Below are 72,089 nucleotides of genomic sequence, written 5' to 3'. Positions count from 1 at the left end.
TCTAAAATTTCTGATTCTATAAAAAATTATTTGAAGGGTTTTTTTATGAAACTTAAATTCTACTCACACTTCAATTTGTTTGGTTCTTTATTTGAAAAATAAGGTATAAGAATTAGTTTCTTCATTCATTTCAAAACATCTACATTTACATGTCCTAATCTATTGTGCCAAAAATCAAGTGACATGATCAAATAAGCAAAACTGGAATTCATCTTATTAATATCAATAGAGGATATATTCAGTATAAACAATCCATCATAACAGTAAACCTTTCTAACAAATTGCCCATTCTTGGACAGTACAACATTCTTCGAATCGAAAATCAATTTGAAACCAACTTTATTCAGGAGAGAGTAAGAAACTAGATTTTTTCTAATGTCGAGAACATGCAAAATATTATTTAGTGCAAGGGCCTTTCCAAAAGTGAGCTTTAAGATCACTTTTCCTATTCCAATTAATGAGGAGGTTCGAGCATTTCCCATAAACATTTATTCATTCCTTACAGCTTGGCCTTTCAAGAAGTAAGCTTTAAGAACACTTTTCCTATTCCGACTACTGATGAGGTTCGAACATTTTTCATAAACATTTGTTTATCCCCTACAGCTCAATAAGAGGCAAACATGCTTCGATCCTTACAAATGTAATGCATAGTCCTGGTGTTTAATACCTAATGCATTGTGTTGATAAGCTTTACTTCAGATACTACAAAACTATTTCATCTTGTCCATCTTATTTAATCAGATTGGCCTGAGCTTGAGAAGTCTTCTTATTGTGTTTGCACTCTCCAATATGATGCTCAGGCTTGCCACAATGAAAGCATTTTCTTTTTTTTTTTTACCAGTTTTACTTTCTTATTTTTTTAGCCTACATTGTTCAACACAATAACTTGATTTTTCATAGTGAAAATAAGTCCCTTTCAAGTATCGGCATTGATCAATAAGGTGACTTGCATTTCATAGTCAGAACATGATCCTTTTATTCTCCAGATTTGTTTCAGCAAGTTGGTTTTAGTCGTAGTGATAGTAGCATTTTCATTTTGATCTCCTATGCAATTAGCTTTCTTCATTCGGATTTGTATGATTATATTTTCTACGGACATCCCATTTTTCTTTTGTTTCATCTTATTGTGTATTTTTTCTGAGAGAGAGAGAGAGAGAGAGAGAGAGAGAGAGAGTTTTTCAATTAGATCACTTCCAAGGAAAACATCATCCATTTTCAATCCTTCAAATATAAGTCTGTGCACTAAACTTTAATACTCAAGTATCTGATCAAAGATGGGTTTATTATCTAATATAGAAAATTTCAGAATGGAAAATATCTCAATTTTGGATAATTTGGTGGTCGAATTTACTATGATATTTTTCATTGTTACAGACGGTAGATCAATAGATCAACTCCAAGATTGTTGGAATTTTAGATATGTAAATCCGTAATTATGAAAATTGTGAATTAAAAATTGTAACAAAAAATTAAAACAGAAATAGAAACTTAAGTAAGGAAGAATATGAGATCTTATTGGAATTCGAGGGGTGATGAACGTCACTCAGTTTGAAGTTGATTTCCCCTTCTTTGGACGTTATCCAAAGTACAACAGGAACACCGGATAATCAACCTCCAGGATACCCTCAAATGTTATCCCATCACACTGGCGCACTAATGTACAAAGACCCGAACCACCGTCATACATCTAACCTAAAGACCGAACAAAATAAAACCAGAGAGAAAGAAATTTCATACTTGCAGAAATTTGTAGTGCAGAGAGAACCAAATGCATATGAAAAATGAACTATAGAAGTCCTTTTTATATACTTAAAGGGTTGCCTCAATTGGGTGTCTAAGCACCCCTTCCAATAGATATGGCTATTGGGTTTTCAAAGAAGATGGCTTTTTAGTTTTCAGCTCTATTCCAAAATTGAAAAGATGGCCGTTGCAAAAAACAAAACTATAAAAAAGCAACAAACCGCTTAGGCTTTTAGGCAAGTATACTCGCTACTTGTGGACACCACACTGCACCACGTACACAGCCTGGCCCAGCACGTGTGTAGGTCATGGCATACATTAGGGTTGTTGGCATACCCCCCCCCCCCCTACAGACATGGTTGTTGGGTTTTCAAAAAGATGGCTTTTGAATTTTTAGCTCTGTTCAAAAATTCAAGAGATGACTATTGAAAAAAAATGGAATTATAAAAAAGCAACAAACTATTTAGGCTTTTAGGTAAGTATACTCGCTACTCGCACACACCACACCACACTACGCCATGTCCACGGCCCGGAACACATGTCTGGTTCATGGCATAGATTGGGGTTGTTGGCATGGGCCCAATCTATGCCATAAACCACACATGCGCGCATTCACTACACCACATTGCACCATGTCCACGGCCCGGCCTGACTTGCGTGTGTGGTTCATGGCATAGATTAGGGTTGTTGGCATAGGCCCAATCTATGTCATGAATGACACACATGTGCATTCACCACACCACACCGCGCCATGTCCACGGCTTGACGTGCGTGTGGTTATGACATACCCTCTCCTCCCCCCCCCCCGACATGGCTATTGGGTTTTCAACTCTGTTTGAAAATCTCATCTACAAAAAAATAGAACTATAAAAAAATAAAACAAACCATTTAAGCTTTTAGGTAATTATATTCGCTACTCGACGCATATCGGGTGCTCTCGATCGTACTTTGTAATAAATCACCTCATGCAAAGTCCAAACCACTCATCAGGTGGGCCACAACGTGTAGCTCTTGTTGGAATATTTAGTTGAATTAAATAGACTATTAAAATCGAGAACCAAAAAAGGAAAATAAAATTTTGAGAAAGAAAAACTTATTGAATTGAGTCGAGGCGTGACTGAGTCACTCGGCTTGAAATCGAATTTACTCCCCTTGGACAGCGTCCCAAGTGCAACAGGTTTCCAGAGCAATCGACCTCCAGGATACAACGACTATGACCCGGTCCCAACAGTGCACTCACTGTACACGGGCTCGAACCACTTGCAGTTTAATCCGAAAGTGTTGAGTTAACTCAGCAATGAACTCAGTAGAAAAATACTTAAAACCGAATATCAGAGAGCGTTTTATAAGAGAAGAATTTTTCGTATATTTGAAACTGAAATCGGTAGTCTTTATATAGACTCCGAAGTGGTGCATAAGCACCCTTTACAAAAGGTTAGGTCCGTTGGGTTTAAACCCAACAGAGGCGACCAACCGGAAGGGATGCATCTCTCTAGTTTAAAATTAAAAAGCACAAGTGCGAGTACACTCTCACACATACAGTCCTACGAGTACCCATACACACACCCACGTGAGTACACTCACACTGCACCTGCACCCGCGCCCACGCCCAACCCAACCCATCCCGTCGCGCACACGCACACGTACACACACACGGACTCAGACTCGGACTCGGACTCGGCTCGGCTTGGCTCGGCACGGCACGACTCGGCTCAGTGCGCGCGCGCGCGTGTATGGTCAATGGCATAGATTAGAGCTATTGGCATAGCCCCCCCATAGGACCAAATTCACATGCCCCTGAAAGGGGCTCAAGCCCTAGGCAAAAAGACTATCTTATATACAAGATAGTTTACGTTGTCAAATCTGATGTGGGACAAAATCCACAACACAAAAGTACCACAACTTTTCAAAAATGGAGGGAAATCACCGAAAATTTGAAATTTTAAATTTTAATATTATTTTAAAACAAAATATAACAATCCCTACATGTTTTAAAATAAAACTATTTCGGATTAAAGCGTAATAGTTGTGCAATGGTGCCGGTGTCATCATAGACTTGAACCGACGTTAGAGTAAGCAAGATAGGTCTATAGGAATCAGGTGACACCATAGTCTTGAACCTGAATCCTTTTAATGTAGATCGCAAGTACATGCCACTCACACAACTCTTCCTCTACAAGTGATTCTGCGGTTCGGTGCATTTCGGCCATACACCATTACCTGAATTTCAGGAGTGCTCTAGAGAATTCGCCTAGATTCTCATAGGAAGCGACCTCCACCTCCACACCCATATAGGTGAATTCCATCAAGTGTATGCAGCAACTGTATACACCACCAAATATATGGCAATGGATTCATTAAGAGTTTTAACAACTCATCCTTCTGCGTTGCTGCTCGCACTGTACACCATAGAAGGGGCTCATACAACTCAGTGCAATCTTCTACCTCGTGTCTTGTTATTTACCCATTAAACCTATCTCATGGGATCTCCACTTGTATAGGTTGGGTTACCGACACTAGCAGCTCATATATTAGGCTTGGCCCCATTCCCTTCGATGTATCATTGACTAACCTTTTAGATAGTCCTTTGGTCAGAGGATCTGCTAGATTCTTTTCTAACCTCACAAAGTCAATAGATATGACTCTATCACGCAACATATGTTTCATTATGTTGTGTCTGAGTCTAATATGCCTGCTCTTTCCATTATATATTTTACTCTTTACTTTCTCTATAGCTGCTTGACAGTCACAATGAATAGATACGGCCGATACAGGCTTTGGCCACAATGGTATATCAGCTAAGAGATTTCTAAGCCACTCGGCTTCTGATCCAGCCTTTTCTAAGGCAATAAACTCGGATTCTATAGTAGACCGAGTGATACATTTCTGCTTGGTAGACTTCCAAGAGGCTGCTACTCCACCTAAAGTAAAGACATCCACTCATGGATTTTGTCTCATCTGAATCACTAATCCAATTAACATCAATGTATCCTTCTAATATAGTAAGAAAACTATTATAATGTAAACCATAGGCTGTACTGCCTTTTAGGTATCTCAAAATCCTAGACGAGGCATTCCAATGCTCTTTTTCAGGGTTATGTGTATATCTACTTAGTCTTCCTACTGCAAAAGCTATGTCTGGTCTAGTGCAGTTTGTTAGATACATGAGGCTACCAATTATTCTAGAATATTCCAATTGAGACACACTATTTTCTGTATTCTTCATGAGAGACACTATAATCATAAGGAGTATAACTGGTAAACAATCAAAATGGTTAAACTTTCTCAATATCTTCTCAATGTAATGAGATTGAGATAATATAATAATTTCATTTTTCCTAGTTACTTCACTACCCAAGATTACACTAGCCTCTCCTAAGTCTTTCATGTCAAACTTAGATGACAAGAATTTTTTAGTTGTATTAACTAATTTAATATTAGTTTCAAAAATAAGCATGTCATCAACATAAAGGCATATAATAACATATTCATTTCTAGAAATTTTACTATATACACATCTATCTGAATCATTTATATAATAACCATTTGATTTCAAAACCATATAGTGATTTAATTAGTCTACATACTTTATTTTCTTTACCTGATATCTTATGACCCTCAAGTTGCTTCATATATATTTCTTCTTCTAAGTCTCCATTTAGGAAAGTCGTCTTAAACCATATAGTGATTTAATTACAAATTTTTCATATCATTGTTTAGGAGCCTATTTTAAACCATATAGTGATTTAATTAGTCTACATACTTTATTTTCTTTACCTGATAACTTATAACCCTCAAGTTGCTCCATAGATATTTCTTCTTCTAAGTCTCCATTTAGGAAAGTCGTCTTAACGTCCATTTGGTGTATCACTAGTTTATATATGGAGGTTATCGCTATTAAGACTCTAATAGTTGTAATCCTAGTTACAGGAAAATATGTATCAAAGTAATCTATTCCTTCCTTTTGTTTAAAGCCTTTCGCTACCAACCTAGCTTTAAACTTATCAATAATTCCATCTGGTTTTAGTTTCTTTCTGAACACCCATTTACAGCCTATTGGTTTGTTTTCAGGTGGTAGGTCTACAATTTTCCAAGTGTTATTAGATATAATAGATTCTAACTCATCATTTATTGCTTCCTTCCAAAAGGTTGCATCTAGAGAGTTAATTGCTTCTATATAAGTTGTAGGATCATCTTCTACTATGAAGGTGAAAAAACCATCTCCTAGGTTAGTTTCTCTTCTAACCCTAGTACTTTTTCTTAGTTGTATCTCTTCTACTACTTTCTCGTAAGCATTTTTACCAGTAGACGCAATATCTTATTCATTGACTTCCTTTATTCCTATAGATTTAGATTTCATAGGGAATACGTTCTCAAAGAACTCTGCATCCCTAGCTTCTATAATTGTATTAGGATATAGAATATTATCCTTAGTTTTTAAAACGAAAAACCTATAGGCCGCACTGTTTTGTGTGTACCTTATAAATACACATTCGATCGTTTTAGGACCTAATTTTCTTTTCTTAGTTTCAAGCAATCCTACTTTAGCAAGACACCCCCACACTTTAATATATTTATAACTAAGAACATGATTCTTCCAAAGTTCATATGGTGTTAGTTCAGAAGATTTAGAAGGAATCTTATTTAGGATATAGCAAGCAGATAGAATTGCTTCTCCCCACATATTTAAGGGTAAGCCTGAACTGTTTAACATAGCATCCATCATCTCTTTTAGAGTTTGATTCTTACGTTCTGCTATTCCATTCTGTTATAGTGTATAAGGACCTGTAGTTTCATGAACTATTCCATTCTTTTAACATAATTTTCTAAATTGAGAAGATTCATATCCACCTCATCTATCTGTTCTAAGTCTTTTAATTTTTATATTTAACTGATTTTTAACTTCAAGTTTGTATTTAGAAAAAGCATCTAAAGCTTCATCTTTATTTCTTAACAAATATACTCTAGTGAACCTAGAGTAGTCATCTACAAAAGTTATATAATATCTTTTTCCACCTCTAGGCATGTGATTTCTAAAATCACCTAAGTCACTGTGTATTAACTCTAATAGAATAAATGATTTTTCTATTTGTTTAAAGGATTTTCTAATGAATTTTGATTTGACACATGTTTCACATTTATCGAATCCTTCATTAGATATATTAGGTAATAAACCTAATCTTTTCATTTTCTTTAAAGATACTATATTCACATGACCTAATCTACTATGCCATAGATAAAAAGGTTCAACGATATAAACAGAACTGAATGTCTTCTTATTATTATCATTGGATACATTTATAATGAATAAACCATCGCTACAGTACCCCTTACCAACAAAAGTTACATTCTTAGTCATTACAAGCTTATCTGAATCAAATACTAACTTAACACCAGCTTTATTGAGGAGTGAACCAGAGACCAAGTTTCTTTTAATGTCAGGCACATGTAAGACATCATTCAACATTAGAGTCTTTCCAGAAGTGAGTTTTAGAAGTACTTTCCCTTTCCCTACAACTGGAGACGTTCTAGCATTACCCATGAACACCTGTTCATCATCTCCTGATACTTGGTAGGAGGTAAACATGCTACGATCCTTGCACACGTGCCTAGTTGCACCAGTATCTAGCACCCATTCCAAGTTGTTTATAAGGAAGACTTCTGACACCACAGCTAATACTATTTTAGACTCATTGCTTGTTTCTGTAAGATTAGCCTGCGGCTTATCTTTATTTTTCTTAAGCCTATAGGTTTTGACATGATGCCCAGGCTTTCCACAGTTGTAGCAGTTTCCTTTTTTCTTGAATTGATTGTTTGCATTCTTCTTTTTTAGCCTGCATTCATTTGCATAATGTCCAAGTTTGCCACAATTATGATAATTACCCTTTTTCTTATTATTTGCCCGACTTGATTTCACAAGATTCGCCTTTGAATGTATCTCATTTTTATTTTTTTGTCCCTGATTCTATTGGCCTCCTCTATTCGTATGTGTACGATAGAAGTTTCCAAAGAAACACCGTTCTTTTTATATTTCATTCTATTCTTATATTCTTTCCAGGAGGGCGGTAACTTTTCTATTAACGCTCCTGACAGAAACACTTCATCCAACTTAATTCCTTCTGTCGATAGTTCGTGAACTAGACTTTGAAAATAGTGAATCTAATTTGTGACAAGTATATCATCTGTCATTTCATAATGAAGAAAATTAGGAATTACATGTTTCTTAGCGCCTGCATCTTCTAATATGTATTTCTTTTCTAAAGCAGTCCATATTTCTTTAGCAGACACGTAAGAAGCACACACATCATATAGTTCGTTGGATAAAGAGTTTAGAATATAATTTTTACAATTATTTTCATCTGTTACTTCAGTTTGATTTGTTGGATCTATAGTAAATGATTCATATAAAATGTATGAAACTTTCAGGGTGGTCAGAGCAAACATCAGTTTTTGTTTCCACCGTTTAAATGATTGTCCAGCGAACGGTTCGATTTTGGCTAACTAGGCAGAAGCATTTACTATTACTGTAGCCATAGTCTATGTAATTCAACAATTCGATTTCAAGATTGTTGGAATATTTGGTTGAGTTAAATAGACTATTAAAATCGAGAACCAAAAAAGAAAAATAAAATTTTGAGAAAGAAGAACTTATTGAATTAAGTCGAGGCGTGACTGAGTCACTCGGCTTGAAATCAAATTTGCTCCCCTTGGACAGCGTCCCAAGTGCAATAGGTTTCAGAGCAATCGACCTCCAAGATACAACGACTATGACCTGTCCCAGCAGTGCACTCACTGTACACGGGCTCGAACCACTTACAGTTTAATCCAAAAGTGTTGAGTTGACTCAGCGATGAACTCAGTAGAAAAATGCTTAAAACCGAATATCAGAGAGCGTTTTATAAGAGAAGAATTTTTCGTATATTTGAAACTGGAATCGGTAGTCTTTATATAGACTCCGAAGTGGTGCATAAGCACCCTTTACAAAAGGTTAGGTCCGTTGGGTTTAAACCCAACAGGGGCGACCAACCGGAAGGGATGTATCTCTCTGGTTTAAAATGAAAAAGTGCAAGTACACTCTCGCACATACAGTCTTGCGAGTACCCATACACACACCCACGCGAGTACACTCACACCGCACCCGTGCCCACGCCCAGCCCAGCCCGTCCCGTCCCGTCGCGCAAGCGTACACGGACTCGGGATCGGCTCGGTGCTTGCGTGTGTGGTCAATGGCATAGATTAGAGCTATTGGCATAGCCCCCCCCCCCTACAGGACCAAATTCACATGCCCCCTGAAAGGGGCTCAAGCCCTAGGCAAAAAGACTATCTTATATACAAGATAGTTTACTTTGTCAAATCCGATGTGGGACAAAACCCACAACTCAAAAGTACCACAACTTTTCAAAAATGGAGGGAAATCACCGAAAATTTGAAAATTCAAATTTTAATATTATTTTAAAACAAAATATAACAGCTCTTTAGGCTAAAAATCATATGGTTGGCTTTAATGAAAAATGTAACCAATGATCCACATTCAACATTCCCATGTGGCTCGGTAAATGAGTGGACCAGCCTGATATTTGGCCAAGTAAATCCAAACGGGAGCACCTAATGAGTCAGCTAATACATCACATGCTGCCATACGTGGCAAGCACACAAGGTATACACCCGATGAGTTCTTTTTTTTGAAAAAAAAAAAAAGAGGAAAAAGAAAAAGAAAAAGAAATATGCGTAAGCTTGTGGAGTTGAAGCCATGGATAAGGTGGACCACATCATGTAAATTCTCTCAGACAAAATCAAAACACTTTAGTCATTTGATGGGTAGTGGAAGTTTCTTAGTGTAATGTTCTTTTTTTTTTCTTACCTCTGTTAACCACCAAATGTGCAAAGGGTTAAATGCTTAAACAGACAAATATGTAGTAAGGCCCACCTAGAGAGTGTCTTCAAGGATCCAATCTCAACGGTTAGGGTGTCGGTGCCGGTGGCATGCACCTGCGAGTGCACTTACACAGGAACCACACAGGGTAACTCGCGTTGGGTGCCTACGAGAGTTACTCTCACAAACTTAGAGCTATATGGGTGGAAATTTCAAGAGATCTGATCCGTCCATCTGATATGTCGCCTTATGTTAGCCATTGGGCCCAAAAATCATGATCATCAAAAACTTTGGTGGCACATAGTGGGAAACAGTTGGAATGAAATGTCCATCTTTAGCTTTTGTAGGGCCATACTGGTGTTTGCATGCCATCCAATCGATTCATTTGATGTTCCTCATCAAGATGAACCAATTACCCAAAAATACCAAATTTTAAAGTTTAAGTGGGCCATACCACATGAACGTAGATGTTTTAGGTGTAATTTCTTTGGGCGATCCACATGAGTGTTGAATCAATATGTTTTCTAGGGTTCTAGGTCAAAAGGTACATGTTATACTTATAGACGGCGTGGATTTAATGAAAGACACGTCATTTACCTATGGTAGTGAAAGTAACCCCAGTTGATACTTGGCGCAAGGTACCTAATGGAGGAGAGGTGGAAATAAAAGAAACATAGTCTTAAAGATAGGTTTAAGGCATGTGTTACGATATCACTTTTTTAAGGCAATATTCACACTCTACTGATGGTTAAGCCAGTTTGCAAGATGATTATAGTAAATTTGCATCCAAGATATAATAAGACTCTTCTCCTAATGTAACGCCCTAAAAATCGGGGGTCGAGCAGGAGCCCAACTCCCGAGTTCCAACACATCACTTATGCAACATAGAAAATGATGATTAATTGTTGTCTGTATTAGTGCTTTAAACATGAGTAGGATTATACCAAACAGCAATCATACTTCAGAGACAGTTAAATTACGCAAGCGAAAGACTGTGATAATTATATAAAATGTATAAGCTGTTGTAAGTCTCCAAAGTGTGAACATGTTACCAGGTTAAATATATACATGTATACTCCCAAAATGGACAAAATGAATATACATGGGTGTTCTAAAATGTAAAATGATAAGTGTAATGGCATCTAGACAGCATCCCTGCAACCCCGTCGATCAGAACACGATCTACGTAGACCCGCCTGATAGCTGCATATAGGAGAACTCCTCCTCATCATCGTAAAAGTCCGGCTCTGCCTCAAAAGCATCACCATCATCTGCATCTACAACAGAGTCTGATTGGTATTTAAAACACCGTCCCAAACTGTGAGAGTGAGTGATCAACTTAGTGGAGCCATAAAGCAAAGGTTAACATGTTATCAATTCAGTCAAGCAATAATGATAAAGCAATACAACACTCATGTCCTAATGCTCTTGTTAATGCAAAGATGATATGCGATAATGATGTATGCCCTCGCCTATACTCGCTCTGGGACATCATCTCACGATCGCGACATGCAATACTCCCGCTATGCTCAACTCCAATGCCAAAGGCACATGCAATGCGGTGGATGTGCGTGATTAACCAAGTTCTTAATTAGACATATTCATACAACAGGATTGGGAAGCTAAGGCACCTCCCTTTATATCATATACCCAAACATTGATCCATCTAGGGTCGTCAATCATAGTAGTCACATACGATAGGCAGTTTTCAGGTAACTACGGAGCGGCTCGTCAACTCAGCGCAGGCCTGGTTTATACTCGAGGTCACTACAGAAAGGCTCGTCACTTTAGCGTAGTCCTAGTGTATACTCGTGGTCACTACAGACTTGTCACCTGATCATAGCCCGACAGCTCGAATACAGTGTCTCATACACCACCATCTTCGGCTCATGAGTATGAGTTGCTCACTGGTCACTACGGGGAGGCTCGTCACCCCAGCGTAGGCCTACAGCTCGACCACGGTGTCCCATACACCACCATGTCTGGCTCATGAGTCTTATCGGATTGAGGTACCAAGGTTAAACGGGATCTTCACTGGTAAGTTGGTACCTTAGATTCAAGAAGTAGCGTCCATACATGGTGAACATATAACGGGTCAATCGGATTACTTGACAAGCTCAGTTAGTACGAGCGTACATTGACTTGGTCGACATAGAGTGCGTAAGCACTCCGTGTGGCCTAACCACTGTCGGCAAATCTGCGTACGACTTGGATTCCCCGAACACATCTGATGTGGTGGAACGACCTCGGCCACTAACTCGAAAATCTTTACCGATCGCCTAGACTACGTCGTAGCCCCAAACACACTCCAAACAACAGCATTCACATGTGGTAGTCAAAGACAACATGTAACAACTAGAACTGAATATAAGTCTTACATGAGCATTTCAACAAAACACATACCACATATTACCATATATAGACATTTCATCCCTAAACCACATAGTAGTAAGATAGGTTACATAGAGGAAACGGTAACCATAGATAAAGGAGTTGAGAGTCCCATCTCACCACCCTCATTACATACCTTTACACAAGCATTTTTTCATTCAAGCATTTTATCAAACACTTAGACTACACATATCACACATGTAAATAAATTAGTAAAACACATATTACGATAAATCCCTTCACATAGGAGTTACCACATGCACAACAATCATGTATTTACAATCAATAATCATGGCGAGTACAAATTTAAATTTCATGTTCATTCAAACATTTCAACAAACACATGGAATGCATTATAAATCAACATAGTCTATATATAAGCATATGTACAAAAAACCTCGTATCTAAGCACATGTGATAGCAATCAAGCCAGTCATAAATCATTACTGACATTGAAAGCCTTAAAAACCATAACCTAAACATTTATAGTTTGCACCTTTCGCCGGTAGACTCATAATGAACTTAGTTTAAACACTAAGTCTTTGTCTACGTCACAACGACAACCTATAGCATGAAACAGGTTAGTTATTCTACTATCTGCTCTTTTTAAATCTCTAAAACAGATTAGGGTTAGGATTTCTTACCCAAGTACGGAGTCAGAATCACCGGAATAGTGATACGGTAACGGTGGTTAAGCACGTGGAATGGCAGGGAAGAATTCCAAGAATAATCCCCCACTCTCTCACTCACTCTCTCTCTTTCCTTCTCTTTCTTCTCTCTTCTCTCTCTGAGGTTTGCAAATTCGTATGTGAAGGGAGAGAGAGGGTTTAAGGCCCTTATATAGGCCCAAAACTGATGGGAATGGCCCCAGGGCCTTGGTATACTTAAGTTATAGTCAAAGACTGGCCGCTTCGGTCCAACGGAGCTGTTCTGGAGGCCCTTTTTCTACATGTGGTCAGACTTAAGCTCCCTGACATTGGATCTAGGTCAGGTTAAGATCTCGGTCCGATCGGATTAGTGGATCGGCTGCGGGGGACCAGTTTCAGTTCAACGGTCACCGGTACTCGATCAAGGTCACAAGTGCATTGACATGTGTTGGAAATTTTCTTGATCCGAGGGTGTAATTGGGTCAGAATCTGACGGTCTAAATCCTTAGATTCGGCCTGCAAGCGAACGACTCAATTCACTTAAGTTTTAGTTCATTTTCTAAAGATATTCGCGTTTCTCACACACTTCGCTCCGGGCTCATGTTATGCGTTTCGGGATACCTTTAGGACTTGATTTCTGAGATGGTTACCAAGTCCAATAAGGCGATCATAACTGTATAGACTTGGGGAAATTGGACTTCCGACTCGCGGTCCAGGTCTGATACGGAGTTTTAATACGCTTCCAAGAGCAACGAGGTTTTGAGATGGATCCTAAGTTTTTAGGTAATGTAGCATTAGCGATCCTTCAGATTTTGGGTCATATAGATTGTATTTAAAGTGATTAGTGCTAATTTCACAGATAATCTAGTTTAGCACCTAATTAATCCACATCTAATTTCTAAAGGATTTGGTCCTTAGTGATTTCTACCTGAGGTGGTACTCGGGTCTTTGTACGAATTTTTCCGAGATGTTACACCTAAACTGTTGAAATATGGGCTTAAGCCTGCAAAATCTAAAAACTACACCCAAACACAGTTTTGCAGTGTAACCCTTGACTTTTACTATTACAATTTACCCATAACTTTTTAACTGTTTGCAGTTTACCCTCTAGAAATTTTACAGTTTTCGTTTTTTTTTAAAAAACAATCCAAAATGAAAAATGGAGAAGAATGAGAGAAGTGATTACTAGAATTGTTGTGGTATGGAATGACATAAAAATGAATTTTTATAGAGTCACAAGGGTCACTTTGAGTGACATTTCATGAAAAGACATTCTTTCATGTTATCTTTTCATTAATGACATCTCTCTACCACCATTTTATTATTCAAAAAATCATTAAAAAAGCATCAAACTCATTCACTAAGAGTCTCCATGCCACATAATCGAATGGACACCAACAATCACCAAAAACCATTACCCTTTCTCCTAATTTTCTCTTTACATACGAAAAATCTAATAAATTTTTATATTTTTAAAAACCCAACAATCCCTACCGTTTTTCAAAATAAAAGAGGCCAGGATATGTAAGGAAGATATGCGCATAGGACAATGTATCTTATGGACTTGAACCTTCACTTAGTGTAAACAAATCAAAGTTATATCAAAATCCTTAATAACCATGGTCTTTAATTATATATTTTATACCACTCAATTGGACATGTCACACATACATATTTTCAATTGCAATGTGTTCTAAAATTATATCACATTAACGACATTGCACTCAGTCCTAGATTCATGAGTTCATGAGAGTGACTAAAAACTCTTGAACATCAAGAAGTAGCACTTCCAATATTCATATAAGTGAGTTCTTATGAATGCCCTTGTAACAATAGAACCATTGAAATGACTCATTAATAGTAAAAGCTCATCCTCCTTTTAATCATTATAGGCATTTAACACTATATATATATATATATATATATATATATATATATATATATATATATATTCAAGAATGAGACAGATTATAAAATGTACAGTGCTATTTCATCCACTTCCTATGATGTACTTTGCCCATAAAACTATTAATTTAGGTTGGATTTTCCTCATATGGTGTTAGTAAAATTGATTTAAGTCTCATTCATGTTAATGTTTTACTGACAACATTCCTTACCAATTCCTTGGTGAATGGGTCTACTAAATTTTGATTGGACCGTACATATTGTATTGTTATAACATTATTACTAAGCAGTTGTTGCACAAAACTGTCTTAGACTAATATGTCTAGATTTTTCATTATAAGTCTTGTTATATGCCTTTAACAATTTCTCTTCACTGTCACAATAGATAGAGACAGGTGCCAAAGGCATTGCCAATAATAGTATCTCTAATAATAAGTTTCTCAACCTCTTTAATACTAGTTGCTAAAGTAATGAATTCATATTCCATGATAGAATGAGATATATATAAGTTTACTTCTTGGATCTCTAAGAAATGACGACTCTTCCAATTATAAAAATATATCTACTGGTAGACTTAGATTCATCAGAATCAGTAACCCAACTTTCATCACTATACTCTTCAAGCACACTAGGTAACTAGAAAAGTGCAAACCATATTTAATTATTTCTTCGAGTATCTAAGTACTCAAGAGTAACATTCCAATTATTTAAACTTAAGTTACTGGTAAACCTACTTAATTTACCTATTATAAAAGAAATATTTGGTCAAGTAGAAATTATAACATACACAAGACCATCACACCTTGGAATATTCCAATTGAGATACATTACGATATTCATTTTTAACTAAATTAATGTTAAAATCAAAAGGAGTAGAAATTGAGTTCTTATCATAGTAATTAAACTTTCTAAGTATCTCTTTAATATAATGTAACTAAGACAAAATTATACTATATTTGTCTATCATTAACTTGATACATATAATCATATTAGTTTCACCCATATCCTTCATATCAAAACTAGATAATATGAATCTCTTAGTGTCATTTATAACTTCTAAATAAATACTAAAGATTAACATATCATTTACATATAAACATATAATTACTTCCTTATTATCAAAAAATTTAGAATACATGCATTTATTAGATTCATTAATTTTAAAGTCATATGAGGTAACCACTTTATCAAACTTTTTATGCCATTATTTAGGTATCTGTTTAAGTCTGTATAGTGACTTGATTAATTTACACACTTTACTTTCTTATCCCAGAATTATGAAACCTTCTTATTTTTCTGTATATACCTCTTCATCGAGGTCACTATTTAGAAAAATTGTCTTTACATTCATTTGATGAATTTTTAACTTATAAATGGATGTCAGAGCAATTAAAACTTGGATCGTTGATATCATCGCTACCGAAGTATACATATCGAAAAATCGATGCATTCTCTTTTTATAAATCCTATAGGCACTAATCTAGCCTTAAACTTTTATATGGTCTCATTTGGTCCTAGTTTTCTTTTGAATATTCATTTATAGCTTATAGATTTAGATCCTGTGAACAAATCCACTAGTTTCCATATCATATTTTGTAATATAAAATTCATCTTATCATTTATAACTTCATTTTAAAATGAAGCATCATGAGATCTAATGGCATCATCTAATGTTAGAGGATCATTTTTTATGTTACATACTAACATAATTTTTCCTGTTATGTTCTTTCTATCTCCTTCTATTTGCAAAAGGTAGAAGTTAGGTCTAAAGGATATACTTGTCCTGATCCTCTTAGTCCTTTTAGGTTTCATGTCCTCTATATTAGGATTATTGATGTCTTGGGGTATCTGAAAGTTACTACTTATATTAGAATCTCGAGATCTTGATTCTTTTCTATTTATAAAAGTGAATAAAGTCTTCATAAAACTCGACATCTATAGATTCTATTATGGTGTTTAACGAAATCGCACCATTAAATTTTATAACTAGAAACTTATAGGCCTTAATAACTAGAAACTTATAGGCCTTTTTTTTTGCATATTGCAAAACTTAAGAGATTTTTACCTTATCTTGGATTTTTTAGGCTTAGTAAACCTAACTAAGTCTCTGCAACCACATACCTTTAAGTATGAGAGGTTTAGAGATGTATTATTCTATATTTCATATGGAGTCTTATTTGTCTTAAAATGTTGTATCATATTTAAGATATGATAGGCACCTCCCTGTCTTTCTGGAAGCTCCAGGTCCAGGATTTGAGCTTTGTTTTGAGTTCAGTTTGAGTTCACAGTTTCCTTATCCACTTGCTGTTTCCTGATTCATCATACCCTGGATTCCCAAACCATGTCTGATCGCATCTGAATGGAATGGGTCCCAGCTTTGGCCATTCTAGGCAGTGGCAGTTCTATTGGCCTGTGAACAGAGACTAGACGTCGAGATGACAGCCATCTAATTCTGCCCAGGAGTCCTTCCCTTCCCTTCACTGATTATAAGCTATAAGCTATAGTGGGTTGGTTTGGCTATTCCTCTATGATCAGAACTGTTTCTGCCCTACTAAAAAGGTAAGGCAACCGCTTGAGGGTCTTCAGTCAATATGGCTTCTCCCCAAAATCCTGAACTTAAACCTACATTATTTGTCAAGATATGACAAGTAGTCAATAATGCATCATCGTTATTCCTCAATAGATACACTAGGGTACAATGATATAAATCATCTATAAAGGTTATGAAACATCTATTTCCCCCTCTTGTTATTATACCGCTCATCTTACATATGTCATTGTAAATTAGGTTTAAGAGTTGTAATTCTCTTTCCACCTTAAGGAACGATTTCTTAATTATTTAACATTATACATATATACTGCATTTGTCAATAGGTTATATGCACTTAGGAATTATATTAAAACTAGATATATTATCCATACAGCGGTAAGTAATATATCCTAAGCTAGCATACCAAACATCATATGAATCAAGCATATAAATAGAAGAGCTTTCATTTATAATGTTCAATTTGAACATTACATTGGATACATAATATTTTTCGCATTTTTAGACACAAATAGCTTATTGGATTCAAAGATGAATATGAAATCGAACTTAGTCAATACACTATTAGAGATAAGATTCCTCTTTATGTCCAATACATGCAGCACGTCGTTCAGAGTAAGAACCTTTTTAGAAGTTAGCTTGAGCAATACCTTTCCTTTTCCTATAACCTTGCTTGTGAAGGTGTTTCACATGTATAGTTCTTGATCATCCCCCACTATCTCGTTACGATTTCTGCAAACATATATGACACCACCAAAGCCTACCCACCATTCAACATTCTTAGTCACTACATTGACCTCAAAGATGTTTACTATCAAATTCATATCTTCTTCTATATTGACTTCTGTTTCTTTTCTTACATTTTCTTTTTAATATGGTTGGAAATTTTGCAAAAGAAACATGGATCATTTTCAGATGTTTGTTTTTGTTAAACCCTTAATTATTGGGTTTGAGCTGATCATCCTTCTTGAAATGTGATTTTTTTTTTTATTTTTTATTCACACATTTCTCAAATAGGTTAGCATTATTAAGAGTCTCTCGTTGTTCTTCCTTTCCGTCACGGATCTCTTTTTCTATTCTAAGAAATATCGGGAGATCTTCTATAGACATTTTATCATTTCTCTATTTTGACTTGTGACGCAGGGATGAACGTGATGAGGATAACTACCCCGAATCCACAGAGCTTCTCTGGACTCCTCACAAAGACTTCTCGAATCCACGAGGAAAAGAAAGTAGAAAATAGAAATAAATTCTAATAAATTCGAAATTGATTAATTGATGAATAAAAACGAGTTCACAACCCTTTAAATAGGGCTACCAAGCAATGGGAAAGAAATTAGAAGCAAACTACAACTCAAACTCTTAGAATCCGCGACTTACTATAAATAGTAAACGACTTACTATAAATAGTAAACTTACTATTTATAGACGGTCGTGATGTCTACTGGTGCGCAAGGTTTTCGGCCAAAAATAGTAAGTGTCCTATTTGGCTTCACCAAACCGTTCTCCTAATTATTCTAAGCTCTTTTCACGTTGGGCGCAACTCCTAAAGCCCGACGGATGAAGAGTTATAATCAAACTAAAACTTACTATTTATAGTAAAAATGAAATTAAAACAGGGAAACGACCGTCAATCCAGGGGTTTTTTGCAATTCCGGGCTGCGCAACCTAGCATAGCTGGGTTGGTTGGCTTCAGTAGCTCATTCTACCCCAAAATCATATATTTTACGTCAGATAACTCATTCCGGATTGCAAGATACGCCCGATTTAAGGTTCGATGGTCTGGATCACTTCTGCCGTCGACCGGACCTTTTTTGATCCATCTTGGCCATGTAACTGTCCGCGACCCGCTCTACATCAGTCTCCTCCACTTCAAAAGAACTCGTCCTCGAGTTCTCGTCATGCTCTGGTTCATGATACTCGGTCAGGTCCGCGACATTGAAAGTCTGTGAGATTGCCATGTCATCTGGAAGATCAACAATATAAGCATTATCATTAATCTTTCGGATGATTGGGACGGGTCCAATCTTCTTATTTTTCAACTTGTTGTACGTCCCGGTCGGAAATCTCTCTTTGCGCAGATGAACCATAACGCGGTCGCCCACCTCGAACACTTTTTGTCGCTGATGCTTGTCTGCTTGTTCCTTGTACTTCTCGTTCGAGGCATGTAGCTTGGTCTGCACTTCTGCATGGATGCCCATGATCTTGTCTGCCATATGTTCTGCTGTAATGCTCGTGCCTGGGTGCTTGGGCAGAGGGACCAAGTCAAGTGTGTGGCGAGGCACTCGTCCGTATATAATCTGGAATGGTGATCTCCCTGTTGAGCGGTTCACCATGTTGTTGAATGCAAACTCTGCTTGAGACAAGGCCAAATCCCACTGCTTCGGTTTTTCTCCTGAAATACAGCGAAGGAGGTTTCCCAACGTGCGATTCACAACTTCGGTCTGCCCATCAGTCTGTGGGTGGTAAGCACTGCTGAATTGAAGTCGTGTATCGAATCGATTCCATAAAGTCCGCCAAAAGTGGCTAATGAACTTCGTGTCACGATTGGAAGTAATGGTCTTGGGGATCCCGTGTAGCCGTACGACCTCCCTGAAAAATAAATTCGCCACGTGTGTTGCATCGAGGGTCTTCTTGCATGGGATAAAGTGCGCCATCTTAGAGAAACGATCTACCACCACGAACACCGAATCCATGCCACGTTGTGTTCGTGGGAGACCAAGCACGAAGTCCATTGATAAATCCTCCCAAGGACCGTCAGGAACAGGTAACGGGGTGTAGAGGCCCGTATTCTGAGACTGCCCCTTGGAGGTCTGACAAACATGACAACGTTGTACGGCTTTTCCCACATCACGTACTAACTGCGGCCAGTAATACCGCTCTTCCACAAGAGCTCGCGTCTTGTCTCGCCCCAGGTGTCCACCAAGGCCACCTCCATGTAGCTCCTGAATAATCTGCTCCCTCAGAGAACTTTGGGGGATGCACAATCGATTCCCTTTGAAGAGAAAATCGTCCTGTATATGAAGGTCACTGGGGTGACCTTCTTGACACTTCATCCAAGAATCTTTGAAGTCCTCATCCTCGGCATACAGCTCCTTGAGATAGTCGAAGCCGACTACCTCGTTGCTCATTGTAACTAGTAGTGATGCACGACGGCTAAGTGCATCAGCCACCTTGTTTTGCTGCCCTGACTTGTGCTTCAGAACGAACGTGAATTCCTGTAAAAATGCAACCCATCTAGCATGCACACGATTCACGTTAGTCTGACTATTAATAAACTTTAATGCTTGATGGTCAGTGTACAAAACAAACTCTCTTTGAATCAGATAATGCCGCCAATGTCTCAGCACCTAAACAAATGCGTACAACTCAAGCTCATAAGTCGACCACTTCTTTTGGGCTTTGCTGAGCTTCTCGCTATAGAAGGCTACTGGCCTGCCTTCCTATGATAATACTCCTCCAATTCCGACGTATGAAGCGTCACACTCAACCTCAAACAATTTGTCGAAATTAGGAAGCACCAAGACCGGTGTTGTAGACAAACGATGCTTGATCTCATGAAAGCTCTTATCAGCTTTATCGGTCCACTGAAACGGGCCTTTTTTCATGCAATCTGTTATAGGCGCGACTATGGTGCTAAAATCTCGCACAAATCGACGATAGAAAGTCGCCAACCCATGAAAACTCCTCACCTCATGAATGTTTGTTGGGATCGGCCATTCCCTAATAGCTCGCACCTTTTCATCGTCCACACGAATGCCTGTGGATGTTACAACAAATCCTAAAAACAATAGGCTGTTAGTTAAAAAACTACACTTCTTCAAGTTGAGGTACAACTTGTTAATTTGTAGGACCTGTAGCACCTGCCTGAGATGTTTCCTGTGCTCCGCCTCATCCTGGATATATATCAATATGTCATCAAAATATACTACCAAAAATCGGCCAGTGAATGGTTTTAGAACTTGATTCATTAAACGCATAAAAGTACTTGGTGCGTTCGATAGGCCGAAGGGCATGACCAGCCACTCATACAACCCTTCCTTGGTCTTGAATGCCGTTTTCCACTCATCACCGGGTCGAATACGAATCTGATGGTACCCGCTCCTTAGATCTATTTTAGAGAACACCTTGGCCCTTTCTAACATATCGAACATGTCGTCCAACCGTGGTATTGGAAACCGATATTTGATGGTAATTTTGTTGATTGCTCAGCTGTCGACACACATGCGCCAGCGTCCATCTCTCTTTGGCGTTAATAATGCTGGTATGGCACATGGGCTCATGCTCTCTTTCAAGAGACCCTTACGGATCAATTCCTCCACTTGCCCCTGAAATATCTCACACTCCTGCGGACTCATCCGATAATGAGGGCGATTGGGCAGGCTAGCCCCAGGGACGAGGTCTATGTGATGTTGGATGTCCCTCATGGGGGGCAATCCATCAGGTAAATCCTCAGGCCAGACTTCTTTGAATTCGTTTAGCAACAGTCTTAAACTTGGAGGGATGTTTGAGGGTTCCTCTTCCTCGCCCTTTACTACTACGGCGTATACCTCGCCAGTTTCCTTGGATTCCTCCATGAAATTCCGAATGGTCAAGAGGGAACTCCCCTCCACTTTAGAGGCTTCAGGGTGGTTCTCTGGTGCCATAGGGGCAAGGATTATTTTTCGACTATCCTTGATGAATACGTAGACATTATCTCGTCCCCGATGGGTCGCATCACGGTCCGACTGCCAGGGTCGACCGAGTAACATATGACAAGCTTCCATATCGACCACGTCACAAAGTATTTGATCCTTATAATTTTTGCCAATTGAAAACGAGATAGTGTATTGTTCAGTTACCTTGGTCTCATTCACCTTTTTTATCCAGCCAATAGAGTATGGGGAAGGATGCTTCATCGTTGGTAACCGCAACTTGTCCACCATTACTCTCGAGACGATATTTTCGCTACTACCACTGTCTATGATCACATCACAGCACTATGGATGTAATTCCTTTCGTGGGGCATACAGTAATCGCCTCACAACTAGAAATTCGCCACGATCCTCGCCCGTCACTTCATCGCCACCTGCTATTTCTTCAGTGGTTTGTTCATGTTCATCAAAGCGATGGTCTTCTTCTGCGGCCTCATCTTCAGTGCCCCCTTCGTTTATAGTCAAGTGCGCTGCGGGACGTTGAGGACAAGTGTTTGATAAGTGGCCTGGTTGGCCACAGCGGTAACAATTGTTCGACCTTGGCCGAGTATAAGGATTTGGAATCCTACTCGGACTCGCTGTTGTAGGTGCTGCACGTTGAGGCCTGGATGAGCCGCTCCCCGTATCACGGTTTGCGGTTGTAGGAAGTTGAGGTACTGGATCTTTTCCTCGTGGCAGCACTGGATCCTGCGTGGGACCCGTCATGGGGGGTCGATTTGAAGGATATGGACGAGCAGGAGCTCTTGCAAGTTGTGTTTCTGCCCTACCCGCCAATTGAACTGCTTCATCCACGGTCCCGACTGGGTACATCTGAACTCGATCCTGAATTATCGGTCGCAACCCACCTATAAATCGTGCCACCTTCTGTGACTCAGATTCTGACAGATCGTTTCGTGTAGCCAACCGTTGAAATTCTTCAGTGTAATCTGTGATAGTTCGATTTTCTTGTCTGTAATTTTGATATTGTTGGAATAATATCTGCTCATAATCACTGGGGAGAAATCGAGATCGAAGAAGACGTCTCATCCGTGGCCATGATGAGATGGGCGCCTTGTTCTGGCGGGCTCGTGAGAGTTATAATTGTTCCCACCATGCAGAAGCACCAGATTTTAATTTAAACGCTACCAATTTTACCCTTTTATGATCTGGCACGTCCATGTAATCAAAATATCTCTCTACTTCAGCTAGCCAATCGAGAAAATCTTCTATACGTAATAAACCGTTAAAACTAGGAAGTTCAGCCTTACCTCGATAGTCTCTTTCAGCACGATCTAGATGATCACCTCCATGGATTGGTCGTCGAGCAAAACCCTCATTAAGGTCCTCGTCGCTAGAACTTGAATCATCTGGTGTAGCCCTACGGTTTGCCACTGGTAGTGCTCTACGAAAATCGGGATTGTGTCATACAGCAACCATGGGTGGTGGAGCACCGCCTAGGGCTCGGGCCGGAAGTAGCGCATCCGCAAGACGGTCGAGAGTTGCCTGCAGCCCTTGCATGGTCAACTGACTCTCCCGGTGGAAAGCTTCCATTCTTTCCGAAAGATAACGAATCCCTGGATCACCGTCCACAGGATTTTGATTCATACCTTCGTTGTTTGCCATCGGTCCGAGGGAAATCCTCACTCTGATACCAATTGACACAGGGATGAACGTGATGAGGATAACTACCCTGAATCCACAGAGCTTCTCTGGACTCCTCACAGAGACTTCTCGAATCCACGAGGAAAAGAAAGTAGAAAATAGAAATAAATTCTAATAAATTCGAAATTGATTAATTGATGAATAAAAACGAGTTCACAACCCTTTAAATAGGGCTACCAAGCAATGGGAAAGAAATTAGAAGCAAACTACAACTCAAACTCTTAGAATCCGCGACTTACTATAAATAGTAAACTTACTATTTATAGACGGTCGTGATGTCTACTAGTGCGCAAGGTTTTCGGCCAAAAATAGTAAGTGTCCTATTTGGCTTCACCAAACCGTTCTCCTAATTATTCTAAGCTCTTTTCACGTTGGGCGCAACTCCTAAAGCCCGACAGATGAAGAGTTATAATTAAACTAAAACTTACTATTTATAGTAAAAACGAAATTAAAACAGGGAAACGACCGTCAATCCAGGGGTTTTTCACAATTCCGGGCTACGCAACCCGGCATAGCGGGGTTGGTTGGCTTCAGTAGCTCGTTCTACCCCAAAATCATATATTTTACGTCAGATAACTCATTCCAGATTGCAAGATACGCCCGATTTAAGGTTCGATGGTCTGGATCACTTCTGTCGTCGACCGGGCCTTTTCTGATCCATCTTGGCCATGTAATTGTCTGCGACCCGCTCTACATCAACTTGTTGTTTCTTTTCTTACATTTTCTTTTTGTATTTTCAATAGTCTTTCTTAAAATGGCTGGGAATTTTGCAAAAGAAGCATGAATCATTTCTGGATGTGTGTTTTTGCCAAACCCTTGATTATTGGGCTTAAGCCGATCATCCGTCTTAAAAGGTGATTTTTCTGATTTTTGATTCACGCAATTCTAGAATAAGTTAGCATTATTCAGAGTCTCTTATTGCTCTTCCTTTTTTGTCACATATCTCTTCTTCTATTCTAAGAAACATCAGGAGATCTTCTACAGACATTTTATCATTTCTCTATTTTGACTTGTCATTTCTTTTCTTATATCTTTTTTTTTTTTTTTTTTTGTATTTTCAATAGTCTTTCTTAAAATGGCCGGAGATTTTGTAAAAGAAGCATGGATCATTTTTTTATGTGTGTTTTTGCTAAACCCTTGATTATTGGGTTTAAGCCAATCATCCTTCTTAAAAGGTGATTTTTCTAATTTTTTATTCACACAATTCTCGAATAGGTTAGCATTATTCAGAGTCTCTTGTTGTCTTTTTTTTAATATATATCACGGATCTCTTCTTCTTTTTTAAGAAACATTAGGAAATCTTCTACAGACATTTTATCTTTTCTCTATTTTAAAGATTTCATAATATTCCTTCATTTAGGTGGTAGTTTGGCTATAATGAAAATACTTAAAAGGATTTATCGATATTAGTGTCATCGGCAATAATTTATTGGATGATGACTTGTAATCATGGACTTGATCGAGGAGAAATCTTTCATCCAACATCTTAAAATTTAAAAATCTACTTACAAGAAATTTTTTGTTGCCTTCATTCTGTGATGTGTATCAATCTGCCACAATTCTTTACCAGTCTTCTTTTGACAATAGCCGGCATACAACAAGTCAAAAAGAGCGATAAATATGTGGCCCTTGTATAGGTAGTTGTCATGCTCCTAGTTCTGTCGTTTTTTTTTTAACTTGATCTGCCATATCATTGCTGGGAGGCAGTGCAAGAGGATCTTTAGTGAGCACATGATCTAACTTACACAATGTGAGGAAGATATATACCCTCATTTGTCATAGAAAGAAATTTGAGCCGTAGAATAGTTTTACTCGAATAAAGCCGGGATGGAAGCCATAATATAACTTCGAAATTAAAGGAGAAGAGATGGAAACAAAAGAAACACATACTTAAAGATAGGTTTAATGCACATTACAATGCTGCTATCTTTTAGGCAATACTCGTGCCCTATTAGTGCTTAAGTTAGTTTGTAAGAGGTTTGCAACAAATTCGCCTCTAGGATATAATAAATATATTCTCCTAACTAGAGATATGTGGGCTTCAGCCTGCAAAATTTAAAAACCGTACCCAAACACTTTTGCAACATACATGCTTGAGTTTTTAATTGTTTGCACTTTACCCCTTAAAATTTTTATAAAATTTGCAACTTTTCTGAAAACAATCTAAAATGAAAAATGAAGAAGAACAAGAGTAGAGATTACTAGAATTGTTATAATTAAGAATAAACTGAAAATGAGTTTTTGTACAGTTATAAGGGCCATTTTGAGTGCATTTTTATAAAAAGATATATTTTGCTATGATATCTTTTTATTAATGTATCTTTTTACCATCAATTTTTAATTTAAAAAACCATTAAAAAAAAAATACACTACACCCAATCACTAAGAGCCACAATGGTTGCGAGACACCAACAATCACCAAAAGCCACTTCTTGTATTCGTTGCAATGCTTTCATGTCATTGCCGTACAAGTGGCATGCATGGGCGAAATAGGAACCGTTCATTCCGTACGTCAAGCAGTGGATGGACCATAATCACATTTTGGCACATGTGAAACTCATGGAGCGCAAGCGACGGACTGTTTCACGTGGTACATGTACTACGCGTTGGCACATTAGCACATGTTGCATATCTGGGAACGGTCCGTCGAACTTTGAAGCAAGCTCTCAGATGCATCCACAGCTAACTTCCCACGTGGGCGTTTCCATTATTAAGAGACTCGGCGACTCATACCGACTCAGTCAGTCTCGAGTCAACTCGTCCAAGTTTGGCCGGATAGGCGGTGACTCGCGGTGTCCTCCACTGAGTTGACTCATCGAGTGCTAAAAGCTAGGTGTTTTCCCATTTCCCTCCGTAAGGTGAGACTTGTCCCTTCCGATATAACCATTCAATCCCCAGGCAGTCATAAATTGATAGACGGTAAACCAAAAATTACATCGATTTTATATCTTAACTCAATGATTAATGGAAATTTAATGGACCGCCACAATGAAAAGGATTCAACTGTCTGAATTGAATGAGCAAATGCCCGTTAATCAAAAGGTTAATATTGGAGAATGACCTATCTACAACGTGGCACACCATTTGGACGGTTTAATTTCAATTAATTATGCCGCCTGTTCAATATATATATATATATATATATATATATATATATATATATATATATAAGATTGCGTGGGAACTTTTAACTCCTTTTCTGCCAACATGTCAATTTGTTTATACCATTGGAGCCATCCAAATGGCGGGACGCAACATAAAGATCACAAGGGTGAGAACAAGGATGGTCCATTTATCACATGGACTACACTGTCAAAATCAATGGAACGTATGTGTGGCACACCGAGTTAATGAAGTGTTTCAACTTTTCCCCCAATCAATCTTGATGGCATGGCCCACCATTTTCATGGCCATGTTCCACCTAAGTGTCTCATTAACAGAAAAATAAAACCGCTGTATGTTAAAGTTCCCAAAAAGCCTTGTATGTGAACATTCTCTTTGACAATATAAGTTGTGTGTGTGCGTGTGTGTGTGTGTGTGAGAGAGAGAGAGAGAGAGTTAAATTCATTTCCTTATCAGCTACAATAATATACAATGGAAGACAAAAAAGGCTGGACATTCATATTTCCAAGCATGGTTACATGCAGATTAAAAAAAAAAATTTAAAAAAAAAAAAAAAAAAAAAAAAAAAAACAAGAATAACAAAAAATGTGACATTTGATCACTCTCTTCAACACTAAGAATCTGAGGTTATTAAAGAAAAGGCCGGTGATTCAATGAGGGGCCACTCACATGGGGCACAGAAGCATGTCAGAGAGATCCGACTGTGCGCTGTACTTGTCATTGATCCAGGCCATTCATCAAGTAGGGTACACGTGATTATGCCATGGACCGGAAATAATTCTGATCAGGCCGGCCTAACTTGTATGGAGAAAATTGGTGGTTAGAATGTACACGTGGCTCACATGATAAGTGCACTGCCTGATTTCTGGTATGCATACAGCGAGCACTACCTGATGAACGGCACGGATCTCCAGCATGTGCGCCATGCACCTGGATCTCTAACATGTTTCCACCCCCCTATGTGAGTGGCCCCTCACTGAATTGCAACCTGTTAAGAAAAAGAAAAGAAAAAGGAAAAGAAAAAAAAAAAAAAAATCACCACCACCCAGTCTGTCAAAATCAATCTGCTTCAATCCCTTCACCATTTTCAGTTATTTTGTGCAGAATAATGGTCGTTTGATAGACCCACATCCTCTCGGCGCCTGCTTTATTTGCGCCAAGAGACCAAATATGAAGGCAGGTTCAAAAGGCCAGTTGAGAAGAATCATCAGCTGCTCATCCTGTTTGTGCTCGAGCTAACGATTCCTTCAATGTCATACTTTTGATATACTCTTAGCTGATTCTCTTCCCACCATAGCTCAGCTTCCTTCTGGGTGAAACGCTTCCGACTGCAAAACAAAAACCATACTCTATGCTGGTTAGATATCCATGAACAGGACATAATTGCAGCCCTAAATGGCAGTGGCTCATTCACCATACATGGCACACCAGTATCAAATTCCAGACCATCCAAAACATGGGCTTTTTGCTGTAGATGGAGCGCAGACTGAAAATTATGCTATTCTGACAATATTAACCATCTGATTTTGCCAGTTGAATTTGGACCACTGATTACTCTAACCAAGCACATCATGTGCAACAACAAGTGTTAAAATTGACCAATGGTCTGCATTCAGCATACATGTGCGCCCACCTCATAAGCAGATAGGTGCAGTTTAAAAACTCAAAAACTCAACTAGACTTGATATCTAGTTGGGTCGGGTCAACTCAAAAACCCAATTTGAATAGACTCAAAAACTGCTGTTATGCAATGTTGCCTTAAGTGCTTGGGGTAGTGAGTTCGAATTCTGCAACTGCAATATATATATATATATATATATATATAATTTAAAGAAATGTCAACTTGGCGAGTCGAGTCATGCCAAATCTGAACTGACACAGCTCGATTTTTGGCGAGTCAAGTTGACTTGGCTGAGTCAGTGAGCTTTAGAACTATGGATCCACATGATTTTCGGGCCACGGCATGTTCACGATGGGGAATCTCATTCACATATCTGATTAAAGTATGATGCATGATAACAATCCAGATTCAGATGATGTTATTTACCGAATCATGATTACCTGAATCTCACGCGCTTGAGGCCCTTCTGGCCGCATGGCAATGTCATGAATGTAATATATACACCAGGGTCATCTTGCTCTACCCAATCTGCTTTCAATGCATTCATGCCATTCTGTCCGGTATCCATCTTTGCCACAAGGGAATCATCCACAGACTTTGTGTGGCCATGATGATGGTCTCTCATGCCGTTTTGTCCGGTATCTGTCCTTGCTACAAGTGAATCATCAACAGACTTTGTGTGGCCATGATGATGGTCTCTCGTGCGGTTTTGCCTGGTGATTGTCCTTGCTACAAGGGAATTATCGACAGACTTTGTGTGGCCATGATGACCGTCTCTCACATGCATGCTCGTCAACTTATCACACGATGGAAGAGGTGGGCTACATAAATCATTCATTTGCCTGTTTTTAAGAATGCGGACGTCAGAAGACAAATGCATGCTACCAAACATCGACCTCATATCATCAAACTCCAGAGATTCTGCACAGACGGGTGTGATTTGGGGTTGATGCAAGTCAACCTTTTCTGCTATGGATCTCATGCTGCTCGGTTCTCTTCCTGACGAAAATTTCTCCGACATGGCATTTAGCTGTGCAAGAGACCCATGTTAGAGAATGTTACGATTATCGCATTGCTAGGTACACATGATAGAAATAGAAAGTATATATGTCAGAACTATTGCTATTATAAATCCCCGGCTTGGGTTAGAGCTTCCCTGACAGCCAGCCAAATATCTTTAGGGCCTGTTTGTTTCACCAATTATCACAGGTAAAGGAATTGTACAATTATCACAATTTGCTTTACCTGTCTCTTGATAATTTCTGCATTTGACAGTCGATTCAAATGTTTAGTTTATCGACAGTAAGATCGTAATGATGACAGTTTTATATTCTTTAATGTCAAATCATCACCAAAATACACCATGTCACACTATTCAGATTTGAGATTTTCATACTAATGCCATGAAAAGCGCAATGATTACAAGTTTTTTTTTTTTTTGTTTTGGGGGGGGGGGGGGGGGGTTAGCTTGTTAGTCTCCTAAATACATCTGTATTTTCCCCATGATTCCCGTGTTTGTTTTGGCAGTGGTAAGATCATAATGATGACACTTTTACTTTACATTACTGGGGTAATTATCAAAACAAACAGGCTAGAGACTAGATTAAGTCGCAGATCCTAGCCGTCTATCAAGTGCGGTCTCTATTGTGTAGATGACATGGACCAAAAAAAAGGGCTGGTCCTCTCATCCAGAAGGCAACACAAGAATGCGAACGCGAACATGGATGATTGGCAATATTTTCTAAACCGTCCACTGTTTTTGTACATGTGTCGCACAACCTAACCAGCTGAACAGGCCTGTTTCTTGAGGCAGGTCATCTACAACACGTGGCCCACCAGATGCACGGCTCAGATGTCCCATGCATGAGTCAGTCTGGCTCATGTGGCAGCATGTGGAGAGGTGCATTTTCAGCAAATCTCAGGCTTGTCATAAAGTCATACCAGAGTGGTGGCCACATCACGGCCTAGTTAGAGAAACATAGCAACTCTAGATGGCCTGAGCAATTTTGATTGATATGTAATGATGGTGAGAAATATTCGAACTAATTGTAACGTGCATGCTTTTTGTTGATCAGCACCATCCATTAATTACAAGGAATTCAATCAATCTAAACAATGTCCACAACAAAAGTATATTTGTTTGGTATCCGTACCCGTGTTGTTAAGACCTTGATAACCTCTTTTGCCGCTTTGCACTTGGTGACTTCCTCCCTTGCTAGGGACCATGTATCCTCTATTCTTTGTTGATATTGTTCGAGCTTTTCACTTCTCATTTGACATTGTTTCACGAGGCTCCTAGCCTATTTACAAGAGGCAGGTATACAAATAAGAAAATAAATAAGTCATTGAGCGTAGAAACATGCAACAGACCGATGTGCTACAAACTAAATGTATTGGTGAAAAGTGTCACTTATAGGTAGGGGTGTCAATGGGCCAGGCTCGGGCCTGAAAATCAGAATTTTCAATAGGACCAGCCCGACAGCCCAGCCAAAAACAGTTCAAAATCTGGGCTGAGAACGACCCCATGCCCGGCCCGATGACAGCCCTACTTACAGGTATTTGATACTCTGGTTATTTAGGACACCCGATATGCTGGCATTTGGAAATTGTACATGTAAAGCATACATTAACTCGATACCAACCAAATTGGGGAACCCGTTGTCTCCAAGTCATGGTCCCAAAATCAAATTCGTTGAACAATCCCAACCGTGATTCATGGATACTTGTCCGTTGAAATAAGACCATCAGATATTTTTCCTTTTAAATCTGATAGTCAGTAGCGTATGTTTTGGTTCATGATACATCAAAACTGAAACACATAAAGCGCAGTTTACTTTGAATTACTTTTATGCCATGTATGCTGAAAGATGGGAGGGGAAAACAAAGAAAGAAGAAGAGGTGAGGTGGGTAAGGGTTGATCATATCTACCCCCTCCCCCTTAATCCTTTATTAATAGAAGCTTTAGACCAAAGTCTAATTATCATAGGAAACTTTGAAAATAAAGAAAACAAAATTAATTAGGAAACTAAGACTAGTAAGGAGACTAGCGCTAATCCTATGTACACCACACGTGTTGTGTGCACTAACTCCCCCTCGAGCTGGCGCATGAATATCATTCATCATTCATGCTGAGCATGACACTGATGGTCTTGAGGCGCAGTGTTGATGTGGCTTTAGAAAAGATATCTGCTAAGTGCTAACTAATCTTATGAATGAACAAAAGGCATATATAGAAGCATAGCGGCCAATTTTTCCCAAATGAAGTGACAATCGACTTCATTGTACTTGGAGGTTTATGGAAGATCAGGTTAGATGCAATATGAATGGCAGCTTGAATATCGCGATGTATGGGAATTGGGGAAGATGTTCTAAATCCCATATCTTGAAGGATAGCTTTCACCCATAGCGGTTCACAAGTTGAATGGCCCATAGTACGATATTCAGCCTCAACAGAGGAATGAGCAACGACAGATTGCTTCTTACTTTTTAAAGTAACTAGATTTCCTCCTACAAACATGTAATATCCTATAGTAGAGCTTCGATCAGAAGAGCCAGCCCAATCAGTGTCGCAGAAACCATTGATATTCAGATGACCATGATTTGAGCATGAACAACCAAGAACAGGTGTGGCTTTCAAGTAACGAAGTATTCAATAGATTGTTTCAAGATGATGCTGACAAATTCGTTGCATAAACTAGCTAACAATTCCAACAACATAAGAGATGTCTACACAAGTAAAGCTGAGATAAATTAAATGCAGTACCAGTCGACAATACATGCCCGGATTGTTAATTTTGTCTTAATGTCTCTAATGCAACTTATGATCACTTCAATAAGCATGTCAATAGGGTGAGCACCAAATAAACCCACCTCGATCAAAAGATCATATGGTGAGATAAGAATATTCCACATTTCGAGCGAGCCATTTCAATTCTAAGGAAGTACTTCAGTATCCCCAAGTCCTTTATCTTGAATGACGAGGCCAGAAACTTTCTTAACCTTATCTATCTCAATCATGCTTGTGCCAGTTAGAATAATATCATCAACATATATGAAAACAATTGTTGGGTTGCTATCCATATGTTTTATGAACACAGTAATCAAAGGTGTTGCTTTTGAATCTGACGTTGGAAATCATATTCCCAACCTCTTTAAACCAGGTCCAAGAAGACTGTTTGAGGCAATACAAAGCTTTCTGAAGACAACAAACTTTGCTAGCCTGCTACTTACGATGAAAACCGGGAGGAATAGCCATATATATTTCTTTATGAAGATCACCATGTAGAAATACATTTTTAACATTTAATTGATGGAGAGGGCAATTAGGATTTACAACAATAGACAATAAGATGAGCACATAATTTAATTTTGCTACCGGAGCAAAGGTTTCTTTGTGGAAGGCAATTGATAGATCCACTTGTTCTGGTTCAATCTTGAGGTTTTCTTATTGTGAGCCTCAATGACCATCAGACGGTTGTTGATGGCGTTTAGGGCCTCGGTAATCTGCTCTAGATTCATGGTGGGATGTAGGCCAAAACCACATCCAAAACGAATGGGCATACACAAGGTAAACTTTAAAGGGAAACCTAGATCCTAACGTGATGTTATGACAAAGACAATGACTAACCGAGACACCTAATTGGACACACAGAAGACACTATCCTAAAAAATCAGTGAGCTGTCAATCTGAACATACTATTTTGAAATTTCAATGATAGGACAATTGGACATTACCAATCTGAAAATTCAGCAATAGTACAATCTGAAAACACTAACTGAAAATTCAGCAATAGCATAATCTGAAAACACAAACTGAAAATTCAGCAATATGATCATAAACTCTATATGCAATGAATGTGCTAACAAATCCAGATGTAAAAGTTCCAACTAGATGCAACACAAATAACCTATGTCTTGGATACCAAATTTGATGCAAGACGCATGCATGTGGCTAAATGGAGAAGCGAGATCAATCAACAAATTAAATTAAGTCATCAAAATCACAAATCATGCCAAAATCATCAAATATCTTAAGAATCCAACATGAAACTATGAATAGTCTATGCCACAATTAACAAACCACGCCATGCATGATCATTGAATACTAGAAATTAGGATCTAATGGATGTAAAAACACCCAATTAGCATAGGAATAGGTCTATTTCAAAAGGGAATGACTATTATTACATAGAGTTTGCTCGATTAGAATGTAGGCTAACCTAGGGTTTGAGGAATTTGGGGGAAAATGTAAAATTAGAGTTTAAACGGTTTAATTGGCTAAGGGATTTTGGGGCATGGGTATTACTTGAGGGGAATTAGGGATTTGAATAATTGGAGGATTGATGTTTTAGGTTAATTAAGGAAATTGGGATTATGGGGTTTGGATGATTTGAGGAAACTTGGAGATTAGGGAATCTAGGGTTAGGGTTAGGGTTTTAGAGAGGAAGGTTAGGGAATCTAGGGTTAGGGTTAGGGTTTTAGGGGTTTGGAAGATTTGAAGAAGAAGCCCACGTACATCTTCCTAGTGCAAGGTCTTTGAAGATGCATCAAATGCATGTGGGGTCTTCAAAACAGTCCACTCGACCCACTCAGGCCCATGTAGTGGTCATCCATCCAGAGGGAAACTGGTGATGATCTCCTCCTCCTCTGGTAGACCCTAAATGGTGCTCTGATGTCCCCATCAATATCTGTCTATATATTATATGTAAATGAGGTTAAAATATGAAACTTTAATTAAAATAATTAGAATTGCTATATGCATGAACGATAATGTATATAGGCAGTTGAAATGGTATTCTTTGCCTCTCTTAAATCATTTCCTTTTAACTAATTCACATATAAATCAGTCGGTCTCTACTAAAAATTTTCACCTTCTACTCAATTTTGTCAATGGGTGGCAACCACCAATCTTTATTTCAAATGTCCCCATTTTTTTTTAAATAAAACATGTTTAATTGTAAACAATGTGTTTAATTTGGTTTGCCCAAAAAAAAAGAGTTTTTTAACCCATCTTCCATCTTCTGAAATATACAGAGCTTTAAATGTTTGATCAATTATACAAGCTTTTTATTTTTAAAAATACCGAGTTTAAACAAAGTTTTTGCAAACAGAGGTGTTGAGAGGCGTAGTCTAATCTTTGGGAATTGTTTTCCTTTGTTGTCAGATTTCTTCTTTCTAATAAAATCAGAGTTACTGGTAAAAAAATCAACCTTTCTCAAAATAACAATTAATAATTAATAAAGATAATAATTTACTAAAATATGGATTTAAAAATAATAACATACTTGGATTCCTTAAGTCAAATGAACTTGGTCAAGTATAACATGGGCATCATTTATGCTCTATCGACAAGGATACAAGCCCAACAACTGTAAAAGTGCACAATAATATTCATTTAAGGATATTTTAATTTTTACATGGAAAATAATTAAGGTGAAGATTCGTTGTTGATTCTAAAATTTTGGGAAACATTTGTATATAAGCATTACAAAAAAATATTGTACTATATTAGTAGTATTGCCTTTGAAGAAACGTAACTCTGCCTAGTTGCAATGGCACCAACCAAACCCCAGCCTGGGCGGATATAACTTTTGACAAGCAATCTTGAGAATTCATGTACAAATTTTGTAAAACGACATTCGTGAAGTTGACTTGAAAAAGCTAGGACAAAGCTATGTTGATGATGATGATGATATGCCGATGACATGATCTTTTTACCAGTGTTTTAAATAGCGCATAGCGTATAACGTAGCATTTGGCCCTTTGTAGCATATAGCGTAAGCTACACGATACTTAATATTTTTTTAATTAAAATAATACAAATTTTTGATAAATTTGACAAAGTGCATAATTCCTATGAGTTTTTATGGCAAATCTAAATCGTCAACCACAAATTTCCATGCAAAATCTATAGCTCTTTGCCGTCAGACATCTCTAAGTATGACCTCTTTTTTATTATTATTATTGAAACATCACAAATTCACAATATGGACCAAAATTTGGATGGTTTGGATAGATATAAGTACTCTATCCACGATATGGACCACAATTTAGATGGTCTATATTGATCTAATGTACTGCCACGTGTGATGGGGATGAGTCACCACCATTTTAAAATAGGTGTTGAACTAGCATAGAAGAAAAACTAAAAAAGAAAAAGGAGATTTTAGGTAGCACATGCTACGCTACATGTAGCGTAATGCTAAATGCTCTGTAGCTTACACTACTAGGGAGCTACGCTACGTGCTACGAGTGTTACCGAAAACACTGCTTTTTACAAACATGTTAATAATCGGACTTCTAGAAGTCATCATGTCTATAATAGACAAATTACACAAATACCAAGCCAACAAAGTTGTATCAACCCAATGATTCCATGGTACCAAAAAAAAAAAAAAAAAAAAAAAAAAAAAAAAAAAAAAAAAGATGAAGAAGAAGAAGAAAGAGAATCACAGTATTATTTTATAGCACATTATTGCTAGCTAGGTTGCATGCAAGTTATTAAAAAACGGTTATGTAAAACACATAAAAGCACCCACAGTTACCATTACATGATGGCCATAACGATTGTTATGTAACCCTTTTTTTGGAAACCATGGTTGCATGAGCTCATGTTTAAAATATCATCCCATAAGACTCAGTTTCAGCCAAGTTGTATTGATTTTGGTTGGAAGTAGTGTTCGAACTATCGGTTTCGCGTTACTTATCGCACCTTTGGGATACAGATACATATCAGTTATCACATGGAATATATCAGTTGTATCGCGTAATGTATCGCTATTGTTGGAAACATGGGGAAATTGGTCGATTTTTTCAATGAAACTTCAGTGATTGTTAAAAAAGACATCAACATACACTTATAAATCAAAACATTACAAAAAATAAGGGCATATAATAGGTTTTCTTTGTATGGGGTCCTAATATATGTGTTGTCTAACTAAATTAATGCAAGTATATTCAAAGTCTATTCATATAATTTATAAATGTAAGAAGATGCATGGAAACAAAAGCAATACATTCAAAAGCAAAAGAAGAATCATTAGATTAGGTTACATGCATGTTTGATTTTATGTTTGGACACAAGGATTGCAACCGATTTGCTAGAAAGTGGGAAATTTTGATTTTATTTTTTTTTTTCAATTTACCACAACTCGGCTCATCTCCTCCAAATCTCAAAATTGAAGCTCCCAATCCATTTTTTTTATGAAAAACCATGGATTTGTAACAATATGACACTGATTTTAACATGATTTATAGAAAAAAAAAAAAAGGATCAAAAATCGAATATGATCACCGGATCGAACATGTGAGATATATCGCACTACTAGCGAGTTTCGTATCGCACAGGTGGGATACAAGATTGATCGTGGGATATATCGGCCAATATCGTCGATATTTAAAACACTAGTTGGAAGCAGTCCGAATCAAACTAGGGGTGGAAATGGGTGGGGTCAGCCTCTGCGTCAACTAACCAACTTGCTTTTGATGCAGGTTTGGACCAAGCTAAATTCGTGGAGGATTGCGCTTGGGTTAGAAGTGGCTTGTTTAAGTAAATTGGTCAGCCTCGGGTTGAGCCCTACCAAACTCGACCCAACCATATAGATTATCAATGGGTTGGGTCGAATGACCTGACCCATCCCGAACAAAACTCAAAAGAAATTAATTGACAGTAAGAATAAATATGCACACATCATGTATGTATGTTTGTACATATCTACTAATTGGGCAAGGTTGGGCGTGGCTTTAACCCCATATTTCATTCTTAAACCTAAGTGTGGTTGTGCAGCTCGAGTCATTCGAGCCAAACCCGAGTACAATTAAATGTGTTGGGTCTAGTTAGGCTTGCACTTGATGAATTTTAAGTGTGTTGGGTCGAGCAACAGGATAACGGGTCACGTGTCGGGTTCAAGACGGAATTCTTACTTGTTTGGTAAACAGGTGGGGCTTGGGCTGATCCCAACCCAAACCAAACCCAATGCCCCATAGGTCACACCCCCGCTACAAGAAATTCCCTAGAGTCAGTCCAATTCATCCAATGCTTGGAAGAGTAGCACCAAGTCTACCTGGTTTCATCCTTGTCAAGGTGAGTCATGTGGATCGATTTGTCATGGTTCTGACACACCCTCAATTAATTAAAAATAAATAAATTGAAAGGGAGAGGGAAAGAGAGGTATTTGGGGTTTCATAGGTTTTTGTGTGTGTGTGTGTGGGTGTAAGAAGGTCTCAAGTCCGAATGGTTGGACCATAGTTTACAGTCCATTGATTGGATAACTTCCAACCAGTTAAGTGCCTGTGAAATCCAATCCTCCTAATAGGTTGGGGCCACCATGAGGATCACCTAATGCAAAAAATCAGCCCTATCTACTCATCAAGTGAGCCACACCATAGAAAACAGTGTATAGCCATTGATAAATAGAAAAATAAAAGTATGGTCCACTTGATCAGTTGATAGGGCTGATTTTTACATGAAATGTTCCTCATGGTGTGGCCGATCTATTGAACAAGTTGGATGTCTAATGTACCTAGCAAGTTAGAAGTAATCCGCTAGGCGGACCATAACCTATGGTCATATATATAGGCATGCTCACCTGCGCACCTACGCACTTTTGCACATGTGTCATGGGCTCAAAATCCAAACGGTCCATGTGATGCAACACCCCATGAAGCCCCCGGGGACCAATTTTCACCTTGATCCAAAACTCTGGTGGGCCATAGCAATGAGAGATGCAAATCAAGGGAGGAAATTGTTTTCTTTTCCCGTGGCCCACTAAAGTTTTGGATCATGGTAATAGTTGGGTCTCGGGGGTTTCATGGGTTGTTACATCACATGGACCGTTTAGATTTTGGGCTCACATCACTTGTGATGAGTTCTCAAAAAATTCTCACGAGAACACGTTAGAACTAGTGCACGACTGAGCATTGGGCTATATATATATATATATATATATATAACCATTGAGTGGATAACTTCCAACCTGTTAAGTGCTTTTGAAATCCAATCCTCCTAATAGATTGGGCCCACCATGAGGATCACCTAATGCAAAACTCAACCCTATCTAAGTCACACCATAGAAAACAGTGTATAGCCATTAATAAATAGAAAAATAAAAGTATGGTCCAATTGACCAATTGATAGGGCTGATTTTTACATGAAATGTTCCTCATGGTGTGACCAATCTATTGAACAAGTTGAATGTCTTATGTACTAGGCAAGTTAGAAGTAATTTGCTAGGTGGACCATAACCTATGGTTATACACACACACACACACACACACACACACACACACACACACATATATCCCAATGCTTAGTTGCGCACTGGTTCTCATGAGTTCTCGTGAGAACTTTTTGAGAACTCATGACACGCAATGTGAACCCAAAATCTGAATGGTCCACGCAATGCAGCACCCCATGAAACCTCCAAGGCCCAACTTTTACCTTGATCCAAAACTTTAGTGGGCCATGATAAAAGAAAATAGTTTCCTTCCTTAACTTGCATCTCTCTTTGCTATGGCCCACCAGAGTTTTGGATCAGGGTGAAAATTGGTCCCCGAGGGTTTCATGGGGTGCCACATCACATGGACAGTTCGGATTTTGGGTCCATGACACGTATGCAAAGGTGCGCAGGTGAGCATGCCTCTCTGTGTGTGTGTGTGGATAGAGAGAGAGAGAGGTTCCCTCCATCAAAATCACTGTTTTTCTGTCAGGCCACATGCGGGGTGACAAACAATGGCTTCATCCATCAAAATCTCTCTTTTTCTAGTAGTACATCTCTCTTTTCTCTCTCGCTTCAACGCCATTACCATGAGTGGTTGCAAGTCTCTCTCTCTCTCTCTCTCTCTCTCTCTCTCTCTCTCTCTCTCTCTCACACACACACACACACACAAGGAAAACTTTGATTCTTGCATAGTGCAATGGTCGATACACAAGCACAAAAAGATTGTCCATGTCGCATACAAAACACTCAAATTAAATCGGCCAAACTCTGGGCCTTTTTTTTTTAGACGGATCTTAAATAAAAAGTTACACTGGTCTGATTTTATAACAGGAATATTGGTAGAAACTTAATGGACGGTCAAAATGAAAATAATTCAATCCTATGAGTTCAACAACCAATGTACATTAATCAGAGTTCAGGATATCTCAATCAATCTGACTTTTGGATTATGACCTATCTACAGTGTCCCACGATTTGGGCAGTTTACTTTAAGCTAATGTAGGTCATACCTGCACCTTTTAAGTGTGTGTGTGTGTGTGTGTGCGTGTGTCAACCGTCAAACTCTTTCAAAGTATCAAATAACTCCCCCTATTTCATATAGGGTATCCAGTGGGGAGAGACCCCTCTTCCATTTAGAGAGAGAGAGAGAGAGAGAGAGAGATTATTCTCATTTATCTTAGTTTTTCCAGAATTTTACGATTTTAAATTACTTAAATATTTTTTTACTAATTTTGGTTTCTTTCTTCCAACTTGTCCAGTTTTTTGGACGAGTAGTACCTGTTTCATAGGTACATATTGGTTTTGACCCAGAAGAGTCGCATTCCGAAACTGATATTCCTTGCATGAGCTATAATATCATGAGAACTTGAGTTGAAAACAATATGTTAAAGGCAAAATACACAAGTATCAGAAAACAGTAGCTAGGTATTAGCAATGACATAATTTTTAAGTCCGAGAAAGTAAACCAATTTACCTCAGCTCGCAGTCTTTGCACCTCTTCTTTAAGCATCTTATCTGATTCAGTTGAGCCTTGTTCCAAAGTCATGGCAATGGGAGTCATAGATCTCAATTTAGGAGGGCTCTTGTGTCCATAAGCAGGTGAAACAGCAGATAATTCTTCTCTTGGCGGAGGAACAAACATCATAGAATTTTCTCTATCAGAAGTATTAAATAGCGGGGGACATGCCACCTGGCCCCATCGTGGAGGTGTGCTCAACAAAGGTGAAACAGGATCTAGAGACTGCTGGTTGCTTCCGTCAGTGCATTTGATTTCTTCATGAATCGACAACTTAGGTGAAAATATATGCGACCGTGCAGATGTCGGTTCTTCCCTCTCTACTTTCGGGTTGGAGGACGGCTTACGCGTTGCTAAGGGCGGCCTTGGACTCGGGGCTTCCTGCCTTAGCCTAGAATCCACATGGTTTCTCAACTGAGCAAAGCATGGATCACAGACCCGATACTGCTTGCTTTTGTTTGGTGCTAAAGATGCATTCATGGCCTTCTTACTGCTACACGCATGGCAGAATACAAGACCACAATTATAACAGTTATGTTTTTTCCTAGTAAACCCAAAAAGCATTCGGCATCCACTACAAACGGATTGGTCACTACTAGAGATGGATTTGTGTAAGCAAATAGCAGCTGTGAAACTTGACCCACAAACAATGCTAAGAACCTGCCTATCTTTCAAAGCTTCCACCAAAGATGGAGAACTTCTATCTTCAATATCACCTAATCCTAGCCTTCCATTTGCACCCATTCCCCAAGCATAAACACTGCCCTTTGTTGTCAAGACTGATACATGATATGATCCCGACGAGATCTCCTTCACAAATTCCCCTTTGAGATTCCCTTCGACAATGGCAACAGATTTATCTTCAGCTAGCGGATTTCCAAGCTGACCATGCACGGCGCTTCCCATGGTACAGACCATGCCTGTAACCGTCAGTGCAACAGTCAGCATTCTTCCACAGGACACTTGAATGAAATCGTGATCCACAAGTGATGCAACGCATGTAGGGAGAAGCTTCTTTTCTTTATCCAAATGCCCGAGTCTTCCTTTATCACCATCACCCCATGTAAACAATTTCCCACCAGGAGAATTACCCTTGAAACGATCGACCATTATTTCCACTATGGCAGCGGTATGCCATGGCCCACATGCAACGGACTTTACTCTTAACCCTCTCAGAGATTTGACTTCTCTTGGTTGGGAAGTGCTTTCAAGATTCCCGTGCCCAAGAACACCAAACATTCCATCCCCATATGTAAATAACTGCCCGGAGGAGGACACAACTGCTGTATGCCACTCCCCACATGCAACACCCGATATACATATGCCATCAAAGGGGCCTGCAACTCTACGAGGCAACCACCAGCTTCTGTTACTTCCGTCGCCTAAATGGCCATCAACATGACCACACTCACCCCACGTATAAAGCTCGCCAGATAGAGTCAGTGCGCATGTGTGGTATTCGCCGCAGGCAATCGATTCTACATGGACGTCGGTAAGGGATTCAACAATCTTGGGAAGAGATACATCCATATTGATTTTGTGCCCAAGCCGTCCGCCTTTCTCCTCTCCCCAACAGAAGACCTCCCCCTGTCTTGTAACTAAGGCAGCATGTTTACCACCGCAAGAGATGTTCCGCACATCCAACATGCTGGTAGATTCCAGTAATTTGGGCAGTAATGCATCAGATCGTGTGTCATAAGAAGTAGATCTGTCCAAACCACCACCTAAGATCCCTCCTATCCCCTCTCCCCACATCAACACATCCCTCAGAACATCGTCCTTGCCTGTCGAAGGAGGCCAGTGATTGGAGGAGCTGAATGCACTGGGCAAACTCATTCTATATCCATTGTCAGGGTAAGATTCTCTCACCTTCTCTTGGAAATAGCCATTCTGTGAATTTGGGGAAGGCGGAATCACATCCATTACCGTTTGCTCATTTGATGAACTTCTTGGTCCTGATGAATAAAGACTATCAGAGGAATATAACAAACCGTCTGAAATACCCCTCTCCGCTAGAGGCCGTGGACTCCCGCATAAGCTGCGCACCTTCAGAGGGTAGCATTATGCGAAAATCAGGATATGGTCAGGTGTAATTTATAAGATAGAGATGAACTACGATCTCAACTCAAATGAATAAAACCATCGATGATGAATATCTATTTGCATGATACTAATTGAAACCTTGATACCTTACACAAATCAATCACTAAAGGAGATAGTTCAGCAATTACCACCAAATGTTTTCAAGGACAAACAACCAGATTAAGGAAGAGGAATTATATGATCCTTAACTGAGGATTTGCTAAGTGATCATGGTGATTTGATGGGCATCACTATCAATGAACCATAGTATTAAATAAAATTAAAATTAAAAATTAAAAATACTTATCATAAATTTTTAAGGTGCCCAATTAGTTGCTATAAGGCTTAGATGATGATGATGATGATAGTTTTCATTGGTGGCCTGAAATGGTCAAAGAATGGATGGATAGGATCTTCCAATCCAGATGGATAGACCATCTAGGTGAAGCCCAAAAATTGGACTGATCACCGAAGCATGGGCCCCACTTATACATACAAAACCAAAGGATGCCATGCAAATCAACAGGTGGAGGATCGTATAATTCCTTTTAAAAAATAGCATTATCATCCCTAAAGAACTTCTAGAATAATGGACAAAAGTCGTCTTCTAAACCTGTGAAAGTGTTGGCGAGTCCTCCAGAAGTCCTAGATTATGCTTCCTTCGGGCATGACCAATCGGGCTATTGACACAACTATGTGCCCCTCTGCCGTGTCTTAGATTAGCCAATTGCTTGGAATGATGAGATCTGGATACCAAGGCCGTCAAGCCTATAAACCAAGATTCAGCCTGATCTTTGTCCTTGCAGATCTAAGTAACAGATATAGAAGACATGAAATTGAAAATGTAAATAGACAAAACCCAAGTTCAAAATAATGAAAACAGCATATCGCTACTTAATAAAATTAATAGATCAGGCTACATTTGAGAGTTCCCAGTTCCCAAGGCAGACAGGACAGACTAGTTGTAGTGCCAAAAAGCAAGTAAGATGTGTTTGGAACCTTCCTGCACATATCTCACTTGTCATTTGGTGAAGAAAGGCAAGAAAACGGAAGTTTGCTTGATGCACAAAATGCCAAGCCTACCGTGTTTGCTCGGATGCCCTGCCAATGGCAATTTGGCAGTACATCTAGATGCACCCTTCATACTTCAAGGTACAGAAGAAATACAATCATGAAGTTTTCACCAGAGAATTAAGTTTTACGGTCACCAAGAGAAGATAAGATGAAATAGTACCAGATCGAGCGATCTTTCACCATTCGCATACACGAGCGAAAAGGACTGACACTCCTTTTCTGGTTGAAGTTGCCGCTGGAAATTTACCTACAAACATGTTGCGCACATCTCACATTTAAATGCATAAAGCATTATATAAAGACTGAAACACTCAAAGACTAAGCATTCAAATTTAATTTGAATGATATAACATACAGTCCGCTGTCCTGGGATTATCTTTGTCACTGAATTCAACTTCAATAGCTTTTCCTCCTTCCCAGAATACCAGATTAACACCTTCTCATCCTGGAACCCAAGAGATTTTCGTTATGCATGAATTGATCCAGGGCATCCCAAAACACAACATATTGAGGTAATAAACATAAGAGTAAGAAGGGTTTAGGATGTCAAGCTCACTAGTTTAAATATTACAGAACTCCCTCTATTAACCAATATCATAAAAACTAATGATCTCTAATATTAAATAATTTTTTGAGGAACCAACTCAGAATCAATGGTTAATAATCCTTCAAAAAAGAAAAAAGAATCAATGGTAAATAATTGATAATCCGTAATATCTACTGATAATGATACTCTAGTCCTAGAGGCAATTTTTCCGTAAGCATATTTATACTCCTATATGTATATTTGTTAATTTTAGACAGAAATATTTCTAGATGAAAGGAGGAGAAGCACCCTGATAACTATTTACAAGAACAAACGACATTCCTAAGGTTGCACCAACCACTAAGGGATCAAATTTATGAGACGCGCTATGAAGCTCCGAGGGAGGGTGGTGGAACAAAGACCAAGAGAAGAAGGAAGGGTACTAGATACTCCATCTGGTTTTCATGCAGAGAGATCCACAATAAAAGCTATTTTCTACTTCAACAATTGATGAAGATTTAAACCGAAGAGGAGGAATTGAAAATGGTTGTTATTGACCTAGAAAGAGCAGACAGTACAGTAAAGTACCTAGGGAGGTTATTTGGTGCGTGACGAGTAAGAAATGGGTCTGAGAAGATATGCCGACATCATTAAAGACATATGAGGGTGCAACAACATTAGGAGTCCCCAACTCCTAGAGAGATTAATGGCTTTGTGGTGAGATAGATTCATTTCAAGTGGCAATGAGTCCCCAATTCCATTAGGAGTCCATATTAAGCCCTTACCTTTCCACACTTATTATAGATGAATTACAATCAATGTCCAAAATGGGGTCCCTCTTTGTATGTTGTTCGCCAATGATGCAATTTCGGTTGATAAGACTATAGAGGGGAATAATGCTAAACTAGAAGTTTGGGGGAAGCCCTTTGAATCTAGAACTCTAAAAATAAAAATAGGAATAACAATGGAGCATTGTTCAGAGTATTCCCAATATTATCTATATCTCCAGATCGGCGATACCGTATTCCCGATATTATCTGTATCTCCAGATCGGCGATACCAATAATGCTGGTAGTATAAAAAATTCCAAGTATCCGCGATATATCGCTAAGTATCATCAATGTATCAATATCGTCAATATTTTTACTATGTAAATTCCATCTGTCACTTGTTTCGCCAATGTATCGATACAATACACCAATATTTTCAATCTGTGTAAATTCCAGGTGTCGCTTCTATCACCAATGTATCAGCGATATTTCAATAATATAGCCAATGTATCGATATAATTAGTTTCGTAAGCTGCCCAAAAGAATACAAATGCCATAGGAGCCATGTAAGTGCCCAGGGAAACAAGTCAAGAAATTTTAAAATTAAGAAAATAATAAAAACATGAAGAAAGGCAAAAGGGATAAAAACAAATTCATGTGTCAGACACCAACAACAAAATATAGATAAAACATTTCAACTATTTATGGACATTCAAGCTAAGGGATCAGTGCTAACCATCATGAAGAACAACAAAGACAAGAACCATTAAAGGAGGGAAATGGAATTTCCATAACAGAGCCAACAAAATAAATCCTAGCTGTCCATGGAAAACCAGGATGTCAAAAATAAGTAATTGTTTGGCAATGGCAGAGCTAATGTATATCAAAGGTCATTGCCTTTAGAAATATAATTTACCAGATCCCATATTGACCTGCTTCAGTGAATTGAATAACGTAGAATAGAAAGATGAAAAAGAAAGGGCACAATGGACAGCTTATCACAATACGTATGGTAATGGCGGAGCTAATGCATATCAAAGGTCATTGCCTTTAGAAAGCTTGTATGATCTGAATTTTTCTTAACTAATACTTCAAGTTTTTCACTTAGCCTATAGTGAACAGTGTTAGCACTTCACAACTGCCATTACTGGACAAGGATCCAAGTATAATCCTCTGATGAAGTAAATTCTTTCATGTTTTGGGCCTTCTATTAGTTACCAGACTAGTGTCAACTAACGAAGTAAATTCAGATTCAAGGGCAGGGAGCAAGAATGATTTTCAGGCTTTCAGGTTTATGCATAGTTCTGAAACTCGACAATGCAACTCAACACGACAGTCCAGCTGAGTTGGGTTAGCTTGGAGACTCAATCAAGTCTTCATATGGCTTACTCAGTATAATTAAACACAAAAGAAAATATACAATCAATTTAATTATTCAAAAATATGAAGAGGAAGCCTTAGGTCCTGAATTATGTACAAGGCCCATCATTCAGTGATCCTGAATTAGTTTTTTTTTTCTAGCCTAACTTTTCTATTCATGCTGAAAGAAAAGAGTTTACATGATCCATAGCAGAGTCAAGAAGGCAGAATCAAGGAGATAACGAAGATAATTCACATGCACATACTCTGTGCACTGGCACACATGTACCTCTGTCTTAAGTCATCAAACAATGGGTCCATATTTGGAAGATTCTAACCAAACCCTTCGGAATTTTGGCCCCCCTTCACACTTGGGGCGTGTTTGGAAAGAGGTGAAACCAAGGAAAAGAAGTTCTTTACTCTCAACATGAGATTTAGATCTGATCAAATAGTGCATCCAAACATAGCCTAAGGAATACAATAAGCCGTGATTCCAGGTGTCGCTTCTGACCTTTGATATTCATAGCTTATTGAAGAAAACAGGTTAAATGGTGCATCTCCAATCTTCTGGTTTAATGGCTAAGGTGTTGGATTCTTCAATAGCCCCATTCTCTCACACCAGGGCAGCTGGAAAGAAGCCCAAACTACCAACTACAGTTTTTTTTCTTGAAAGAAAACTGAATTTTATCAAAGAGAAATAGGATACAAGATTACGATAGAGTAAATGATGTGTCGATCATGACCGTCCCAAGTCACTCCGTGTTTCACAAGACAATCAACCACCTCATTCATCTCACACAAAACAATTGAGAAAGATATACACAACCGCAGAATAAGGGCTCGAATCTCCAATATAACAAAAGCTAATTTCCATGGCCCATGGTGCTGTTAGACACCTCACATACCTTGTATATCTTGTTACCTTGTATATCTTATTTCTATACATAGGAGATACTGCGTTTACTTCTTTCCTTGTATAGACGGTTGTAATCTCTATATATTCAACCCCATTGGGTTGTCTCAAATACACAAAAAATCTTCTGCATCTCTCAGTTTTCATGGTATCAGAGCCAAGTTGATCCGAAACCGTCCGTGCGTCGTCCGTTCATCACCTCTGCTGCGTCTGGCAAGTGCCTCTGCTCATCCGACCGCCCCTGCGTCGTCCGGCCGCTTAAACCACGCCGTCCGACCGCCCCTGCTGCATCGTCCGGCCATTCCGCTGCGATCGGACATTGTTCCTGCTCATCCGACCTCCCCTGCGTCGTCCGACTGTCCCTGTTGCGACATCCTGCGACCCTTCTGCTTCAGATCTGCTCGTCCGACCCTGCTGCGTCGTCCGGTCGTCCCCACTCGCATCTGCTCACCTCTGCGCCTCTGTCCCTGTGCTCCTCTGCTCATCCCTGCTCGTCCGACCAGCTCTTGCTCGTCCGACAGCCCCTGCTCGGCCTCTGCTCGTCCAAATCAAGGTTCAGATCCAACCCACTCTGCTCGTCCAGATCCTGTTCGGCCAGATTCAACCTTTGCTCATCCAGATCCAGATCCCTTGCTGTACGGTACATCCAAGATTCAACCTCTGCTCATCCAGAGCCAGATCTCTTGCTGTACGGTATATCTGAAACTTGTGTATTCCATTACTTCAGATCAATCAATGGATAAGGACTCTTCACGTACAGAAGCCCCACGTTGTAGTTTTGATGGTACCAACTATTCTTTATGGGCCATCCATTTTAAGAACTTCCTCAAGGGTCGTGGTTTGTGGGGACTACTGGATGGATTTGTTACTATCCCCACAGATGCCGCCAAATTAGATGATTAGGAAATAAACAATGGACGGATTATTACATGGATTCTCGATTCGGTCGATCGGTCCATTGTTGTTGGACTCGCGCCTCATCGCACTGCTAAGGCGATGTGGGAACATCTCCAGTCGATTTATCAACAGAGTAATGTGGCCCGGTTATACCGTCTGGAACGGGATCTTGTTACCCTTACTCAGGGTAACGACAATATTCAATCATTTTACTCCAAAATTGTCACAATTTGGACAGAGATGACTATGATGGATCCAACATTTCTTCATGACTTTAAAATATTCCAAACTATGCGCGAGAGTGCGCAAGTTCGTCAATTTCTTATGAAGCTACGTCCGGAATTTGAGCATTGTCGGGCTGCTCTCTTGAACCGTAGCCCTACTCCTTCATTGAATTCGGTTATTAATGATTTATTGGCTGAGGAACAACGACTGAAAGTTCTCTCAACTCCGGGCTCATCTGATATGGTGCTTGCTGTGTCCACAACTCCACCAACACGTGGTTCTGGTTCCTCTCCCTTGACTTGTCGCGGGTGCAACAAGGTGGGACATGTTGTCGCTCAATGCAAGGAATGGTGTGCTTATTGTCGACGGACTGGTCATGGTATTCAGGACTGCCGTACACGAGCTTATGCATCTTCTTTCGGCCGTGGACGTGGTGGCCGTGGTCGTGGTCGTGGTCGTGCTCTCTCTGCTACGGCTAGCACTTTCGCCTGGGTCATCCACATTCGGATCGGTTACTTCAGTTAATTTCATCTGGCATGTTAGGGAATATTTCTCTTAATAAAAATGATTTGGATTACTCTTGTTCTTCCTGTTGTCTTTCAAAAAGTAAGTGTATTTCCTTTTCTTTAAGTACTACAAAAACATCTTCTATGTTTGAACTTATGCATACAGATGTTTAGGGTCCATCACCAATTATGTCCCTCTCTGGGTTATGATACTATGTTATATTCATTGATGATTTCACACGGTACACTTGGATTTACTTTCTGCAATCAAAGTCACAGGTTTTTGAAAAATTCAAGTTATTTCACTCTATGGTAGAGACTCAGTTTCGGGTTCCAGTTCAAACTCTCCGCTCTGACTCAGGGGGGGAATATCTCTCAACCGAATTTCGTACCTTTCTTCAAGGTCATGGGATTATTCATCAGACCACCTGTTCTGATACTCCACAACAAAATGGGGTGGCTGAACGGAAAAATCGTCATATTATTGAAACTGCCAACACTCTGATGACAGCTATGAATGTTCCTCGCTCTTTCTGGGCGGAAGCCATGTTACATTCAATCTACTTGATTAACCAGATGCCAACCAAAGTTCTGAATGGTAAATCTCCCTACTTTGTTCTCACCAGCTTACCTCCTGCATATTCCACACTCCGTGTGTTTGGTTGTATTTGTTATGTTCACCTGGCTTCACGTGAACGTAATAAACTATCTCCAAAATCGATCAAATGTATGTACTTGGGATTTGGGGAAACTCAAAAAGGTTTTCGATGTTATGATCCTGTTTCTCGTCGTGTTCGGGTTTCACGACATGTTGTTTTTCTTGAACATATTGTCTTTCATTCATCTCTTCCTCCTCCGCACACTCCAAACTCTTCTGGTCTAACCACCTTTCCTGATATTCCGTTTGCCTCGAGTACTCTCCCTCGTCCATTGCAGGTATACTCACGTCGACCACGTACAAATCCACCACCTATTACTCAACCTGAACCTACTGTACCTGTTGCGGATCCTGAACCTACCTCGATACGTCGTTCTGCTCGTGAACATCGAGCGCCTGATCGCTTGATATGCTCTATGTCTGCCATGAATGCTACTCTGGATACTATCTCTATTCCTACTCCATATTCTCAAGCAGCCACTCATGATTGTTGGAAGAAGGCTATGACAGAAGAACTTGCGGCATTGGATGATAACCATACGTGGGAGATTGTCCCTCGACCCACTGACCAACAGCTAATTGGTAGCAAATGGATTTATTCTGTAAAGCTCAAGTCTGATGGATCATTGGATCGATACAAGGCTCAACTTGTCGCTCAGGGATACAAACAGGAATACGGAATTGATTACGATGAGACTTTCGCTCCTGTGGCCAAGATGAAAACTGTTCGTACTCTTCTGGCTATATCTTCTGTTCACTCATGGCCACTCTCTCAGATGGATGTGAAAAATGCCTTTCTTCATGGAGACCTCCAAGAAACCGTATATTTGAAACCTCCTCCTGTCTCTTTAATTCCTGACAATAAGGTATGCCGCTTAAAGAAAGCCCTGTACGGCCTCAAACAGGCACCGCGGGCATGGTTCCAACGCTTTCACGATGTGGTTACAGGTGCTGGCTTCACTCAAAGTGGTCATGACCCATCCTTATTTTTGCGCACCACTGCTCATGGCATTGTTATTGTTCTGGTTTATGTTGATGACCTCCTACTAACTGGTAGCGATGCTACTGGCATTTCGGCTTTAAAGGAAGTTCTGCAATCATCATTCAAGATGAAAGACCTTGGCCATCTTACATATTTTCTTGGACTTGAATTTTCACGTTCCAACCGTGGGATTCTGGTCAGCCAGCGTAAATATACTAAGGATCTTCTCACCTTAGCATCACTGACGGATCAGAAGATGGTTCAGACTCCTTTAGAACTTAACGTTCACTATGGTCCTGATGATAGTGATTTACTTGCACGGCCCGATTTATACCGCCGTCTGGTTGGGAGTCTGGTTTACTTAACTATGACTCGCCCTGATATTGCCTACGCTGTCCAAGTTGTCAGTCAGTTTGTTTCTGATCCTCGGACTCTTCATATGACTGCGGTGTTGCGCATCCTACGGTACCTTCGTGGAACTCTAGATCGATCTCTGTTCTTGTCCTCCACGGCGACTCTAGACCTTCGTGCTTTTTCGGATGCTGATTGGGCCGGATGCGCTCTCACGCGAAGATCTACTACTGGCTACTGTGTTTTTCTCGGCACTTCTCTCATATCTTGGAAGTGTAAGAAGCAGGCCACTGTTTCCAAATCAAGTACAGAAGCCGAGTATCGGGCGATGTCCGCTGCGTGTAGTGAGCTTGTCTGGTTACGTGGACTTATTTCAGACTTGGGCATTCCTCTACCGAATTCTACTCCACTCCATGTCAATAATCTCAGTGCTATTCAGATCGCCTCTAACCCAGTTTTTCATGAACGAACGAAGCATATTGAAGTTGACTGTCACTTTATTCGTGAGAAATTTCAGTCTGGGCTCATTTCTCTTCCACATGTGGCATCCCATGATCAGATTGCTGACATTTTCACCAAATCACTTACGTCTGCACGTCACTCGTTTCTTGTTGGCAAACTATTACTTGTCGATGACCAGCATTAGTTTGAGGAGGGATGTTAGACACCTCACATACCTTGTATATCTTGTTACCTTGTATATCTTATTTCTATAGATAGGAGATACTGCGTTTACTTCTTTCCTTGTATAGACGGTTGTAATCTCTATATATTCAACCCCATTGGGTTGTCTCAAATACACAGAAAATCTTCTGCATCTCTCAGTTTTCAGGTGCACTAAAGAAGTCCACTTAATGACATAATCTCCTACAAAACCAAAGCCCCCGAATAGCCAAGTACAAAAATACGCAACCTCTCACAAAGAGCATGAACCTCTGCTTCGTTTGAACTATTCACACCAAAAGGTTTGGAAATCATCTTCAGAATCTAACCCCCAGCATTTCTCAGAACTCCTCCACATCCTGATGAACCTCAATTCCATCAAAGTTAAGCTCCCATGCAATAATCAGAGGAGGTTTCCACTAAGCTTTGGCTTTTTGCTCCTTAGCTCCATCTTGAAGGTGGGCCTCCAATCCTGGAAAAGTCAGTTCCCAAGGCACCCTTAAACTCTGGAAAAACAATGCCCAACTGGTTATCATGGATAGATTCTACTTTTGATCATTTACACTAGGGTAACAATGCTTTCAAAGTCTTTTTCCAACCTCCACTCTCAACTCTAGTTGGCGAAACCTTCTATAAGAAGGTGGCCCGCGTATGCTTTAGAATCTTGGGTGATTCATTGAGAAGTAAGACCATAGAAAAGCTTGCTTTTCACTCATATCTATCTATTTATCTACTCACACCCATTGGAAATGCTAACATCCCCACCTTCACGAGAAGGTTAGCAACATCCAAAAAGCTTTTAGCTAACACATGGGATAGCTCATTGATCAAATCTGTCCATTGATTTGACCACCAGAGGTAAGCCATGGTAAAATCACACAGAACGGATGATCCTATACCTTTGACTGTCGGCCATCTCGTATTCTTGTTACAACCATCCATCTTTTATGAAGCATAGACCAAATGATTAGCCTCATCAAACTGAAGTGCTTCTTTGGATTCATAAGCAATCAATGGTGGGGCCTATTGAATAGATTCAAGAGGCTTCAAGATGATGATTGTCCTATTTTGCTTCTCACCCACCTTTTTTTTTTTTTTTTTGTTCTTTTTTTTAGGAAGGTGGATGCAGTGTTTTAAATATCGACGATATCAGCCAATATATCCTAAGATATATCTTGTATGCCACCTGTGTCATACGAAACGCATAGGTAGTGCCGATATATCCCACCTATTCAATCCAATGAGCATTTTCAATTTTCGATCCATGTTTTTGTTGTAAATCACGTTAAACCGGTGTCAAATGGTTATAAATCTATGATTCTTCATGTTTTCCATGAAAAATTATGGATTTGGAACTTCGATTTTGAGATCTTGGGAAGTTGGGTCAAGTTGCGGAAAATTGAGAAAAATCAAAATTTCTCAATTTCTCGAAAATCAGTTGCAATCTTTGTATCTAAACACAAAATTAAACATGTATGTAACCTGATCTAGTGATTCTTCTTTTGCTTTTGAATGCATTGCTTGTGTTTCTATACATACCTTCTTATGTTTATAAATTATATAAATAGACTTTGAATATACTTGCATCAGTTCAATTGGAAAGCGCATATATTACGACCCCATACAAAGGAAACCCCTCTTATGTGCACTTCTTTTTTTTTTTTGTAATGTTTTGATTTCTAAGTGTGTATTGATGTCTTTTTCAACAATCACCAATGTTTCATTGAAAAAATTGACCAATTTCCCGATGTTCCCATGTTTCCCAACAACAGCGATACATCACGCGATACAACCAATATATCCGATGCGATAATTGATGTGTATCCATATCCCAAGGGTGCGATACATTAAGTAATAACAATATTTAAAACATTGGGTGGATGTAACCAGCTCGAGCTTTTTATATTCTCTACATGATCATGACTATTCATTTTTCTTGATACTAACCAGATGGTTGAGATCATCCAATTGGCATGATTTTTTCACAAGGGAATGAATGAATGGACAAGCTAGATTAATGATTGGACATGCCACACATCATTTAAAAGGCTTTGGAAAGGTTGTTAACAGCCCCATGAAGGTTATGGACGACCAAGATAATTATATAAGAGTTAGGTCCAATCGACGATTTGGTCCATTTATACCTAGGGCTCATCATGGATCCAATATGGTTATAAAGCATCACTTTCATCAAGTCATCCTAACCATCCCATCCAGGGCTTAGAGAACGAATGAATATAAATAAAGAAGGCCATCTTAATAATGAAGTTGATCATTCAATCGATATGATAGTGGTAGACCTAATGGACAGTTAAGGCCGGTTGATTGGATTGCCCGGTGTCCTGACTGGAGTCAACTCCACCACTATCAAGTTAACTTCATGCGATCATTTTCCTGAATTGTGGAACATGCATGCTTCTTTCTTGGAGCATTTGACGTCGGTTTATTCATATGTCAACCCAAGTCCATCCAGAATTGAAAGTGTTGTGATAAATGATAAAGGACATATCTTCTTGTCATTTTTTCCAATCCATGCAAGGACGTCGGTTCCATTAAAGCGGAGGTCTAACTCTCCGCAAGCATTTGAGAATTTTCACCAACTCTCAGTTATGGGCCTTGGTGATGGAAGTTGATCCTCATAATGTCTCTCTCATCAAAGCCAAAGCTATGGAAACTTGTCTTTGTTATTTCCAACATAAGATCTCTCACTATTTGCAATCGTGATCAATGTTCCAAGGAAGGCAATTGAGAAATCTGATTCCCTCATGAAAGATCCTTGCCCCTTCTGTAATCTCTAGTGTTTCCTTTTTTCCTAATAAAATGCAGTTTCATTCAAGAAAATAACAATAATTCATTAAAATTGGAGTCTTCTTGTCACACGGAACATGCATCATCTTCGGTTTTGAGAAGTTCCCAATCTGTAAAACTTGGTGGGCCTAGAAGCATTAATTTGGGCAACGCGTATTGCAGGGGTTTTCTACTTCTTTGATGAGGTTAGTTGTCAACAAGGTGAGGATTAGATATTGTCAGAAGATGAGGATCCAAAACATGGATTCAATGTTTTCACTTTGCACTTTAACCAAGGGTATTCTATCTAGGTGAAAGCAATAAGATTTGAGGTGGAGGTAGAAACTCCAGAAAGAATTCAGTCAATGCACGGGGATGCATCAGCCTTTTGCCCACATTTCAGTTTGTTCAGATCACTAATGAATTCATTTCCACAAGTTGGCAGACAATGTGGAACATATTGATTAATCTCATCGTCAAGTTCCTCTCTATCTACATGTGAAGACAGCTGCCTATGGGCATTCTTAGGCTTTTTGGGCTCTTTCCTGGTTTTACCTCCTTTATGGGTTTCCTTCAAACCAAACTTTCCTCACAAAGTAGATAGACCGACTACCTAATGAATCCACTTTCAATAACAAATTTTCTCAAGGCTGAAGCTTACAAATTGGTAAAGGAAAGCTTCACAAGATAATGGTTCAGCCATGGATTGGAACGGAGAAAAACAGTGAAAAGGTCAACAAGATATCTCAAACTGATGTACGAGCAACTCAGCAGGACAAATGAAAGGCGCTTCTTTTCCTATCATGCTGCTAAAACCTTTTGTTGATTAATTCGATGATTACTAATTTAGTACTCCAGTCATTGGCATGATATATACCAACGCATGCATGCATATAGAGAAATTCTCACATTCAACCAGTTGGACAACAAAGTTATGGTCCACCCTGCGGATAACTTTCAACATGTCATGTGCATGCAATGCCCAACCCATCCAATAGGTTCGTCCTACCATGAGGATCCCCTTGTGTAAAAATCAGTCCCATCCATTTACCAGGTGGACCAGGCTTGCATTTTATTATTTATTCGTGGCTAGATATTATTTTTTGTGGTATGGCCCACTTATTGAGTGGATGCAGCTGATTTTCACACAAGGTGAACATCGTGGCAGGGCCAATATATTGGAGGGGATAGATGCCATACGGACATAATAGGTTGGAAGTTATCCACTGGGTGGAAGTAACTCGTTATCTAACTGGTTGGATGTGAGCATATTATTTAGGGAATTTAACAAAAAACTACCTAATTAATATGAAATTTACATTCCGGTACCTTTTTCAAAAAGCTACCTAATCTGTATAACTATCATTCTCACCGCAGCCTGAGAGAAAATGGGTCAGGCTTAGGTGGGCCCCACCATGATGTTTATATAAAATTCACCCCGACCATCAGGTGATTCATCCCATGTTAGGCCAAGGGGCAAAAAATCAGTTACATCTATGATTCAGTCAGACCACATGATTAGAAACAGTGTACAGGGCAACAATCACCCTCCAAACTATTTCCATTAGTGTGGCCAACGTGAATCACGGATAGGTATGATTTTTGGGCCACAGGAATAAACTTTTGTTTGGTATCTAATGGTTGAAGTGAATTTCATATAACAATCATAGTGGGCCCTGTAAAAATCAAGGGTGGATGTCTCCCTCCCAATTGTTTCCTTTGGTGTGGCCCACCAGAATAATAGGACAGCCTAATTTTTTGTTTCTGGGCCTAATATGGGACTAAACATCTAATGGTCGGAGCGGATCTTACATGAACACCACGGTGGGGCCTATCAATATCAAGAGTTGCCTCCTATTACAATTCCTTTTTTTAATTACTCTTCTCCATACACTTGTAAGGGACATAAGGAATTGGTTTTTGGTGGGTCCCAGCATGACGTGTATGCAAAATCCACTCCAACCATTAGATGTGTAATCCCAATTTAGGCATAAAGCCAAAAACTCAAGCTAACTTGTGATTCAGGTGGGCCACATCGAATAAAATAGTTGGGAGAGATGTCCACCCTTGATTTTTACAGGGCCCACTATGATGATTGTATGAAATCCACTCCAACCATTAGATGCCACACCAAAATTTTGGCCCAGGACCTAAAAATCAGGCTCGTCCATAATTCAAGAGGGTCATACCAAGGGAAATAGTTTGGAGGGAGATCATTGTGTTGTATATTGTTTCCAACCATGTGGTCCACCTAAACCACGGATGCAGGTTATTTTTCGACCCTTAGCCTAACATGAGGTGATACACCGGTAGTTGGGGTGGATTTTATATCAACATCATGGTGGGGCCCACACAAGCAACCGCCCCATTTGATCGAACACCCATCCACAGCCACCAAACCCACCGTTAAAGGAATGCAACAGAAGGTAGTGGAATGATAACTATAAGGATTAATGAGGTAGCTTTTTTAAAGCCTTTTCCACAAAGGTACCAAAATGTAAATTCCTTATTAATTAGGTAGTTTTTTTTTGGTAAAATTCCCTATTATTTATCTATTTATCCACACGCACACGTACAAGCACGCATGCACACACACTTTTAATTGACACTTGGATGCCCAATCATCAATCGGGACGGTTCATTCGATAATACCATTGGGAGTAAGCCATGATGCAAGAATCATGCTGATTGGATGATCCCAACCCTATGAATGAGGCCAATTTGTTCCAATTGTCTACTTTTTATGAGCCATAAATCACATGGCTAGAATCATCCAACGTAAATACTACTTTGGAATCATAAGCAATACAAAGTGGGGTCTATCATATAGATGGTTCAAGATGATAATTGGACCTATCCTGTTTCTCCATTCAATCATGACTTTCCATTTTCTGTGCTATTGATCTGATGCTTAGGATTACCCAATTGATGTGATTTTTGCACCATGGCTTGTCCCTAGTTATATGAAAGAAAGATGGTTGAGATTGATGATCCAGCATCCTCGTGTGGGGGACGTTGGCAAAGTCCTCAAACCTTTTAAGTGGCACATGAGGACCTATTGTCGATCCGAATTGTCCATTCAATCATACAACTAGAAGCAAGCCATGGTGCAAAAATTATGTCAATCAGGTGGTCCCAAGTTTCCAATCAATAGCATGAAAATGGACGGTAAGGATTGACCAGAGAAACAAAATACAAAAATAGAGCCAATCATCATCCTAAAACCTCGTAAACAACGGACAATTTTAACAAATTGGCCCCATTGAAAGGGTTAGGATCATCCAATCAGCGTGATTCTTACACCATGGCTTGCTCCTAGTTTTGTGAATAAATGTATGGTCCAGATCGACAATAGGTCACCCATGTGCCGTTTAAACAGTTTGGGGACGTTGCTAACATCCCCATAAAGGTGGAGACATTAGCAAAACCCTGTGTATCTCTGTGTCTGTGTGTGTGTACGTGTCCTTGTCATCTGCACGAATATAACACCAGGAACATGGAACCTGTTAACAAACTTGTGAAAGCACTAGATCATTTCAATTTTCAGAGGAGCTTACCGTGGATAGCCTGAAAGGACAGAACTTGGGCTTCCCTCTCCGTCCATACTTCAAAAGATGTGCCCCCTTCTTCAAGGCCACAATTGCCTTCACAAATTGCAATAACTTTTTTAGAAAAAATACATTTTGCTGGCAGGTAACCTTGTCGAAACTTTTACCTCTTAAAACAACTAGAAACAGAAAAAATATCTCACTTAAACTGAGACTGAAAGATAATTTTACAGAAGTTTAGGACAATAGAATAAGAGAATTCCATGACTAAAATAAACAGTTTCAAATGACTTTGAACACCAAAAAAAAAAAAAAAAAGTCTCAGCAGAATTATCACACCGAATTGGAGTTCTTCAAATGTAAGAAGAACACCAATTTGAAGAGATGCACCTAAAAGATGAAGTAAAAAATTATAAAAAATAAAATAAAAAATAAAATAAAAAATAAAAGCGATACCAAAATTTAATGGTTCAGAAAATGTTCTAAAAGCAGAATGTGTTGCAAGGTCTATTGTGCAATGAAACTTGCATTAATGTAATTTGGTGCCACACAAGAGTTTCTAATCATCTATCAAACTGCAGATTTATCTGATCTGTATGCAATATTTTGCATAGGATGTTTGTATATAATACATATAGGATGCAGTGCATTGCACGATGTAGTGTTCATGTGCCCCGACCTATACATACTAAACATTCTTCATCACATAGCTGTATCCATGCCTCTGCATCATACTTATCTATATTGAAAAATATGCTGTTTCAAGGAAGAAGATTATGTCCTCTCCTATCCAAAATGGTAGAAAAATATCAAAGGAATGCTTCTGAAGGAAACAATACAAAACAAACCCAATTCCAAATTCATAAATATTGCTGATATGAAATCATGTGGATTGCATTGATCTACTCTATAAAGGAGAAAAATTCAAATCAAAACATCCACTTAGCTTCAGTCCCATTTCAATTCAAATCATCCCAAGGAAAAAAAAAAAAAAAAACTCTGAAGTGCAAACTGAATTTGAATAACACCAGATTACGAAAACAAGCGCCACGTTAAACTTTGGTTGTGTGTCCATTATCAGACTTGATGGACTATATTTCCGCAGGATATGATCATTGATAGAGTGGAATGGCAGACCATGATTGTGTAGCCAACCACAACTAGTTGAGATAAGTCTTAGATGATGATGATGATGATGTGTATCCATTATCATGTATAAAATACTGTTCATGGTATTGATGCTGCCTTCCACTAATAATAAATTTGAGCCAGTCGTCCAATGTACAAGTATCCATGCAGCCAACCCACACTGTCCAAATTGGGGGCCCAATTTCAAGCAGAGCATAGCCTGAAAATCACAGTGATGGATCATTGGAATGGATGATATTGGCCATCCAATTCCTCACCATCAAACCCGATTTCAAAAGGAAAATAGCCATTCAAATTCAATGATTAAGATCATCCAATCAGTGTTATTAACATGATGCAGGTCATCCAAAATGGGGTGAACTGTCTGATTTTTCACGCTTGAACATGAAGATCACCATGGATGATTTGCCACAGTTTAGTAAGCCAGAGCAATCTCTTCCGAATGAATGAGAAATCAATCTCAATGGAAAATAATAATAATAATAATAATAATTTCCAAACCCTGAAACTAATGACAAATATCTTTTCAATCCCCTTAATCCACTACGACAGAAATCCCTACACTATAAAAATTTTAAATTATAAAAATAAAATAAAAATAAATAAATAAATAAATTTAAAAAAAAAAAACACTTTGATTCAGTCCCACATTGCATCCATTCATCCGACCAAGAAAAAGAAAGAGAAAAAGGACCCAGAAAAAAAAAAAAAAAAAAAAAAAAAACAGAGCAATACCCACTTGAGAACAGCATCCGAATATCCTCCCTCTCCCCTTTTGCTCTGAATTTCCAAAGCCAAATCCATTTTAAAAACCAACCCATTTCCTAGAACTCCACCAAAAGAAAAACTGAGAGAGAGAGAGATCCTGATACTTCTGAATTTCTAAAACTCCAAATCCATTTCATAAACCAACCAATTTCCCAAACTCCACAAAAAGAAAAAACTTCGAGAGAGAGAGGAGAGATCCTGATATCTTCATTCAAACCCAGCTCAATTTTAAATAATAATAATAAATAAAAATAAAAATAAAAAGAACATTGCATGTCTTCCAAGAGATTTTAAAAAGAAAAAAGAAAAAAGAAAAAAGAAAAAAAAAAAGGACATATTGGTTTTTTTTCTAAGAGATGAGCATTGCAAGACGGACCTTTTCAATCCCTCTATCTAGAGGAAGAGGAGGAGTTCTTGAGATGAACTTTTCATCCATTTCTCTCTTTCCTGATATTAATAGCTAAAAGAAGGCAATGAGGCTGGCTTCATTTACATGGGAGAAATAAAAGGAGGAGACAGTCAGAGCAGAAAGAGAAGGCTTTGGTTTCCTGAAAAGTAAACCTTAGGAGAATGTGATAAGATGAGAAATGCAGCTGCAACTGTTCTGCAGCAGAAACACACACAGAAAGAGAAAGAGAGGCGTAGAGAGGGAAGTATTGGAGTAGCAAGCAAAGAACGGGAGAGAATAATAAAGATTTTTCTTCTTCTTCTTCTTCTTTTTTTCCAGATTTTGAAAGAGGTGTCTATTCCATTCCATAATAATATCGATTTCCTGGTATCTATTCCTGCTCCTGCTTGCTTCGTGTTTCGTGCCCCTGCACGTGTGCATCACCAGCGTTTTGCTAGTCAGGGAGAGGACTTGATACTCTGGGCTAGTTGGATGGTTGATAGTCAGGCGCGGATTATTTGTTAGCTTGGCATACGCTACAACTCAAATAAAATAAACAGTTAAAAGTCCCCGAATCAGATTAGTAGAGCATCCTATTCCAACCGTGCAACAAACGTCTGCCAATCCTATCGGCGGGGTCATTAGATAAGTGCCATTTTTATTTTATTTTTTCATGTATCATATATCTGAATTGGGACCCACATTTTTGACTGCTACCTGAATGACACGACGCGTGCAGAATTTCCTAAAGCCTGTGTATGATCATCACATTCTACCCGAGCGACAGTTTTTCTCTTTATCCATCTCCACCTTTCTTTACAAGAATCAAGGTTTAAAGCATGGTTTAACCAACGCCGTAACACCAGTGGTTTCTTCACTGGAATGTTTAGTGGTACCAAATATCTTAGGGCGTGTTTGGCTGGACCGATCCCATGGGATTTGGTGGGATGGGATCAATTTTAAGGTAATGATGGTGGTGTCAGTGGATTGTCTTAAGATGCATGGGATTGCTTATATCCGGACAAGATCACTGGGTTTGTTTGGCACGCCCTGTATATCCCGGGATTTTACCTTCCAATCCATCCAACCAAGGGATAGGATCAATTTTAAGGTAATGATAGTGATGTCAGTGGATTGTCTTAAGATCCATGGGATTGCTCATATCCTGGGACAAGTTCACTGGATCTGTTTGGCTCGTCATTCCTATCCCAGGATATTGCTGATCACATCCCTCCTAATCCCATCTAATACCACATCTAGTGCCCGGCCAAACACGCCCTTAAAATTTTGAAATGAAATTTCATTTTATTTGGGTACAATTAATCATAAGCATAAAATAGTAGCCTTTGTTTCCTCAATATGGGTGTAATATAAATGTGTCATTTACTTGAAATGAGCATGATGCCACAACATAGGGCAACACAGGTGAAAATGTGTAGGGCATGTTTAGATAATAAATTACTTAGGCTACTTATGCCTTAAGTAGCTTATTTTAATTTTTACTTATTAAATTGAAGTGATTAAAGGCTTGTTTGAATACCACCAAATAAGTTACTTTTTTTATTTACAACAATAGATAAATAACTTATTTGAGATAAATAAATTTAATTTATAATCAATTATAAGTAGCTTTTTTTATTTAAAGTTATTTAATCACTTAACTTTATTAAGTAGAAATCAAGATAAATTATTTAGGGCATCAATAGCTTATCTTAAATAACTTACAAGTCAAATACCCCCTAAATAACTTTAAATAAAAAAGCTACATATAATTGATTATAAACCAAACTTACTTATTTCAAATAAGTTACTTATCTATTATTATAAGTAGAAAAAGTAACTTATTTACTGGTATCCAAGCGTCATAACAACATTAATAGTGAAAGATGTAGGATGCAACAAAGTCCCATTATCATTCCTCTCACTCTCCTTTCTTTTCAAGTACTACATTTTCCAGTTCGGTATAAAAGGTTTTACATTTTCAAAATCCATATAATATTTTGTCAAAAATATATTTTCTCATATAGCATTAGAATTGGGATGTGGCGAATACAATTATAGTTGTGGTTGTTACTGATAGGAGACAGAATTTTTTACATAATCAAATATTTTAAGGAAAATGATATTATATATAAAGTGCAATAAGGCCGAGCTTTGTTAGGCTAAAGATGATGCATGCGAAACATCCACCCCGTCCATCATATATGTCCCTTTGTTGGGCCTATAACCCAAATTTTAACTTAGTCAACGAGTTAGGTGGGGCACGGAAGAGCAATTGATAGTGGAAACCTACCCGTTAAAGCCTTACTAATTATTTGTGAGGGCCACCAAAATGTGGTTTATATATTTGACTCCTCCATTTGTGTGTGTGTGTGTGTGTTTCACATGGACTAGGGAATCCCATGAAATTCCAAGCCATTCGGGATCCATGAAGTGGTCCTAGATTTATAAATGTATATATAGAGGCAGGCTCACCTGCGTAAATGCACACCTTTGCACATGTGTCATGGGCGTTTAATCCGAGTGATTTATGTGATGCGGCATCCTATGATACTTCAAGGTACCAAATTTCACCTTGATCTAAAACTTTGGTAAGCCATAGTAAAGAGAGATACAAATTAAGGGAGGAAACTATTTTCTTTTTCCATGGCCTACCAAAATTTTGAATCAAATTAAAAGTTGAGTTATGGGGGTTTCATCAGTGCTACATCATGTGGATCGTTTATATTTTGGATGCACATCATGTAACATCTTGAAAAAATCCGTATAAAGACCCGAGTACCACCTCAGGCAGAAATCACTAAGGACCGAATCTTTTAGAAATTAGACGAAAATTAATTAAGTACTAAACTGAATTGATCGGTAAATTAGCTCGAATCACTTTCTATATGAACTGTAAGACTCAAAACCATTAGAATCGCTAACTCTACATTTCCTAAAAACCTATGATTAATCTCAAAACCCAATTGCTCTTAGGAGCATCTTGAAACTTCGTATCGGACCTGGACCGTGTGTCGAAAATCCGATTACCGCGAAACTATATGATTATGACCGCCTTACTGGGCTTAACAATCATCTCGGAAATCAAGTCCAAATAGTATCCAGAAACGCACAACTTAAGCCCGAAGCGAAGTGTGTGAAAAACGCGAATATCTTTAGAAAATGAACTCAAACTTAAGTGATTTAGGCTGTTCACTTGCAGGCCAAATTTAAGGTTTCAAACCATCAGATTCTGACCTAACTACACCCTTGGATTAGGAAAATTTTTCTACACATGTCAGTGTACTTGTGGCCTTGATCGAGTGGCGATGACAGTTGAACCGAAACTGGTCTTCCGCGGTCGATCCACTAATTCGATCGAATCGAAAACTTAACTTGACATATATCCATTGTCAGGGAACTTTCACCGCACCGTATGTAGGAAATAGATCTGTAGATGATTTCCATTGGCCCGAAACAGCCACTCTTTGGTTATAACCTAAGTATACCATGGCCCTGGGGCCATTGACATCAGTTCTGGGCCTATATAAGGGCCTTAACCCACCCCTCTCTCATTCCATACGAATTCCCTAAACCCTAGGAGAGAGAAGAGAGAAAAGATAAGGAAAGAGTGAGGAGAAGTGAGAGAAAGTGAGAGATAGTTGCCGGGATTCGACCCCATCGCTCCACGTACCGAATCATCCTACCTGTATCGCTATACCGGCGATTTCAACTTTGTTCTTGGGTAAGAAATCCTAACCATAATCTGTGTTAGGTATCCAAATAGAGTAAATGGTGAAATAGCTAACCTATTTCATGCTATAGGTTGTCGTTGTGTCGTAGACAAAGACGTAGTGTTCAAACTGAGTACGATACGAGTTTACCGACGAAAGATGCGGACTATGAACGTTTACGTTATGGTTTTCAAGGCTTTCAATGTCAGTTAATGATTTAGGACCGACTTGATTGCTATTACATATGCTTAGATGTAATGTTTTCCACGTATTACATATATATATGAACTATGTTGAAAATCAATGCATTCCATGTGCTCGTTGAAATGTTTGTATGAATATGGAATTATGATTTGTGCTCACTATGATTGTTGTTTGGGAATATATGATTGTTGTATGTGTGGCAACTCCCTTGTGAAAGGACTTTCTATAATATATGTTATAACTAACTTATTACATGTATGTTGATATGTGTAGTATAAGTATTTGATAAAATGTCTGAATGAGAAAATGCTTGTTGTTGAAATGTATTTAATGAGGGTGTTGAGATAAGATTCTCAATTACCTTATCTATAGCTACAGTTTCTTTCATGTAACCTAACTTACTACTACGTGATTTATGGATGAGATACCTATGTATAATAACATGTGCACTATGCGTTGGTTGAAATGCTCAAATGAGATTTATGTTTAAATTGGTTGTTACATGATGCTTGAATTATCACATATGAATGTCTATTATGTTTGAATATGATTGGGACTACTGCGTAATCCAGGCAATCGGTAATGATTCCAGAACTAGTGGTCGAGGTCATTTCACCACGACGGATACGTCAGATGAATCTGAGTAATACGCTAATTATCGACAGTGGTTACGCCACGAGGAGTGCGTATGCGTTCCATGTCGATTAATTCAATGTGCGCTCGTACCAGTCGAGCTTGTCAAGTAACCCAATTGGCCTAATGTATGTTCACCATGTATTGACGCTACTGTTTGAATCTAAGGTACCACTTACCATTGAAAAACTCGTTTAACCTTGGTACCACAATCCGTTAAAACTCATGAGTCGGGCATGGTGGTGTATGGGACAACGTGGTCGAGCTATCAGCCTACGATGGGGTGACGAGCCTCCCCGTAGTAACTAGTGAGCAACCCAAACTCATGAGCCAAATATGGTTGTGTATGGGACACCGTATTCGAACTGTCAGCCTACGCTAAGGTGACGAGCCTTCCCGTAGTGACCTTGATTATAAAATAGGCCTATGATCAGATGACGAGCCTCTTGTAGTGACTTCGAGTATGAATTAAGCCTATGCTGAGGTGACGAGCCTCCCGTAGAAACCTATAGTGTAAACTCGTGAACTTGCCTATCATATGTGATTAACTAGGATTGACGACACTATATGGATCATTGTTTAAGTAAATGATATAAAGGAAGGTATCTTAGCTTCATAAACCTACTGTATGAATAGGTCTAAATAAGAACTTAGCTAATCACGCACATGCACCGCATTGCATGTGCCTTTGGCGTTGGAATTGAGCATAGTGGGAATGTTGCATGCGCGATCGTGAGATGATGTCGCAAAGGGAGTGTAAGCGAAGGTATACATCATTATCGCATCCCATCCTTGCATTAACCAGAGTACTTAGGAATGCTTGTTGTATTACTTTATCATTACTGCTTGACTGAATTGATAACATGTTAACCTTTGCCTTATAGCTCCACTGAGTTGATCACTCACTCTCACTCTAGGATGGTGTTTTAAAACACCAACCAGATTCTATTGTAGTTTCAGGTGATGTCGAGGCTTACGAGACGAAGCCTGACTTCTATGACGACGAGGAGTTCTCCTATCTGCAACTCTCTGGCGGGTCTATATAGATCTGGAGTTGCGTCACCGGAGCTACAGGGATATGGATTAAATGACATTACACTTTATCATTTTGTAAATTTTGAAATTATACATGTAATTATATTAACCTAGTGACATTCATACTTTGGGGACTTACAATCACTTTTATGCTCTATGTATTTATCACAGTCTTCTGCTTACATAATTTAATTGTCTTTGGAGTATGATATACTGATTTGGTACAATCCCACTCATGTTTAATGTACTAATACGGACAACATTTAATCATCATTATCTATGTTATATAAGTGATGCGTTGGAACTCGGGAGTTGAACTTCTACTCGACCCCCGATTTTCAGGGCGTTACACATTACGTATGATGAATTCTCAAAAAGTTCGCGTAAGTTTCATGAGAACTAGTGCGCAACTTAGTATATATATAGAGTCACGCTCATATGCGCACCTATGCATGTGTGCACCTTTGCACATGTGTGAGGGGCATCTAATCCGAACAGTCCATGTGATGTAAAATCCCATGAAACCTTAAGAGATGAAATTTCACCTTGATCTAAAATTATAGTGGGCCATAGAAAAGAGAAATGAAAATCAAGGGAGGAAACTATTTTCATTTTCATAGCCCACCAAAGTTTTGAATTAAAGCAAAAATTGGGCCCGGGTTTCATGAGATGCTACTTCACATGGACCATTATGATTTTAGAGTCACATCACGTATGATTAGTTTAAAAAAAAAAAACTCGCACCAATTCGGTGGGAACTTGTGCGCAACTGAGCATTCGGATATATATATATATATATATATAAACCACAAAGTATAAAATTTCATACTAATCTAAATTTATGGTGAGCCATAGCAAAGATAAATGCAAATCAAGAGTCATCAAAATTTTGGATCAAACTAAAAATCAGGCCATGAGAGTTTCGTGAGATGCTGCTTTGCGTGGACCGTTCGGATTTTAGAGTCGCATGACGTATTATGAGTTCTCAAAAAAGTTTGCATGAGTTTCATACGAAAAGGTGTGCAACTTAACATTACACACACGCATGTACATATACATTTGTGTGTGTACACACACACATATATATACACACACACACACTTTATTCCGAATACAATTGACACAAATCATAGTGCGGCCATGGAGATCGACTGTATAGGAACTTCTCTTTGATATATAATGCTATACTAATGAGATAGATTAATTTAAATGTAGATATAGATATCATTTTAATTAAATAATTTCTTAGTCTAATTCCCGACAACATGACACGAGTGCCTCCGTGACAGTGCCTGTAATTTTCCCATTGTAGCATTGTGTCAGATCCGGACCGTCCGAAAGAACTACACCGATCGAATCACAATATCCCTTCAGTAGGATTTTGTTGAGCCCAAGGGCATTTGGACCTCAGCCCAACTGCATGGAGCCACAATTGCGACATTAGGCCAGTCCAGTCATCTGTTGGGCCCACATATGATGACAACTGTCTTTTCTGATGTACCACCCGATGGACAGCCTATCATTGGGATCCACACGTGTGATTCTCATTCACCTTCCCAAATTAAGGATGACTTGAGCTCAGGCTCATCAGCGGTCGTGGGCCCATATGGGTGTTGGCATGGGTCCCATCCACATGTCCGTGAAAATGTGGGACATGATATCTAAGAAAATAAAGTGCTTAACATTGGATCCTTCCATTTGTTATTTCTTTTCTTTCTTTTTACTACGAGTGGAAATGTTACTTTCATCTTTCCTCATCTTTCGCAAGCCATCCTTGCTAAGGCACTTCATTTTTTACCCTTGATTTTATAAATCTCGGGAATAGATCTTTAAGATCCATACCGTTAATATGATACCAACCACCGTGGATGAAAGATTCGTTAAAAAATTCCCTTGATGAAATAATCACAGCCCTTCTAAGAGGTGTCCTCAAAATAGACGGCTAAGAATAAATATATGAGCGCCAAATGTTTGATGGTTACGGTTCTTCTGTGGGATTGCGCGATTCGTCGTGGGACCCAGAGATCAGCGATCTGGATCACCAAGATGTGGGCCCCAACTAGGACAAACTAAAGGATCGTGGATACATTCTTTAGTTTTTACACAGGACGTACTATTCCGGTTTTCCTTGGTTCTACGATCCAAACCATTGATATAGTGGGCTTCCTCATGGAAGCTCTAAGCAGTAAAACAGTGCTCCTGATTTGAAAATCTTAGATGTCTAATATTTGGCTTTTTTTTTGGGTTGAATATGAGCCATTGTTGTATTTTTCACAACTGTCTATTCTTTTACCACATACTGATGGATAAAAATTCTTAAAATCTTGGAGACTTTTGGTGCATGGACAATCAACTGTGGAGCCCACAACATTAACGGTTTAGATGAATGAGCTGTGGGTCTCAATTGCTAGTTAATGTGCTTCCCTTGTCCACAAATAATAATATTTTGAACGAAGCTTATAACAGGCGCATACACATCTGTCTACATGCGACGAACTAAAACAGTGCGTCACATGGACCCAAATACACCCTATTACTCAGGCACCCATGTGATTCTGCCCGCGTACTTGTGAAAAACCGCCCCAGTATTCGCAATGTTAATTCCACACGCTCCATCTCCAAGCGCCAAACGCACACGCAAAAAAGGTGCCAGCCTGGTACACGTATATGTTATCCGGGACGTTCATAGGATGGCCCCCAGAGTGTTTGCAATCCTATCCAAAACATCAGGCCACTCGTCAGGTGACCAACACATGCACGTTCAACGTGAGCCGTTGGTTATCCTTACTTTTTCTAAACGTGGTTTCCTAGTAGAAGATGTGTCACACACCTGATAAATTGACCAGTTGGATTTTTGGAACAAACGTCCAGGATCCCCCGCACAAATGTAACATATCGGCATGTGTGCTTCGTTCGTTTATGGTGCTTGAAGATGAGAGGTCTGGATCTAGCATCCCCCACACCGCAGACGATAGTTAACATTAACGGCCTGGATTTAAATGGAGAAAAATCCTATAAGACAGTGGGATGTACTACTGTGATGGTTCATCACCATTTTCTAGATGTTGGTGACTCATCCGCCATAAACTCCACATATATGTATATCAATCTGAACCACAGAGATCTAAGGGCCCACCTGTTTGAGAAAAACCCAAAAATCACAATGATTAAATCATCCTAGCCATTCAATTGATGCCCATAAAAAATGGACAGTTGATACTATGTCAAATCATAGAATGGACATGATCCTATCCGTTCGATTTTGGGATATTCATATGTTCCCTCCATGATGGGGCCGGCTATCTGGACTTACAGATTGTGGTGCATAAATACTAGATGCACGGTGGATAGACCACCATCATTTTACCGGGGCGGATCAGGTTAGCCCGGGGTTACAGCTTAGTGGGTGAGTGCCTGACAGTGGGGTCCACCTTGAAACATGTGATGTATATCCACTCCGTCCATCAGTTTTTTCAGATTATTTTAGGACATGGTGTCGGAAATGAAGCTGATCAGAATCTCAAATGGACCTTTATAAAGGGCTGCGATTGGTTAACTATCATGCGGAGCAATATATCTCTGTACCAGGGGCTGTGTTGGGACTATAGAGGTGTCCGTGATAAATCCCCTCCGTCCATATGCTTTTGAAAGACTATAATAGAACATGATTCTAAAAATTAGGTAGATACAAAACTCATGTTAGCCATACCACACGAAACAGTAGGGATTGAATGCCTAGTAGTGACAGAAGTTTCATATCAGCATAATATTTGTTTCTATAGTTTATCTGAGTGTTAATAATTCTATGAACGGTTTAGATAGCATATAAACATCATGATCAGCTCCAGAAAGGTTTCAACGGTAGACATTTCTGTTCCCACTTATTTTGTTAGTGTTTTCCCCCTGAGCTTTGGATATAACTGATTTATAGTATACTTTCCTATTGTGGTCTTTAAAAACAGATGGACGGAGTGGATTTGTCACCTACATCTCTGTGGACCCCACAAAGCCCCAAGCACAGTAACAGGCAATCCGCTCCCAACTATCACGGTCACCGACTCACCAGTCATAAAAAGGTTTGTGTACGGTACAAACAGCACATACGCTACTGTCGCGTGTATTGTCAACAAGGGCTCCGCTGACCCTTTCCAGAAAAGATGTCACCCTGAGATTGCGTCCTATCTCATGCTCTTCTCCGTGATGGACGGTGGATAATCAAATATACACCAAATAATGGTGTATATCTTATGCTTCGAGGAGGACTCCATCCCAACTTACCTGATCGAGATTGCACAATTCTAACGAGTGGCTGATCGGGAGGAGGATCCAATCCGTCCATCTAATAAGATCTGTTTGACCAAAAATTCACAGAGTACACCCGTTCGTTAACCATTTATAATGGATAGGATCTGACCACCAACAGGCAATCTTTCATGCTAACATGCCACTTGCGCAGAAAATTCCTGCTATGAAAATGGCAGGCCCGGCATGTAGATCACCTGGCAGAAGAATATCCCAGTCAAGTCCTGGCATGGCCCGCACCATTAGGGTTAGTTTGGATGCTGGTAACTTTTTCTGTTTCAAGTGACTTTTGAACTGCTGAGTCATTTGTTTGGATGTAAATTCAAAGTCATTGACAAATAAATCATTATTTATTTTTTATTATTATTATTATTTACTTAGCTAACCTGATTATTGTTTATAAATAAAATAATTATGCATTCACAGTATATAGAACTCAGAGCAAGGAATCTTTTCAAAATTATCAAATCACATTGAAAACTTCTACAGAAGATGTACACACACACACACCATTGCAAAACCAATCACAAGGTAGGCCACAAATGTAAACCCACGTATTTAAAATACTTATAATCATCAATATGTAATTCTTCTTAAAGCCCGTAAACTGTTTCTGCGGTTCTCAAAAGTCACATGTAGCTTCTCTAAAAAAAATGTTAAGATTGCTTTCTCAAATGTATTTTTTCAACCGGCGTGTTTAACGTATAGGTAATCTAGCTGATTTGTACCTTTGGGCAACCTGTAGCTTTTGAATTTCGTAACATGCCTTGAAACCTTTATACTAATCAGTGAAATAATTAAAAGTGTTGTAAGGAAAATAGGCCTACAAATAAGAAAAGGTTGGGTCGGGACCTCATGCACTTCGCCAAGTTAGACACGACTGTAGAATCAACCTCCTACTCTAAAACTGAACAAGAAGTACGGTCAAGCTTGTGTGCCCGTCGGTAAGTCGGAACATCCACCGACCTGCTCAATGCCGAAAAGGGCTCAACCGCTCACCATGAGAGTTAGGTCGGCATAACTCCAAGTTGGCACAACCCACATTCTGTCAATTTCGACCTGATCACGATCGTCTCTACCCAAAATCACAGACGAAGATCTAGGAGTTTTATCGGGATACGGATTTGCCCGAGATCCCATCGGAGAATTTGGAAAGATCCTTGTGATATATACGGAATTCGAATCCTACTACAATTCATCCCTATAAAATGGGGAAATCTCTCCTACACCACCACCTCTCCTCATCTATAAATAGGAGCACCCTCAGTGGTGAAAGGTACGCACAATCTCTAGCCAAAACTCTCTACTCAATTGAGACCCAGATTTCATACCTGACTTAAGTATCGGAGGGTCCCTTGTACAAGCTAGGGTCTTACTTGTCCGTTCATTGTGCAGGAACACAGGTCTAGGGAGGGCTAACCAGATTTCTACATCAACAGTTTGGTGTTGTCTGTGGAAATGACATCAAAAGCCATTCTCATAATTCATCAATAACCTAGCAATGACGAAAGGGGAAAAGAAAGTTTCGGCCTCCTCTGTTGTACCTGACCTTACACCACTGGAATAGTCTATCAGCCATTGGGATTCTTCTTCCCAACTCTAGGCTAATTCTACGCCGTGGGGTCGATGCAACGATCCCGGAATCGAGGAGGACAACTCATATCCCTCGAGCAACAAGTTGAAATGCTGAGTAACAACATGAACTCGATGAGGCAACTATTCGAACAATTGCAACCTCACCCTATCCAGAAGACTGGACAAGCTTCAGGAAGGGTAGCTACAGAAGCACCTGACCTGTTCGAAGCACCCGCTGGATCCTAAGGAAGTAGGCAGATGGACACCTCCAAGCTAACACCCTCCCACCTCTCGAGCATCGCTGCACTGGCCACATCCGATCTACGCCACGAGTTGGAGAAAGAGAAGCACAACAAAGCTCCTAAGGCAACGACTGAGGTGATGGCCGAGAGCGAAGATCCCTGGGAAGCCGAGCACAACCAATTGCAGGGCCAGATCAGTGATATATGGCAGGCTTACTGTCCAATTGCTCTAACCTCAGTTAAAGAAATATTGGAAGAAATCGAGCTGCCGTTTACTACTGACATCATGCACGCCCAACTACCACCAAGATTTCGGATGCCCCATATCACCCTATACTCCGGGACCATTGACCTATCTGAGCACTTGGAATCCTTTAGGGTATGGATGGAACTCCACGGTGCATCAACTGCAGTCATGTGCCAAACGTTTTCCCTAACCCTAACAAGAGCAACTTGGAAGTGGTTCCAGCAGCTGAAGCCGCAATCGATCAACTCTTTCAAATAGCTCAGTAAAGCGTTCATCACCAACTTTATTGGAGGGAAAGAGAGCCTCAAGTCGGGATCTCATCTCCTCAACATCATCTAGAGAGACGACGAGCTGCTAAAAGATTATATCAAGCATTTCAACCTGGAAACGATGCAAGTACAAAGATATTCAGAAGAGATCGCCTCGACCGCTCTGATGGGAGGCCTCAAAAAAGGAAGGTTCCTCTTTTCACTCGACAAAAATCCTCCAACGACTATGATTGACATCCTCAATGGAGCCCAGAAATACTCCAACACCGAGGAATTGCGAGTCTGCAAAAAGCTGTTCGGAATAAGG

General features: G+C 39.2%; 1 protein-coding gene across 2 annotated transcripts; it reads right to left on the bottom strand.

Moving 5' to 3' along the window:
• Positions 1–27,029: 27,029 nt before the first annotated feature.
• Positions 27,030–60,065, bottom strand: LOC131243096 (PH, RCC1 and FYVE domains-containing protein 1). 2 transcript variants are annotated; one of them, XM_058242190.1, is made up of 9 exons: positions 59,551–60,065; positions 57,267–57,353; positions 43,428–43,517; positions 43,233–43,319; positions 42,612–42,806; positions 39,875–41,962; positions 30,337–30,483; positions 28,624–29,213; positions 27,030–27,890 (listed from the first exon to the last, which is right to left on the bottom strand). In XM_058242190.1, the coding sequence occupies exons 1-9, from the start codon at positions 59,608–59,610 to the stop codon at positions 27,770–27,772; spliced, it is 3,465 nt and encodes a 1,154-aa protein (XP_058098173.1). In that variant the 5' UTR covers positions 59,611–60,065; the 3' UTR covers positions 27,030–27,769. The 2 variants fall into 2 exon arrangements, with proteins under 2 accessions (XP_058098173.1, XP_058098174.1); XM_058242191.1 differs by lacking the exon at positions 42,612–42,806.
• Positions 60,066–72,089: the final 12,024 nt, after the last annotated feature.

Source organism: Magnolia sinica, chromosome 4 (genome assembly GCF_029962835.1).
Source record: "Magnolia sinica isolate HGM2019 chromosome 4, MsV1, whole genome shotgun sequence".
In the NCBI taxonomy this organism is placed as follows: domain Eukaryota; kingdom Viridiplantae; phylum Streptophyta; class Magnoliopsida; order Magnoliales; family Magnoliaceae; genus Magnolia; species Magnolia sinica.
Note: the sequence above shows the minus strand (reverse complement) of the source record. Positions and strands in the feature narration are given on the sequence as shown.

Excerpts from the sequence above, each read along its gene's own strand:
- LOC131243096 (XM_058242190.1), bottom strand. The coding sequence starts at position 59,610 with ATGGATGAAAAGTTCATCTCAAGAACTCCTCCTCTTCCTCTAGATAGA. Across the intron at positions 42,807-43,232 it reads GTGAAAGATCGCTCGATCTG|ATCTGCAAGGACAAAGATCA; the intron begins GTACTATTTCAT and ends TCTGTTACTTAG. Across the intron at positions 30,484-39,874 it reads TGCAAAGACTGCGAGCTGAG|GCTAGGAGCCTCGTGAAACA; the intron begins GTAAATTGGTTT and ends TCTTGTAAATAG.